The sequence below is a fragment of the Micromesistius poutassou genome (genome assembly GCF_964030765.1).
Source record: "Micromesistius poutassou genome assembly, chromosome: 12".
Lineage (NCBI taxonomy): Eukaryota > Metazoa > Chordata > Actinopteri > Gadiformes > Gadidae > Micromesistius > Micromesistius poutassou.
In genome coordinates this window covers 12,736,150-12,808,238 of record NC_140282.1, presented here as the reverse complement: position 1 = coordinate 12,808,238, position 72,089 = coordinate 12,736,150, and the positions used below count along the sequence as shown (strand labels likewise).

Here is a 72,089-nt window from a genome sequence, read left to right as displayed (position 1 = left end):
AAAGGGAACAGACTCACAACTAATTTCAAAGACTGAACAAACCGCAGCTTTGATTTGTCACTACACCAAAAGCAGGTTGAGACAGTGGGCAAGTATAAGGCTTTCTTATTGCGGCTCTGAACTACGCGGCTCTATCGTAAACCTTGACCCCTGACCACTTTCAATCCATTCTCCTAAAAGGTGTCATAACAACATTCTCCAATTCTTTCCTGTTCCAGTCGAATCACAAAGCTGTAAAGAATCACTCATTGATTTACATCTGCTGGATAAATACAACAAAGGACAGTTACAGATAACATCAGTTATCTCAATCTAAGAGATTGGAGAATATTTTGACTCAGACATTACATTGAGAATGACTCTACTGACAAAGGTGGCAAGGGCGATAGGTTTTGTCATTCTGTGTCTTATAGGACAGCAGCGACGTCTGTATTTTTTCTCTGTTGAGAGTGGATGGGTCGAAACTAGCTGAACAAGTTCAAGGATATTTCCTTTGTCCCTCTAATTTTATCATAACCCCTAAACCAGTGGCGGCTGCTCAGCTTTTAAAGCGGGGAAGCTCATTTTCGGCCTACATCATATAAATTGTCAATTTATGTATATGAAAATTATCCTCTCTGTTCCTTTTCAAGGAAATACTCTATCATACCAACTAGCTGTCTTTCCCAGTGACTTGACCAGTGTCCTCTCAATGGCCAGCAGAGCTAGGCTGCTTAAACGGCCTTGGCCCATTGTGTTATGGGTGTAGGACTTGAGCCGCTTTAAACAGGAAAAGCTCCTTTATACACCTGCAGATGTAGCTCCAATTGTTGCCACTAATGAAAAAACTGTTTTTAAAGCTGAGGCATTGCACTGTCCAACTCCATGTCTTTAATGAACACCAAGAAATCACACAGCTTTCCCCTGTCACCCTGCAAGACCTGATCTGAATACAGGACTTGAAGTTCAGACCTCAGGCTCCCTGAATCAAAGTGATGGCAAACTACCAAAACAATATTAAACTTGAAAAAGGAAATGTGAGGATTATGTTAAACTGAAGCAAGGAATTGTGTGTATTAGTGTATGAAATGTACAATGAAATAAAAAATAAAAAAATTGTCTAGCAATTTCGCCAAGCAAATATCAAGTAATAGGTTGCAGTTTGTCTTTCGACTCGCTTGCAAAATCTGCGATGGGACTGAGGACTGAAGAGAGCTCCGGTGACGTTTTATAGTTCAAAATCGCTGTCAATCAAACAACTCAGTCTTTCGCAGACCCTCCAATCATCACGCAGAAGCCCAGTGTCCAGGCCAGCCCACTCCACTCCCCCCCAGAGATGCTGAGCGTCCGTGGGAGGGACATAATCGCAGCATTATCCAATGACCATCGACTTTCGACGCCCGAAGCTCCGCTAGGCAGTGGCAAAAACTACTTAATTCATCTTTCAGGTCTACTTTATTTTATTTTATTTGATGATCATAATACTATAGAATATATAGTTTGTTTCCCTCACCCTCCATTGCTCGATTCAACAATACATTTTGGCACTTTGACTACCGGATCAGACCGCAGCAAAAGCCTTGGACTTTCCTATCGCCAACATGCCTCTGTACTCTGATGTCTCAGGCACGGAGACTGGGAAATGCACAGACTGCACCAAACTGCAACAGACAGTGGCTTTATTTGAAATGAGGCTAGCGGCATTAGAAAAATGCAAAGGACTCCTCCAGGACACAACAGGATGATCAAAGCTACACTGTATCCTTCCCGAAGCTGGACAATCATGCCATGAGAAGAAGCGAGACTACAGCCTCCCCCACACATCTACTGTCCGACTTCTGACACACAGACAGACCACAGACTTTGAAGAGAGACAACAGCCCGCCCGACACCATCAACACCATGCCTTCCCCCTTTGCTGATGCTGGCTTGGCGAGGAACGTCCACCCCCCTCCTCTGCACTCCCCCATCGACGATGACCTCCAGCACTCCCCCATCGATGATGACCACCAGCCTCATCTCTCCCATAGCCACAACAACAACTCCAGTTCCACTGTCTCCTCCCTTTATGATTTTCCAGATTAATTTAAGAAACTGAGAAATGTTTAAACTTGCATCTGCGTCAATGATACCATCCCCACGTCATGACCACAGTCTGATAACATCCAACAGCACAAAGGAAGTTTTGCATAATCTGCTGAACCCAAGGTTGCCTACATCAAACATGGCAACTTTTGCATTCCTGCTGTAACCACTAAGAGAGTAAACAAAGGGAAACTTAGACGCACTGCTAACCTCTCAAATCTCATACCTATTCCCTCCAAACCAAAATCAACCTTAAAGCCTATCAATAACACCATCAGGATGGGTCTACTTGATGTTAGGTCTCTTAATAACAAATATTTTTTAGTTAATGATTTTATTACCACTTCTCAACTGGATTTCATGTTTTTAACTGAAACATGGCTAGAACAAAATAACAGTGCAACCGTTCTGATAGAGACAGCTCCTCCCAACTATAACTTTTTTGATGTATGTAGATCTGGAAAAAGAGGTGGAGGGGATGCTGCTATATTTAAAAATGTATTTCAGGGGAAACATGTTATTTGGTGATTTTCCATCATTCGAATACCTTTGTGCTGTATTGAAATGTTCCCCCAGAGTTCTCCTATTAATTATTTACAGGCCACCCACATATGCTGCAAATTTCTTCGATGACTTTATAGAATTATTGTCTAGCATCTCCACAGACTTTGACTGTAGTTATAGTCTACATGTGACCAGTTATAACTGGTCACATCAATTTTCATACTGATGATTTTAATGATAAGTGTGCAAAAGACCTTTTTACCATTTTGGACACATTTGAAATGTCTCAACATGTGAAAGAGGCTACTCATTGTAAGGGGCACACTCTAGACCTGGTTATCACAAAGGGTCTCAATGTTTTAGATCTCTCGGTGACTGATCCTTCACTGTCGGACCATTTCTGTGTTTTCTTTAATATATATTTTATTCCCGACATACAGACAAAATCAAATACTGTCAAAAAACTGTATATCAATGAACATTCTAATGTACTTTTAAAAAAGGCCATCTCCTTGCTACCATCTCTCAACCCATGTTCTGCTGATGATCTTTTAGAAAACTTTAATTTGAAAATTTTGAAAGTCATAGATGTCATTGCACCTTATAAGGTTAAAATGATTTCTAGAAAGCAAAAGGCACCCTGGAGAAAATCTGCTTTTGTAACAGTCCAGAGAAAAGAATGCAGGAAGGCTGAACGCATATGGCGTAAAACAAAACGTAAAACTTAAAAAGTGCTAGAGAAACATTTTTCTCCAATATCATTAAAACCAATACTAATAATGCCAAAACCCTATTTGCAACTGTTGATAGACTGACCAAGCCCCCAACACAAATTCCACCTGACCTTCATTCCACTCAGAAATGCAATGAGTTTGCAGCAAAATTGAAGGCATCAGACGCGCCATCAATGTCTCCACTTTAAACAAAAATGTTGGACTACCACCCTATTCAGGCAAAAGTAACATTGCATACTTTACCTACCAACCTCTTTAAGAATGTTTTTTTGTTTTTTGTCCTAGCAATAGACATATTGCAAATAGTTAACAACTCTCTCCAATCAGGCAATTTCCCAAAAGCCTTAAAAACTGCAGTTTTTAAGGCTCCCTTTTAAAAAAGCGGAGCCTAGATGCCTCTATTATTAACAACTACAGACCAATATCAAATCTACCCTTCATAAGTAAAATCATTGAGAAAGTTGTCATCCAACAACTTCGAACTTTCGACCCCTTCACAGCACCGAGACTGCCCTTATTAAAGTTGTAAATGACATCCGTCTTAACACAGACTCTGGCAAAATCTCAATACTAATACTACTAGACCTCAGTGCTGCATTTGACACTGTAGACCATACAATACTTTTGGACAGATTAGAAAACTGGGTGGGGCTTTCAGGCACAGTCTTACATTGGTTTAGGTCCTACCTACTTTGTTTCCATTGGCGACTTTGTTTCAGAATCAACAAATGTGACATGTGGAGTCCCACAAGGTTCGATCTTAGGACCCTCTCTATTCAACATCTACATGCTCCCACTAGGGCAAATCATGCAAAATAATAATATTGACCATCACTGCTATGCTGATGACACGCAAATCTATCTATCACTATCACCAAATGACTATCAGCCCATGGATCTGTTGTGCCAGTGCATTGAGCAAGTCAAAGACTGGATGTGCCGAAATTTCCTTCAACTAAATGAGGACAAAACCGAGATAATTGTATTTGGTGCTAAAACCGAAAGGCTTAAAGTTACCCAACACCTTCACTCTCTGTCCCTGAAAACCTCAATCAAAGCCAGAAATCTAGGGGTTATCATGGATTCAGATTTACATTTCGACAGTCACATCAAATCAGTTATAAAATCTGCATATTATCACCTCAAAAACGTAGACTTAGAGGGCTCATGTCTACCGAAGACTTACAAAAACTTGTACATGCCTTTATCACTAGCAAGCTTGATTACTGCAATGGTCTCCTTACAGGTCTCCCAAAAAAATTCTAGGCAGGCAACTACAGCTTGTTCAGAATGCTGCTGCTAGAGTTCTAACAAAGACCAAAAAATTTGAACATATTACACCAATTCTTAAATCGTTACATTGGCTCCCTGTATGTCAGAGAATTGATTTTAAAATCATGTTGCTAACCTATAAATCCCTACATGGTTTAGGGCCAAAATATTTAACTGATATGCTTCCACTACATAAGCCTTCTAGGCCACTAAGATCCTCTGAGACCAATCTGTTAATTATCCCCAGAGTCAACACAAAACATGGGGAAGAAGGATTTAGTTACTATGCAACAAATAGCTGGAATAAACTCCCTGAGGATTTAAGACTTGCCCCAACTCTGACAGCTTTTAAAACAAGACTGAAGACTTTTATGTTTGCTTTAGCTTTCTGCTAAATCTTAAATCTACAATGCTTCTATCTATTTTTTATTTTATTAGTAACTTTGCCTTTATTTTCTCACTTTCTAAAATGCATTTTTTTTTTTACTTTGCCTTTCTAAAATGTTTCTAAAATGTTTTTTTTTAACTTTGCCTTTATTTTCTATCTATTTTACTTTTTACTTATCTATTATTTTCTTTTATTGTATGACAATGTTTATATGTGAAGCACTTTGAGTCTGCCCTGTGTATGAAAAGTGCTATATACATAAGGTTGCCTTGCCTTGCACAAAAAAAAAGCTGTTCTATGCATCCCCATTGAAGTGGATGGACGCTGAGCTTCAACAGGCAAATGCACTGTGACGCTACGGGAATGAATGAGAAGGAAATCGAGTCAATCGATAAGCAGCTGATTCTGAACGAACTCATCTTCTAGATGGACGCATTTTTAGTCAATTAAATGTTAACACAACAGTATATATTTGACCATTTAATTTTTTTAATTTTAGGGGAAGCTGAGCTTCCCTTGCAGTCTAACTGTGCGTTCACACCAAAAGACACAAATTTCGCCGATTCGCGCGACTCAGCGAATGTTGTAGCGCGACTCAGCGAAATCTGTCGCTGTGCTTAATGTGTGCTTATTTGTGTGCACTTAACGTGTCGCGGGGCGAATTTTGTCGCGGAGCGTTTTGCCTGCCAACGGTCATTCATGCCAATTCATTCTCATCAACCATGGCCGAGATGTGTGTCTGTACCTGTTGTGGAAGAGGGAGAGACGTCGGAATGCCCGTCGTTTATGGGTTAATAATATAATCCGGAGGCGCGCACCGCTTTGTGCCATGATATTATATATATCGTATATATTATATGATATAGATATTTATATATTATATATCAACCCGGTATCACGCGATTTCGTGCACGAACGTTAATCTATTGAATCGTGTCCCACAGCACGATTGTCCGACTTTTTTCGTTCTACACAGAACGAAATGTAAACCAATGCATTCTGAATGGGAGCGTTTCTCCGATTTTTTCGTGCTACACAGAACGAAATGTAAACCGATGCATTCTTAATGGGAGCGTTTCTCCGATTTTTTTCGTGCTACACAGAACGAAATGTAAACCAATGCATTTTGAATGGCAGCGTCAGAGAGAGAGAGAGTGAGTGAGTGTGTGTGCAGACAGTACAGTGCACCCTCTAGTTATATACAGTATATGTCAATATGTCCGATTTTTTAAGCAGACCTCCTCAAAAACTGAAACAAACGTCCCCCACAGAACGAAATGTAAACCAATGCATTCTGAATGGGAGCGTTTCTTCGATTATTTCGTGCTACACAGAACGAAATGTAAACCAATGCATTTTGAGTGGCAGCGTTTTTTTCGTGCTACACAGAACGAAATGTAAACCGATGCATCCTGAATGGGAGCGTTTCTCCGATTTTTTTCGTGATACATAGAACGAAATGTAAACCAATGCATTTTTAATGGCAGCGTTTTTCAGACGAGAGAGAAAGAGCGAGAGAGAGAGAGAGAGAGTGTGTGTGTGTGTGTGTGTGTGTGTGTGTGTGTGTGTGTGTGTGTGTGTGTGTGTGTGTGTGTGTGTGTGTGTGTGTGTGTGTGTGTGTGTGTGTGTGTGCAGACAGTACAGTGCACCCTCTAGTTATATGTATGTCAATATTTCCGATCTTTAAGCAGACCTCCTCAAAAAATGAAACGAACGTGCTCCACAGAACGAAATGTAAACCAATGCATTCTGAATGGGAGCGTTTCTCCGATTATTTCGTGCTACACAGAACGAAATGTAAACCGATGCATTTTGAGTGGCAGCGTTTTTTTCGTGCTACACTGAACGAAATGTAAACCTATGCATCGTGAATGGGAGCGTTTCTCCGATTTCTTCGTGCTACATAGAATGAAATGTAAACCAATGCAGTGTGTGTGTGTGTGTGTGTGTGTGTGTGTGTGTGTGTGTGTGTGTGTGTGTGTCAATATTTCCGATTTTGCAGAAGACCCCCTCAAAGACTGAAACGTATTTTTCGTGCTCCACAGAACGAAACGAGAGAGAGAAAGAGAGAGAGAGAGAGAGATAGAGAGAGAGAGAGAGAGAGAGAGAGAGAGAGAGAGGCTTCAGAAGGGGTGTGCGCAGATAGTACACTGCACCCTAGTTATTTTTATGCCAAAACCACAATTGCATCAAAGGGTAAATGTAATGTATTAGGGATACAACTGATTTCCCTGCTTTTAAGAGCAGACCTCCTCAAAAACATTTCGTGCTCATGTGCACGAACGTTAATCTATTGAATCGTGTCCCAAAGCACGATTGTCTGACTTATTTCGTATTAGACAGAACGAAATTCAAACCATAGCCTTTCAATTGGGATATTTTCTTTGACTATAGAAGGGGTGTGCGCAGATAGTACAGTGCACCCTCTAGTTATTTATGTGTCAAAACAACAAATGCATCAAAGGGTAAATGTAGTGTATTAGGGATACAACTGATTTCCCTGCTTTTAAGAGCAGACCTCCTCAAAAACATTTCGTGCTCATGTGCACGAACGTTAATCTATTGAATCGTGTCCCAAAGCACGATTGTCTGACTTATTTCGTATTACACAGAACGAAATTCAAACCATAGCCTTTCAATTGGGATATTTTCTTTGACTATAGAAGGGGTGTGCGCAGATAGCACAGTGCACCCTCTAGTTATTTATGTGTCAAAACAACAAATGCATCAAAGGGTAAATGTAGTGTATTAGGGATACAACTGATTTCCCTGCTTTTAAGAGCAGACCTCCTCAAAAACATTTCGTGCTCATTTGCACGAACGTTAATCTATTGAATCGTGTCCCAAAGCACGATTGTCTGACTTATTTCGTATTACACAGAACGAAATTCAAACCATAGCCTTTCAATTTGGATTTTTTCTTCGACTATAGAAGGGGTGTGCGCAGATAGTACAATGCACCCTCTAGCTATGTATGTGTCAAAACAACAAATGCATCAAAGGGTAAATGTAGTGTATTAGGGCTACTCTGATTTTCCCGGTTTTTACAGCAGACCTCCTCAAAAACATTTCGTGCTCATGCGCACAAAAGTTAATCTATTGAATCGTGTCCCAGAGCACGATTGTCTGACTTTTTTCGTTCTACGCAGAACGAAATGTTAACCCATGCGTCGGAGCGTTTCTCAGAATATAAACATGTAAGGTCTATATATATATATATAATAGAATTAATCTAGATTAATCTAGATTAAAATGGCTCATTAGAATTCTGCCGAAGGCATTCATAATATGTGTGTGCTACCTAAATAATGACTAAAAGTAAGTCTTTGAGAACGGGTTTCTCAAGCCAGGTGGCGCATTAGACCAGGGGCTCATCTCCTGTTTCCAAAATGCATCACAAACTCTAGTATAACTTACTACACGCTTACTATCACAAACTCAAACACGGGAAAATATAACGGCACCGGGACGCGCCCTCGCTACAGGTCCACGGCACGCTCGTCTCCGGTGCGCGTCGCGGCAGCAGCGGCAGCCGGGGCGGCGGTGGGGGCGGCGTTGACGGCAGACGGCTGGTACGCGTCCGCCTACCGCCGTACCAAGGCGGGCAGCTCGGAGGAGTGTCATCGCTCACCCAAGTTGTTTCTATTATCATTGCTACATTGTCTCCAGCATATGGCGCGATTATGGACATTATATTTTATTAAACACTCAGCTTCTGTTTACTTCAACTTTGAGAATAGATTAACGGCGATATTTTTTTTTATCGCCCGATAAGAGTCTCGCGTTAACGCAGCACGTTAACGCCGATAACGGCCCACCACTAATATATATATATTTATATTTATTTATTTATTTATTTATAGCCTATAGGGTGACCAGATGTCCCGCTTTGTGCGGGACAGTCATGCATTTCCACTTTTTACAAATTGAGACGTTGTCCCGCATTGTTATTGATAGTTATTGACTCGATTTTTTAAAATGCGTGTTTTATAATCTGGCATTTATCAAATAGCTGTGTGCGGAGACAGCAGTGAGGGCTGTCTTCAGGGGGCGGGGCGGGCCGTTTGATCATGTCAATCAAACTGGGACGCGGACGCAGGTTAAGGGAACACCCACCAACATGATAATGAAGATAATAAGAAATTATTTCCTGGGACTGGGAACGCCTCGGGATCCCCCCGTCAGAGTTGGTCAATGTGGCCCGGGAAAGGGAAGTCTTTTTAATGTGAAAATGGTGGACATACTTTATAATAACATGGTTGCTATGACGGTTGCTATGGACGCTGAACCCAGCAGCTCGCGTGCCGTTTAAATCATGGCTATAAATGTTTGTCTTTGCTGATTATGTTATTTTATGTAACCGTGTAGGCCTAATGATGTTCTCTTATTTAACAACTTTAAAAAAACTTTAGTACATTTTTTAGAGCAGGTATGGCGTCTTCTTTCTTGGGATTTAATAGAGCGTGTGGTGGTCTCCGTAGGCCTATATAATAAATAAATGAATAAATACATATAGGCCTATAAATATGTAGGCCTATGTCAATGGTCAATGATCAGATACAGATCTTGTTATAACAATAAGCTACATAGCTACGTGGTCTACTTATAATATTATGACTAAATAATTGTATGTTTTTATATATATTAATTAATAATAATAATAAAAATATATATATATATTATTAATTCAATATTAAACCAATGGATTTCAATCGGGAGATTATTTTCGACAAAATATGGGGCAGGCTGCGCAGGATTTTATGGCGCTATGGTGGTTGCCATCGACTACACAAACTGGCCATTATTTCATTTTCTGTAACATCCACGCATATATCCTGCATTTAATACATGTAGGCCTACACGTTATATGCACAATATTCTGAACAAACCCCCGAACATATTGATTCTAGGTTCCTGTGATAGGAGCGGGACGCTGTGATGTTAATTTATTTATTCATTAAATTATTATTAATCGATTAAACATTAATGTACACAATGTATGCACCGTTCACGTTGCAAACGACTTCATGAGTTCAAACATAAACATTCATTGTAACATGACATTCATTCATAGCTCTGCTCCGAACCACGTTAACGACATAATTTGTAATAATTAATTAATAATAATATTATAATTATTATAATTATTTCTAATTTGCATAATTTTATGTCAAAGTCCTTCTACTCCTTCTATAGTGTCTCTGGTTAAGTGCGGCAACTGAGCTGCCGTCAATTGTGTTGTTTTTGTCGTAAACTAGGGTCTGCTGGCTAGGAAATAGACAGATATTCTAAGGTGTCCTTCAAAATTCACCTTGTAATATCTTTCTATTTTCCGCAGTTTAGACTTATAATTAATAAGTTACTTTTGCATTGAACTTGACTTTCTGACCTTTTTTTTTTTTTTAATCCCTGTCTGGTGGCTAGTCACGTCACCCAGAGAGATGCGCATGGTCAGATTTTGTAGTGACACAGCCTATAACCTATTCATGAAAGCAAAACATCAAGCTCATTGATTTAACGAGGCATGTTATTTGAAACAATTAATTAAGTTATCATGTGTGAGAGGTCATTCCTCCTCCTGAGTGTGCTTCCTATTTATGTCTAGTAGGCTATACTGTCCACAAGCACCCCCCACCCCTCCCAATATGGATATTGAGAATTGTTGCCACGTCCCAGTGGTGGTGGTGTCATATAAATGAAAGAGGGCATTCAAATATACTAAAGTGATTCATTAGGAGGCCGAAGCCCTAAAGGAAGTGATGCAATAGGTGGCTGAGGCAAGGACATTAAGCAGTAAGCTTAATAAATTAGTTGACAAGAGATAGAATCTTGTCCATTAGACCATCAGGGTGCATCTTGGGATTACTCTGTGAAAATTGTGGGTCTCTGGAAAAAAGCCGGCCCTAACCCTAACCCTAACCCTAACCCTAATCCTCAGACCCCCCCCTCCCTGCCCTCGGGGTCCGAGAAGGCCAAGTTTCGGTGTGGGGGTCCCAGTTAGGCCCTAGAATAAGGTAGTCAAGTTTCAGGGCGGTATGACCTTCCTATCCCAAAAACTTTCTTTCCACCACATTCTGATCCACTAGGTCTTACACGCAACACTTCTGAGAGGCTTTGTCCAAAAAACTGTCTATTTTGGAAAACTTTTTTTCTGTAAGGGCTAGAACTCCAAATCTCAGATATGTTATTCTCAGGACCCTGGGAAATGTGTGTATACATTTTGGCATCTCTAGCTATCTCGAAAAGGTGGGAAAAGGGGCGTGACCTCGGACAGTAAGGTAAATGTGAATAAGACTAGGTTAGTTTCTAGTCCCCATTTTTGATGGGATGGAGGTGTTAATGTGTGCCTTAAGGTGTGTAGACACAGCTGGCCTGTGGACAAGTTTTTGAAGTCTGGGGTCAAAAGGTCAAAAGGAGCCAGCACCACGCCCCTTATGAGATAACAAAAAGTTAATGTGCATTTCTCTCATAACTTTTTGTCATTATTAAAAAGAGGCCTGATTCTCAGATATGCATGTTGGATGGCCAGGGTGTAGGTCTGAGAAGAACTTCAGGCCAAAATCTTGCAAGCGAGCCGGTGAAGTGCAACAAGATCAGATGGAGCACTTGGTAAGTAATTTCTTGTAGGGCTGGTGCCCCCAAGTTGATAATCGTCCTTTGCGACCCCCGTTGATAAAAAAGAGACCCCAGGTCTATAGCTTACTTGTTACTGGCCTTGACTCAGAAGTTACTTATTGCATCACTTCCTTTAGGGCTTCGGCCTGCTTTCATTGTAGTATATTTGAATGCCCTCTTTCATATATATGACACCACCACCACTGGGCCGTAGCAACAATTCTCCATATCCATATGGGGAGGGGGGGGGGGGGGGGGGGGGGTGTGTGCTTGTGGACAGTAGGGGTACAAATAGGAAGCTTGCAATGAGGATTTCAATCACCAGAAATAGTCAATACACACTCAGGAGGAGGAATGACCTCTCACACATGATAACTTAATGAATTATTTCAAATAACCCTGCCTCGTTAAATAATCAATAGGCTATAGGCTATAGGTTATAGGCTGTGTCACTACCAAATATGTCCGTGCGCATCTCTCAGAGTGACGTAACTAGCCACCAAACAGAGATAAAAAAAAGATTACAAAACAAGTTGATAACAACAAACTTATTAATTATACAAGTCTAAACTGCGGAAAATAGAAAGATATGGGGGGCAATCGATGGCAACCATCATAGCAAGTCACGTGACGTGGACGCAGGCCCATTGAAAAGAATGGGCCAAAAAAATGTAGGCGTGTCACATGTTCAGAGCCGTAATGCATTTTCCGCTGTGGACCAACGCAGTTTTACTTCAATCTGGAATGAGACTGGGTTTAAGGGACGTGGTTAGTTTCAGTTTTTGAGGGGGTCTGCTGAAAAATTCTGATAAATTAGATTATTTTAGCCTACTTGTTTTGACGAATCCTGCGCAGCCCCCCCCTTCTGAAGTCGAAAATAAATTACCAATTAATTTATCTATTTATTATATACGAAGACCACCAGACCTCCTCGAAGCAAAGAAAATGGTCTGTTAACCCACTCTATTAAATCACAAGAAAGAAGACGCCATACCTGCTCTAAAAAATTTACAAACGTTTTTTTTTAGTTGTTAAATAAGAGAACATCATTAGGCCTACACGGTTACATAAAATAACATAATCAGCAAAGACAAACATTTATAGCCATGATTTAAACGGCACGCGAGCTGCTGGGTTCAGCGTCCATAGCAACCGTCATAGCAACCATGTTATTATAAAGTATGTCCACCATTTTCACATTAAAAAGACTTCCCTTTCCCGGGCCACATTGACCAACTCTGACGGGGGGATCCCGAGGCGTTCCCAGTCCCAGGAAATAATTTCTTATTATCTTCATTATCATGTTGGTGGGTGTTCCCTTAACCTGCGTCCGCGTCCCAGTTTGATTGACATGATCAAACGGCCCGCCCCGCCCCCTGAAGACAGCCCTCACTGCTGTCTCCGCACACAGCTATTTGATAAATGCCAGATTATAAAACACGCATTTTAAAAAATCGAGTCAATAACTATCAATAACAATGCGGGACAACGTCTCAATTTGTAAAAAGTGGAAATGCGTGACTGTCCCGCACAAAGCGGGACATCTGGTCACCCTATAGGCTATAAATAAATAAATAAATAAATATAAATATATATATATTAGTGGTGGGCCGTTATCGGCGTTAACGTGCTGCGTTAACGAGACTCTTATCGGGCGATAAAAAAAAATATCGCCGTTAATCTATTCTCAAAGTTGAAGTAAACAGAAGCTGAGTGTTTAATAAAATATAATGTCCATAATCGCGCCATATGCTGGAGACAATGTAGCAATGATAATAGAAACAACTTGGGTGAGCGATGACACTCCTCCGAGCTGCCCGCCTTGGTACGGCGGTAGGCGGACGCGTACCAGCCGTCTGCCGTCAACGCCGCCCCCACCGCCGCCCCGGCTGCCGCTGCTGCCGCGACGCGCACCGGAGACGAGCGTGCCGTGGACCTGTAGCGAGGGCGCGTCCCGGTGCCGTTATATTTTCCCGTGTTTGAGTTTGTGATAGTAAGCGTGTAGTAAGTTATACTAGAGTTTGTGATGCATTTTGGAAACAGGAGATGAGCCCCTGGTCTAATGCGCCACCTGGCTTGAGAAACCCGTTCTCAAAGACTTACTTTTAGTCATTATTTAGGTAGCACACACATATTATGAATGCCTTCGGCAGAATTCTAATGAGCCATTTTAATCTAGATTAATCTAGATTAATTCTATTATATATATATATATAGACCTTACATGTTTATATTCTGAGAAACGCTCCGACGCATGGGTTAACATTTCGTTCTGCGTAGAACGAAAAAAGTCAGACAATCGTGCTCTGGGACACGATTCAATAGATTAACTTTTGTGCGCATGAGCACGAAATGTTTTTGAGGAGGTCTGCTGTAAAAACCGGGAAAATCAGAGTAGCCCTAATACACTACATTTACCCTTTGATGCATTTGTTGTTTTGACACATACATAGCTAGAGGGTGCATTGTACTATCTGCGCACACCCCTTCTATAGTCGAAGAAAAAATCCAAATTGAAAGGCTATGGTTTGAATTTCGTTCTGTGTAATACGAAATAAGTCAGACAATCGTGCTTTGGGACACGATTCAATAGATTAACGTTCGTGCAAATGAGCACGAAATGTTTTTGAGGAGGTCTGCTCTTAAAAGCAGGGAAATCAGTTGTATCCCTAATACACTACATTTACCCTTTGATGCATTTGTTGTTTTGACACATAAATAACTAGAGGGTGCACTGTGCTATCTGCGCACACCCCTTCTATAGTCAAAGAAAATATCCCAATTGAAAGGCTATGGTTTGAATTTCGTTCTGTCTAATACGAAATAAGTCAGACAATCGTGCTTTGGGACACGATTCAATAGATTAACGTTCGTGCACATGAGCACGAAATGTTTTTGAGGAGGTCTGCTCTTAAAAGCAGGGAAATCAGTTGTATCCCTAATACATTACATTTACCCTTTGATGCAATTGTGGTTTTGGCATAAAAATAACTAGGGTGCAGTGTACTATCTGCGCACACCCCTTCTGAAGCCTCTCTCTCTCTCTCTCTCTCTCTCTCTCTCTCTATCTCTCTCTCTCTCTCTCTTTCTCTCTCTCGTTTCGTTCTGTGGAGCACGAAAAATACGTTTCAGTCTTTGAGGGGGTCTTCTGCAAAATCGGAAATATTGACACACACACACACACACACACACACACACACACACACACACACACACACACACACACTGCATTGGTTTACATTTCATTCTATGTAGCACGAAGAAATCGGAGAAACGCTCCCATTCACGATGCATAGGTTTACATTTCGTTCAGTGTAGCACGAAAAAAACGCTGCCACTCAAAATGCATCGGTTTACATTTCGTTCTGTGTAGCACGAAATAATCGGAGAAACGCTCCCATTCAGAATGCATTGGTTTACATTTCGTTCTGTGGAGCACGTTCGTTTCATTTTTTGAGGAGGTCTGCTTAAAGATCGGAAATATTGACATACATATAACTAGAGGGTGCACTGTACTGTCTGCACACACACACACACACACACACACACACACACACACACACACACACACACACACACACACACACACACACACACACACACACACACACTCTCTCTCTCTCTCTCTCTCTCGCTCTTTCTCTCTCGTCTGAAAAACGCTGCCATTAAAAATGCATTGGTTTACATTTCGTTCTATGTATCACGAAAAAAATCGGAGAAACGCTCCCATTCAGGATGCATCGGTTTACATTTCGTTCTGTGTAGCACGAAAAAAACGCTGCCACTCAAAATGCATTGGTTTACATTTCGTTCTGTGTAGCACGAAATAATCGAAGAAACGCTCCCATTCAGAATGCATTGGTTTACATTTCGTTCTGTGGGGGACGTTTGTTTCAGTTTTTGAGGAGGTCTGCTTAAAAAATCGGACATATTGACATATACTGTATATAACTAGAGGGTGCACTGTACTGTCTGCACACACACTCACTCACTCTCTCTCTCTCTGACGCTGCCATTCAAAATGCATTGGTTTACATTTCGTTCTGTGTAGCACGAAAAAAATCGGAGAAACGCTCCCATTAAGAATGCATCGGTTTACATTTCGTTCTGTGTAGCACGAAAAAATCGGAGAAACGCTCCCATTCAGAATGCATTGGTTTACATTTCGTTCTGTGTAGAACGAAAAAAGTCGGACAATCGTGCTGTGGGACACGATTCAATAGATTAACGTTCGTGCGCATGAGCACGAAATCGCGTGATACCGGGTTATATAGATATAGAGCTCCGGGAGTCGCAAACGGCAACAATCACTTTCTCCTCCAAGCTGCGGTTCACTGAACGGTTGAACGGTGATTGGCTGTTTTACGTTACTTCACCCAGGGAGTGAACTGATTGGCTGTTACGTGACGTCACCCAGGGAGTGAACGCTGATTGGCTGTTTTACGTTACTTCACCCACGTTACCCACAGGGAGTGAACGCTGATTGGCTGTTTCAACGCGAATGCCGCGAAAAAGTTGAAATATTTCAACTTCTGCGAAATCTGTCGCTCATTCGCGCGACAAAATCCACGTGTACGCGCCCGCCCGTCTTGGGGAAAACTGTCGCCCCGTCAATCAAATCTTGTCGCGGGTCCCGGCGACAAAAAGTTTCGCCCGATACGCGTCTCTACGTTCACTTAACATTGAAACGTGTCGCGGGGCGAAGTGCAGTGTGAACACACAGTTAGAGAAATCGCCACTGCCCTAAACCCTTACTGTGTGTTCACACTGCACTTCGCCCCGCGACACGTTTCAATGTTAAGTGAACGTAGAGACGCGTATCGGGCGAAACTTTTTGTCGCCGGGACCCGCGACAAGATTTGATTGACGGGGCGACAGTTTTCCCCAAGACGGGCGGGCGCGTACACGTGGATTTTGTCGCGCGAATGAGCGACAGATTTCGCAGAAGTTGAAATATTTCAACTTTTTCGCGGCATTCGCGTTGAAACAGCCAATCAGCGTTCACTCCCTGTGGGTAACGTGGGTGAAGTAACGTAAAACAGCCAATCAGCGTTCACTCCCTGGGTGACGTCACGTAACAGCCAATCAGTTCACTCCCTGGGTGAAGTAACGTAAAACAGCCAATCACCGTTCAACCGTTCAGTGAACCGCAGCTTGGAGGAGAAAGTGATTGTTGCCGTTTGCGACTCGCGGAGCTCTATATCTATATATAATATATAAATATCTATATCATATAATATATACGATATATATAATATCATGGCACAAAGCGGTGCGCGCCTCCGGATTATATTATTAACCCATAAACGACGGGCATTCCGACGTCTCTCCCTCTTCCACAACAGGTACAGACACACATCTCGGCCATGGTTGATGAGAATGAATTGGCATGAATGACCGTTGGCAGGCAAAACGCTCTGCGACAAAATTCGCCCCGCGACACGTTAAGTGCACACAAATAAGCACACATTAAGCACAGCGACAGATTTCGCTGAGTCGCGCGAATCGGCGAAATTTGTGTCTTTTGGTGTGAACGCACAGTTAAACCCTGATTGTGCCAGGCTCCAACTTGGCTTCCAAAATACAATTTTATGTCTAGCATTTTGTCATTTTATTGCTCGGCCTTCTATGTCTGCCCTCCTGAAAGCCTTTTCCAGTTGTCTTTGTCTGAAGTGCTCTATCCTTACCATACGTGCTATGGATATCTATTTGCGTGTTTTCCATCATTTTCTGTACCCTGGGAATCCAGGAGTTCTCGCGTGAGAACAATTTGAATTTGCTCAGCGAGTCACTCTGGGAATAAGCAATATACTCACTCCCCGATTCCCGTGGCCCAGAACATTAACCAATCACATTGGTGTATCTCATATAGGCGGGCCAAAAGCGTTGCTGTTTTACCAACCGGATATGGCAAGAGCCTTATCTATTGGTTAGCTCCGCTGGTCATGATACGTCACCCCTTGTATTCTTCTGATTGGTTGTAGTGTTATCCAATTGCGTGCAGTGATATTTTCAAATGCATGCTTGGTGCCGCCCCTCAAGTTGGGCCATTTTCATTACTCGTTGCCAGACCCTACAGCTTTCTAAATGTGGGTCTGGATTTCCAGGCTACATTTTCTGTGCATTTCTTCCAATTGTTGCCTTTGCTTATGTTTGCTGCTAGGGATAGCATGAATGAGCCCACAGATATGCAATTAGCACTCCTAATCGCTGTATGAAGACACGGTTGTGCCATGTGAATTTGCCTAATCATATGTGGGCTGGGTGAAGGCAGCCCCAGTATGTTTCAACGTGTTACAAGATCCTGAGGAGGGTGGAGTCAAGGCTGGTTATTCTCCACGCAAACCTATGAATGAACCTATGTATATGGAGACCCAATTAAAATCCTGTGCGACACACACCTCTGGGTCGCGACCCAGTCTTTGGGTTATACTATGTGGGAGTCAAGCCAGGTCAAAACAATTGTATTTGTTCAGTCCTTAGTCACAATCACATTCTTAAAGGGCTGCACATGCCACATCTTATGATGCACCCTAGATACTAGATATTCTGCATCAACCTCAACCTCACTGTTTCAGGCAATACTTTTAGAGTTGTTAACAAATGTGCCATTATAGCAATTAGCACAAGTGCTATTTTTTTATTATAATTGATCCAGAGTGTACATTTGGGGTAAAGCACTAATAGACAAATTTGATTCAACCCAACATACACACGTGAATGAATGTTAAAATAGTTTGAACAAAGGGGTGTCACGGGACTCCCCCTGCAATGACTTGAGGTAATCTGGACAGCAATGTTAAGTGGCTCTGATCTGCGTTCATTTTTGATGAGGGTCCTCCTGGTACTGCCTGATACAAGGGGGTGGAGTGTGTGTTCGGGCATGCATGGTTGCATGTGGATGGGTTAGGGTTAGGGAATTTGTGAATATACATGGAACCAGTTTTGTGTGCCAATCCGGGGAAAGGAGAAAGGAAAGGAGAAAGGAGTCAGGAGATTTAAAGTGCAATTTGCCTTTATTGTATTTATGAATAAGCTAAATATTCCTTAGGAATGTAACAAACCACCAGACAGAATAACTACCAATCAACCCAAAAAGTTTTTTTCTCAGGAGACACACACTATAGACACACACTGCAGCTGACCAATATCCAATATACCAATATATATTATTTTACAGCAGTATCTAACAAGCATGCGCTTCAATTCAGCAGTGCATGACTCAGACGAATATCAATTTAAACACCACTCATTAAACACCAGAGCATTTTGGTGATGAATGAATGAAAGTAAATGTAGGACCAAAAGGGGGTTCTTGTTGTGAGCCTATTTAATTTGCAGACAGAGTCTGCAAAGTATTTTAGTGGGAGGGGGTAATAGGTCAAGTCTAGGGGAGGTTAATTACACACTAACAAAGTCGAGAGGGTTATTATGGTTGGAAAAGGCAGGCGAGGCTAAATGGTTTTATGGTTGGAAACAACCATAAAACGGGGGGGGGGGGGCTGTATGCACACACACACACACAGACACACACAGACACACAGACCATGTATCCAATGGCACAGACCATCCGGTAGTTCCAGTGTTCCTCACCTCTTTCTGCAGAACAGTAGCCTTCACAGGGTGCTTCATGGAGGCCTTCTGGCCATCGTTAGGGACGGAGCCATTTTGGGAATCAACCCTCTTCCTCATGCTGCCGGTCTTCAATTCACCCAGCTGGAGGATGAAGAGTGGTACCATGGTAACAACATGATAATAACATGAGATGGATGAACATGATGCGTGAAGTAGAACAATCACAAAATTGTTAAGACTATACTTAAGCAATAGATCACAGGCTGTGGTATGTTCTCATTATACCACAGTTAACGGGCGTTGTCTGTCCCGACGCTCAGCGGAGGGACGGCGACCCCCTTAACTGTGGTATAATGAGAACATTTCACTGACTGAAACGGTTACGTAAGTATGGCGAAATGAAAGTCATAGACACCCTCAATTTTGAAAAAGCAAGAAAGTAATTTTTTTTTAACGAATACAAAAAAGTAGTCACTCCTGGCTGCCTGCAAAGTGTACGGCAGTTGCTGTGTAGCTTGGTTCGCCGGCAATTTAGCCTACTATCGAGCAGTTCACTCACCGTGTGCCTATTGCTTTACAACATTTCCACCCTCTCCATCAATCAACATATTTATAGGCTTCTATGAACTATGCTATAGCTTTTATATATAAATAAAACAACAGTTCAAGTTAGGCGCAGAGTGATATGGAACTCCGTAAACTGAATGGGCGTCATAGCTGTGTGTATACGCTCATTATACAACAGTTGGGAACCAATAAGATCGCTTGATTTAAGCCACCCGTTTTATAAATATGCGTATTTGTGTGTGTACGTGTCTGTGTATGTGTGAGAGAGTTTGTTCTTAAAAATGCTAAGCTAATGCTAATGCTAAGGGTTTTTATGAGCACTGGAATTGTAAAGTGGGTTTAATTAAGAAAACTATTCAAAAGTACTCAATTGCCGTAACTAATTTGAGATAATTAATACCAAGTCACTTCACACCTCAGTTATGTGTGCATTTTAGACTATATTTATATACATTTTTTTAGTTGTATCGTTCTATATTTGTATTAATATAGTGCTAACAAATGAATGTGAACACTGAGTCTTTTTCAGTGGAGTGCAATATTCAATGTATTTTGATTTGAGTACATAGCATTTGCACTAGCCATGGCATATAAAACAGCATTTACAAAATAAATGCTTTATGCATGGATGAACACTGGTCTTAATACTGGTTTGGTCAGTATTAATATAACATAATGCGGATGAATGTTGGTTGGGGGGGCCCCCTAGGAATTCAAAATCGCCACTGATTGAGTCTTTGGGGCTCTTGACAAATCAGTAATCTGTATTCACAAGAGTTGTTCATTCACAACTTATTGTGTGCATTGTGTTCAACAGGTCAAACTATCTGTTCAAAAAAGGATATGCAAGGTCATTGGTCTTGTAAACTAACAGGATATGGTCTGAAGTAATAAAAGAATGCCCTTAAGAATTAGTAAAAAGAGAAATATGACCTCATAAAACAAGTATAAAATTGTAGACCTTGTAGAATTCAGGTGACTTTCGCTTGTTAAATAATAATACAATAAATGAGTCAATAATATAGTGCTGTCATTCTTTTATTATTTTTTTTACTTATTAATCGCACAATTTGCTGTGATTTTCTTCTTAAGATTGAAGGTAGTAATAATGGATATTTAAATGTGAAATTATAGAATTAATCTAGAATCAACACAAAGTACCCTAAATATATATATAAAATCCACAATGATTAAGGGCATCTTGACCCATTGTACTTTATGACAGGTGAAACATTTCTCACACCTCAAGTCAATCTTATATGAGTTTCCTTAATAAAAAGAAGTGAGAATCATTGTCATAAATCTGCCTCTTGAGGTTGTAACGGATAAAGGGCTATATAAATAATATTGAATTGAATTGACATTTTATGTTGTTTATTTATAAGGCTCTACTATAAAAACCGTCTTGTTACCTCTGCTCTCTGGTTTAATTTTAATGCAGTTCTTAAAGTGTCAGGTCACAGGACATTTTAACATTAGCTGTATCTATTCTTCACACTGACTGAACATGGTGAAAGTGGTTTAATACACTATGCTGCAATCAATTTGAATATAATCCCAGAAAATATGAAGCCCAAATCTCTTATTTCACAAAAACAAGGTTGGATGATGTATAATGTGTGTCATGCGGTTAATGTGTGCCTGTCTATGCTTAAACATACATATTTAAAACACATTCAGTACATAGGTCTCTCTTGAAAAAGAGCTCCTAATCTCAATGAGCCAACCTGTTTAAATAAAGGATCAAATAATACCAGTATGTGGCTTTCGGGTAATTGATGAATAGTCTGAGTCAAGCTTCTGTCACGCAATTAGTTTGTTATCAGAAACACGCTTTACCTATAGCCAGTACCATACCACAGTAGGACGATAGCTTCTTCAGTAATTTAATATCAGTGACCCACAAAGTCACTCACAGCTGCCAGTCGTCGTCTATGTTTCGACACCTTCCCTCATCTATACTACATAATTTCACCCTGGGAGTCATAAAACAGACATGCTTCACAACCCAAATTGCTTCTGCACTTTGACCTAACATCTTCTTTCACTGAAGCACCTTGCACCAAATAACACTCATAATGAAAACATCATTAGTATCCAAACATATATTTAACAATGCAGCACCTATGCTTATTTGATAAATAAAACATGCATGGCACATTCAAATTAAAGCTAGACGCTTGATATGCACAGTGCATCAACACAGTTAGTAATGTTTTTAAGTTACAGTAAATATATACTATATTATACTCACAGATAACCTGAGACACCTCCCCTAGTTCCTCACTCTCCTTGAAGTATATCAAAACATGAACTTCATGAGGTGAGTAGAATACAATCCAAAAGCAGAAGTCCTGAGTGGTGCTGACCCACCTTAGCCTTGATTTGAATGATCTCTTTGTTGCTTGGGGTCCTGGCGCTCTGCTACTATGATCCCACTCCTTCGGCTAGGAGCCTCTGATTGGACAGCTGGGAATACAAGGAGGGGCTAACATAAGGCCAACATAGATGAGTGCACCAAAGATATTCTAGAGCAGCGCAAGGAAGAGTACAGTTATATAGGGTATAGTAAAAAAAGAGTACCCAGTATAATGGATGTGTAATCAGCTGTGCTTAAATTGAACGCAAAAGGCTGCCACTGTAGGGCCTGCATGGCTCTCATAAGGGCTGCTCATGGTTTGCTTGGAAAAGGACCAACTAGATTGGTTTGGCTATACTACTAACTGATTATTTTCAGACTATTCCATGTTGTTTGTCTCTCTGTACGAAAAATTACACAAACATTATTAATTAAAAAAATACTTGATGATGATTAATGATGATTAATGACTGTTTTCTTTCAATTATTAATCATGCATTCTCAGCTTGCTCCTTGTCCCACACAGCTATCTCTGATTAGAATAGCATATCCACAAATCACAAACAGGCGGGCACTCATAGAAGCACACACACACGCGCACACATACCCCCCCATACACACACACATACATATAAACACACACACTACAGTTTATTTTCAACTGCGTGAATGTCAGTTATCAAAATCGGTTTGAACCACTGATAAAGTCTTTATTTTGCCGTTCAGATTTCAGAACTACAGATCAAATGTTTCAGAACGGAGATACAAATAGTAGTGTGTGTACCTAGATAAACCAACAAGCTACATTAGGTAGTAAGAAGTAGCGGTGCGCAGATGGACAAAAATCAGGAGGGTGGGAGGGAGTCCCGGCCCAATTCAGGCATGGCCAGTAATATATATAGATGTTAAACAACATGTGTAACCAGTATAAGGATGTTAAACAACATGTGTAACCAGTATAGTGGATGTTAAACAACATGTGTAACCAGTATAGTGGACGTTAAACAACATGTGTAACCAGTATAGTGGATTTTATTCCAGTGAGATAGTATGATTATCTCCTCTTACTCGACCTGGCCCCCATGGTCTCACAATACCTCTTTCAGAGAGACATCTGAGCTGTGTGTGTGTGTGCGTGTGTGTGTGTGTGTGTGTGTGTGTGTGTGTGTGTGTGTGTGTGTGTGTGTGTGTGTGTGTGTGTGTGTGTCTGTGTGTGTGTGTGTGAGGGGGGGGGGGGAATTTGTGTGTGTGTGTGTGTGTGTGTGTGTGCGTGTGTGTTTGTGTGTTGGTGTGTGAGTGTGTGTATGGTATGTGTGTGAGTATGTGTGTGTGTATGGGTATGTGTGTGTGTGTGTGTGTGTGTGTGTGTGTGTTGTATGTCTGTCTGCATGTGTGTATGTGTGTTTATGTCTGTCTGTGTCTCTGTATGTGTGTGTGGTTTGTGTGTATGCTAGTGAGAGAGAGAGAGAGAGAGTTGGAGAGAGAGAGATACAGTAATTGAGCCTTAATTACCCGTGTCGGCCAATGTGATATCCAACCTTAAAGGGAAAGTGAACACAAATCGTTCTGTGTTTAGTTTTAAACATGTTAATATGTCTTCTATGACCTCAACATAGGAATCTATGCCATTTCATCACTGTTACTGAAATAAGACATCATTTTGAGAAAACAGGAGTAAAATCCTATGTTTTTGCCAGACTCCGCCAACCTGTTTGTGTGTTTTTGTTTTTCTCTGCTTCTAGTGCAGGTAGTGATCTTTCTGTGACATCAAGGTGCCTTTTGAGTACACTCTCAATGCTGACCAAGGGACTATTTGTACTGATTGTATTATTTATTAGACAGTGAGATATAGTTTTGCCTCATGCCATTCCTCCCTCCCTGCCAGAGCCCATTCTCTGTTCCCCATTGTTAGTTGAAGACACCTTTTCCCTGCCCCCATGTCCCTCCCTGCTAGTCCCCCACATTTAGTTAATGTCACCTTCATCCTTTTCCCAATAGGAATCGGTGGGTTACACCTTTTTAGTAAAACAATAGGTATGAGTGGAGGTAACATAGAGCCCGACATCGTCATATGATTTGATATACTGTTGTACGTGTGAAATTGCACTGAGAAGGTTTTGAACCACAGGGTTGTGTTTTTTGGGGTATCTTGCGTGAGTATTGACTTCGTAGCCTTCCTGGAAGCTCCGGGACTTGGAAACTTGCACCTGAATTTGGATATTCATGTCCAAGAGAGGGTTATGTTTCGAGCATACTTATAGTATAATAAATGCATCATTAAAAGTAAAAGGCAGACTAAAACTATTTTCAAAAAGATTACTAAAATGATCATCCCTGGGGTAATTTACCCACAAGAAATGACGCATATACACCATTCATGGGGGCACATGATGACTTGGGAGTAAGATTAAGACGTCTGGTCTCTTTTATATGAATCAGGGCATTATTTTCTTCTGAATGTATCAATTTGGATCCTCTTTAGGACTTGGTCATGACGCCAACGGTTGCGCCCCTCCCCCAGGGCTTTCGAGCAAGAGCTGAGAACATGCTCCAGGGTCCCTCTCCTCTAGCACAGAGGGCATGCTGGTGACTCGACCATCCCCCAGATGTGCAAGTTGGACGGGCTCGGTAGAATGTCATACACAGCCTGGATTAAGAACTTGATGCGATGGGGCTCCGCTTTCCAAAGCTCGGCCCAAGACACCTTACGCTCCACCGCTTGCTCCCATCTTTTCCAGGCTCCCTGCTGCCGCATTCCAACTATCCGGCTGGCTCGCACCTCCTCGACTGATGCTCACACCTCCTCCTGGATCATAGCCCTCCTGTCCTTCCCCTTCGCCTTGTCGAAGCCTGGTTTTGTGCTACTACCAAGGCCAGGCCTCCCTTGCGTCACCGTGCCCACCAGCGCCTCGACGTAGACGGCCTCTGCTGCCTTCGACTTCCGACTTGTTCTGACCTGGAGGCCAGCCTGGGAGACCTTTGGGTCGCTCGACTCCCGTTATTGCAGGACCTCCCTTGTACGGGTCACCATGAATTCTTCATTCAGGCTGCTGAAGGGGGGCTTCAGCATGTTGTTCTTCCCGTACAGGGTGATATTGCTCAGGCTTCGGGGAAGACCCAACCACTTCCATAGGAACCTACTGACCCTCCTCTTGAAGCCCTCGACGGTGGAAATCGGGACTTCGTAGACCAAGAGGGGCCAGAGGATCCGTGGGAGGATGCCTGAAGGCCTAACTTGTCCACAGCCGCCAACCACGCTTCCAGTTCCAGATTGGTCGCTCGGATGGATGCCGTGTCCCTCAGACTGCAGTCGAAAACCTTCCCCAGGCTCTTCACTGATTTCTCGCTGATCGATGGTATCTGAGTGCCGCCAACAGTGAAGTGGTACTTGTCAATGGTCTTGCCCTTCTTTAGCACCAGAGATCTGGATTTCACTGGTTTGAAGCTCATGCGAGCCCAAGTGATCAGTTCCTCCAGACCCTTCAGGATCCACCTGCTCCCCGGGACAGATGTGGTTGTCACGGTCAGGTCATCCATGATGGCCCTGATGGGTGGTTGTCGGACACTAGACTTGGTGAGAGGTCCTCTTCACTCAACCTCAGAAGACTTCACCAGCATGTTCATGGCGAGCGCAAAGAGGATCACTGAAATTGTACATCCAGTGATGATCCCCTTCTCAAGCTTGATCCACTCCGATGTTGTAGTCCCGGAGGAGACCCTCAAACTGAAGCTGTTGTAGTAGTCCAGTATGAGGTCTCTGAACTTGCCCGGGACGTGGTGCCGGTTCAGAGCCACCTCCACCAGCTTGTGGGGTATAGAGCCATAGGTCCAACCACAGCACCACCAGGTCCCCCTTGTTCTCCCGGGCTTCCCGAATCAGCTGGGTGACCACGCCTGTGTGCTCCAGACATCCCGGTACCTTTGGGATCCCTCCTTTCTGAACTGAGGTGTCGATGTAGGAGTTCCCTAGGAGGAAGTCTGTTAGGCACCTTGAAACAATGCTGAAGAATATCTTTCCTTCAACACTGAGCAGCGAGATGGATCTGAACTGATCGATGTTCTCTGACTTCTCCTCCTTCGGAATCCACACCCCTTCCGCACACCTCCACTGATGATCTTGCCCCTCCTCCAAATCACCTCCAGGATCCTCCAGAGCCTGTGGAGTAGCCTAGGGCAGTACTTGTACACCTTGTAGGGTGCCCCACTCGGTCCTGGGGCTGAACTCGCGCATGCCTTTTTGACCACCTCCTGAATCTCTGTCAAGGTTGGCTCCTTTCCCTCGAAGTCCAGGGTTGGTGCAGGTGGATTAATCAAGGACTTGCTTTGGCCCAGATCTTGCTCCCTGGTTGCGTCACTGAAGGTGTCTCTGAGGTAGCTGTCAATCTCAGATTTGGAGGAAGTGAGCTGCCCGCTGCGCTTCTGCCCCAGCAGCTGTTTAGTAAACCCAGCTGCTAAACGGGTTAGCTAGAAAGGCGGTCCGCTTCCTGGCCCTCTCCTTCCTCCTCCTCCGATGCCACTCGGCTCTCGTCAAGGTCGTCAGCTTCTTGCGGAGGATACGGCGCAGCTCTGAGAGAGCATCCCTTTCCTCCTCACTCGCTTCCTTGTACTGTCGCCTCAGGCTCTTCAGCTCCTTCCTGAGCTGCAGGATCTTGGTCGCTCTGTTGCTCATGGAATATGGGGCCTTTGCTGCTTTCTTTTCCTCCAACCCGAATCTCTCTGCTGCTAGAGAGACAATAATGGTGGTCATTGATTGGAGGCGTCTGTCAGCTTCCCGCTTAGCTGTTGCTTCCATGATGGAATCAACATCTAGGTCAAACTGGAGCCAATCCTTCTCCTCGCTAGCTGCATGGGGCTGGGGCTTGTGTCACCTGGAGGTTCCGAGCTCTGTGGGTTGACTCCGGGCCTGGCTCCTCCTGCGTCTCACCAGTATGTGTAGTATGTGACCTAGGGATCAAGGACACTTGAGAGTAGGCTAGACTCCAGAAGCTTTTTTTTTTTTTTTAATGAAAAGGGCCACAGGGGCATGTAAGTGTGTACATTTTTGAGGCTCTAGTCTACAGGAAGAGACATTATTAGTAAGTGACCTAGGGGGAAAGGTCAAATTGAACCGTAGATGTTCCTGAGGCACTATTTCATATTAAATATTATATCTATATTGTGCACATTTCTTGCTACAAATGTTATCAAACCAGATTAAATGTTGTTTAACACTGTTGTAAAATGTTGCATTTTCCAATGAGATTATACGAAAGTTATTGGGCAGACAGAAATTCTATGTGTTCGTAGGTGATCTAATGCTGTTTCTTTGACCAGTTAATATACGCTCATATGCATTGTGTAGGGTCATATTGACAAACTACCTATTCTGTGATTTGGTTGAATAATAGACTGGGTATACTGAGTCTGCCAGACTGTGGAAACTCTTTATTTTGAATTACAAACCTTTGTCCTGTATTACTCCATTATATTTGATTAATAATTAATCCCATGCATGCCCCTGGAGATGTGGTGAAATACTGTTAGGATGACTAGTGGTCCTTCAAACAAGGAGTTAATGCAAGAACCTATGTGTTGTAGCGTTGTATGAATAACCTAACAGTGTTTTCTTTTACTGCTGGGTGACAATGATTCAATGTGTTCAGGTCAAGCTGCCCCTGTTGTCACAGGGTAGGTTGCAATTGAAAATGGTGAAACAAAGTTAAAGCTGCCACTGCTGGAGGCAATGCAAACTCTTAAACTCATCTCATAGAACACAAGGCAGGGAATCCATGACGACAAAGAGAAAAACACCAAGAACAGAAAACAAGGGATCAATGAAACATGAACATGGTTTTTGACTGTTAAGCCCCACCTCTAGTTGGCCCTAATGGGGCTAACAACAAACCACCCTTGACCCCAAATATGAAAGAACACCTTTTAAAAGTACCTAACCAGTGGGATTTATTTACATAAACAAATGAAAAGGACGTGACATTATGACACACAACAAAGTCCAAATCATAAAGACAAGTCAAATCCCAGAGAGGCAGCACGACCCGGCAGCAGTCCCACGACCAAAGGCCTCCCCATGGGAACGGGAATCTGTGGCTTTTAACTCAAGTCTTGATGAGCGGTCCAGGTGCTCCAAATCAGCTCCACTGATGCAGTACACCTGAGTATGGGCAGAGACATGCAAACAGAACAGGAACAAACACTACTGGGAACACAACCACACAGGAAACACATACAGCTGTGACATTAGCCGTTTCTCAATTCGTGTTCTCATGTGTTCTCGTGTACTTGCGTTCTCGTGAAACGTCATCAGTGGTAGCCCAAGCACTGTTCCAATTCCAAGTACGCGAGTACTGTCGTAAAACCCGGAAGTGTTCTTGATGCGTTCTCGATGAGGCCGTTCTACCGAGGATGCATCGGAGGTGACGCGAGTACGTAGTCTGCGTACTTGGTATTGAGAAACGGCTATTGACTATAAGAGACAAGTAGCAGATCCGTAATGAGAGTATGAGCTCACCTGTGTTTTTCCTGCGACAGGGCCGCTGTGAGTCTATTGATTCTCTTCGATGCCATCTGTTACTATGACTTTGAGAACCTTAATATAATCTACACAGTGTGTTGTATGTCAGGTCTAGCTTATAGCCTTACTAATAGCTGTTTTAAGCAGTAGTGCATCTCAAAGTGAAACCAGAAAACTTGGGATTTGTGTGAAATGCCAGCATGATTGTTTAAAAACTCTTTATTTAATTGTGGCAATAGAAATGGATAAGATATGATATGTGTTAGTATTCAGAGTTTTCGCCAACATCTGATGATATATGAATCAACAAAGTTATTTAAAGTGAATGTAAAATCAATGGGATTCTCAGACAGCAAACACAACTCAACCAACAAGAAGCTTTTATTCCATTGTTTATTAAACGTATAACATATACCTTTGTTTACCTTTGTTTAAAATTAAAATAAAGCTTTCCACTGTAACCTGGTTTTAAAAACAACAATGTGTTGTCGAGAAGGGAACATGAAAACATCAAGAACAGAGTCTCCACTCTAAACCAAACTTTTCCAACCAGAAAATCTTCAATAAAGCCATTTTAATAATGCCCATTCCTTGGAGATTTGCTGTTGGGTTACAGGGACTTCCTCTGCAGAGAGGTCTGTTTCCGGATAATCTGGTTTTCATATAAAAAAGCGAATATTCTCAGGCCTCTAGTCATGGTTTGGGGCAACTCCGTCTGGGCTCCTGCTAATCCAGTCACACACCATAATGAGAACGCGCTGGCAAATGAACGTATGAACTCATTAAACCATAGACCCAGGATAAAGGAACAGCAGACCAACTGACCAACACATCCATGAAAGCACCATTAGATGAATGATGTTTATTATGTTTTTACACATTTCACATTTGAGAAGGAACATTTAAAGTAGTTCTATGTATAAAAGATTTCTTCCAAAAATGATGACCAAAATACATTTTAGTCATTGTTTATACTTTTATTTATACTTTACAGAGAATACATCAGTTTCTTCATTTGATTTATTATTTTGCACTGGTATTTCCAGTAAACTATTTTATCATTATGATGATCAATTGAAATGAATGTCACACAAATATCTAACTGGGTTATAGGTAAAACTGTTAGTGCTAAAGAAGTGTTAAAGAAAAACAAAAGATGTGACAACATGTATTGTTACTCTGTAGGTGGCACTGTGAGCTCTCGTAAGATCTGCACTGCACACTTCAAGTATCCAACCACAGCTAACAGATAAACACTCTGCGGCCCCTACTATATGTTACTCTATTATTATCATTTATATTTTACTTTCTACTTTATCTTTATCATAATTGTATTATAATTATCTTGAATTCAATATTAAAGTAAGGATAGCCAATTCATTTTAGAAGCATTCATTGTCATATTTGTTGAAATTACTTTTACATCCCGACAGCAATAACTAAATTAAATGCTCTGACAAAAAAACTGAAAAATATCTGGTGTCTTACTGGCTGATCATTTCATTAGGCCCTAATGAAATAATTGTATGTCCTACCAATCTGTCTACCAATGATGTGCTGCCTCCTCTCCCCAATGCTGTCTCTGCTGAACTTGTTGAACATTCATGTGTTTGGAGGGCGTGGTTTTGGAGGGAGGCTTGAAGGCAGGGGTATTCTTTCCAAGTCAAGCTTACTCTGGATGGTTTCTCCAAAGTTGCCGACCCCAGCTATAGGCCAAAGAATCTGCTTGCTCAAAAATTCAATCTCTAAATTTGATTCCTCATTGATGAGCTTCCCTCATTGATTGACTTGTCAATAACTGTTCATCCATGGGAGTCGTGGACTGTTGTGCACAGTTTTAGGACCTCGCCCCCTTGCTGGCACCAGGGCCGAGGGAGAGTTGTGAACCAGTCCAACTGGTCACCGATAAACACCAGCTCCCCCTCCGCCTCCCACACTGTTTACACCTTAGAATCACACCACAGCCAACAGTATCTCATTATCTTATCATAGAACTACGGGGGCTGGATAGCTGTAGCAGCCAGGCCAGGTTTTTACTCCCAGTCTGCCATGCACCACAACAATACATGTATCTGAGATTACTGTAAGTCGCTAGAACACAATAAAAAGTGTCTGCTATGTGACTAGATAGTGACATGTGTAAACCGCCTTGACAGTTATACGTTTAGTGACGAGATGAATGGATGGGTTGATAAGTGGCTAAATGGAGGGATGGAAGGATGAAGTGAAGCAAGTAGAACATGATGGCAACATTTTTGATCGAACTAGTCAATCAATGACCACGGAGTCAATCAAGGAAGGAGGTGAGAGAGCTGATTGAATCTCAGTCCTTTAAGCTACTTCAACGTTAAGGTGATGTCGGACTACAGATCCCATCATGTCATCACAACCAACAACCAGCACGGATACAACATAACTTCTATCCTGTATCCTACTTTCTCAATAAATGTTTCTCTCAGAGAGAATATGGTGAAAAGGACTGGCAACACCTTAGCATTTTAGATCTGGGGCTATTCGGGTTCAAAGATTTTTCATATTCTTTATTTTGCCAAAAATAGCTTGAATTGATTTCATAGCTAGAGGCTAGCTCAGCTAATACACCTTCTAATCTACTTAAAAACAGCACCCACACACACACACACACACACGTGTGTGTGTGTGTGTGTGTGTGTGTGTGTGTGTGTGTGTGTGTGTGTGTGTGTGTGTGTGTGTGTGTGTGTGTGTGTGTGTGTGTGTGTGTGTGTGTGTGTGTGTGTATGCATGCATGTGCCTGCGTGTTGCAATTCTTCACGTGGGCCCCAGCTTTTCTCCTTTGGGTGTCTTCTGTGCTCGCAGCAGTTTGCCCTCGTTGCAACCCGCACCTGCTGTCCTCCATTTATTCACATTAGTGTTTGATGGGATTCTCAGTAGGGCGCTACCTCCCATAGGCAATCCTTTCCAAGACTGATTGAATCAGGCACAGTGGGAAATACGATCATCGTTGAGATCTGAATCTAGTCTTTACTCTGTTTGTACCTTTGTACCCACGTCACAAAGCATAGCAGGTGAAGTTTTCATATAGCCTTTTGCTGTGCTATAATCTAGTGAGTTAGTTGGTTTATTTGTAGCTGGATTGTTATTTCTACCAAAAGACGTACAACTGACTGATCTAGTCTCCCCTGCTGGCAACAAAGGCCAAAGGCATGAAAGACTTGGGAAAGACTGCTGTCTGCGCACTTGATTTTTGCGACGGTAGTATTTTCTGTTGTTTTGTATCATGTTGTGTTTTTACCCCGTGCTGTGCTGCCCTCTTGGCCAGGTCACCCATGAAAAATAGATTTGTAATCTGAACGTGTTCAACCTGGATAAATAAAGGAAATAGAGTTAATTGCTAATTTAGTGCCCTACTAACTAGTCCTTAATAGGCTGGCTCCTATAATAACTGCCTTGTATACACTGATGACGTCATTCACATTCTGTTACAGGGACAAACAAGGATGGAGGAGCCGGAGTCTGTCTCAGTCTACACGACAAAGCATCTTGAATTACCCTGCAGCATGAACCAAGGGAATGCAATGAAGAAATGCTCATATTGTGACTGAATGGCTCTTATTCACCGGCCACCTGGGTGGGGACAGCCTCATTCAGTTCCCCCCACCCAGCTAGCGTTTAGAACCAAGGTGGTCGCCATAGGTGATGAAGGCCTATATTTCCCCTCCCCCCCATCACCTCTTCTGCAAGCCACATTTCTTGACGCGCTGTGAGTGCATTCTCCGTCTGTTAGCCGGTGGAGTGCTGGATTGCAGAAACGGGTGTGTTGACACGGCTGTGCCCCCTCTATGCTGTTTGCAGTCTTTGGTGAGTTACTATGACAACAACCAATAGCCTTGGATACCTATCTTGATCCGGAGGAGAGAGAAGATGAAGATGGTCATGATGACGTGAATGATTAGGATTAGCTTTTCCCTATTAATGCTCTTGACCAAATTTGGAGTGTGTGTATGTTTTGTTCTCATATGTTATTAAATTGTCTCTTTCTTTCTTTCGATCTTTCTGTTGTTACATTCATGGGTTTAGTTTTGTTCATCTGTTGGGGTTCATTTGAAGAGTGTGGTTCATTTTAGGTAAGGGTTAGGGTTGGGGTTAGGTATATGGTTAGTTGATGTCATTTATGTCTTGAAACAAATGACTGGTGGACTGAAAATGTTTCCCTGAGACATAACAAAAACGACAATGAAATACCCAAACGATATGACCGTCTATTCTATTGTTAGTCTATTAGTTGTTGTGGGTGAGGTGTGATCCCCCCACCCACACTCACTGTGTAAGGCTCTTTGAGTGCCTTTTAAAAAAGACAATATCAATGCAGTCAATTATTATTATGATTATTATTATTATAAGTCGATACATTTTAAAGCAATTACTATATAAGTCTACTGTGAGGATTGCTATACATCAAAAATAACTTCCTAACTAATTACAGAGGTTTTTGGAACGCCAACATTCTTTCTGTAAACTTTCTTCACTACATGAGGTATAAGAAATAAGCCTACTTGTGATGGCAGTTTTTAAAAGCTCTACATCTTGTTCACTTGACAAAATTTGAAAACACTTAACCTGCTCAAATTAGGTCAGGAGTCTAAGTTTCAACATAGATTACGATCATATAACCCTTTATTTTTGTAGATGTGTCACACTGCCAAAGCCTGTAGAGTGACATCAATTAGAATATTGTGTAGTTCCAACTTCCAAAAGACTCCAGAATCTCTGTCCTACAAAATAACTTTTAGTGGCTTGAGACTGACCTCACTATAATAGAATAGTGGTTTTATTATAAAATCCTGGATGACGTGGTTTGTAACACACATCTAGTTGATCTAGATTAATATGTGTTATTATTATCCCTTAGAGCACTCTCTCTGTCTCGATCTCTCTTTCGCTCTATCAACTGAGACTTGGCGCCCAAGGCTTGACCCCATAGGTTACACACATAGCAGTAATGCCAGCAAAGAGACTTACAACTAATAACATTAGCAGGGATCACAGTGTGGCCCCTGGCACCTGTCCTGTCCATTTTCCTTAAAATACACCCACTACTTTAGGCTTGTTCTTGCGTCATTAGACCATGATCATGTTACCAATATGCTTGACCCTTGTACAGACTAGATTGTGTTGTGGTTTAGGGAAAGTCCTTTTCCTTATCTGCCACAACCTTTTCTCGAAAAGTAGACTGCTCCTAGGAATGCCAAGTTTAAAAATAAACCACAGGTGGGACAAAAGTCTGTCTAGGAATGGCCCAAGGCCAGGATGAATAACCCATCAATATCCATCTACGTATAAATGATCGATCAATAGATGGCCATCCAGAATGCTTTCATCATCTCAATCATCTTACAGAGAGCATTATAAACGTTCTATGCATTACACACTCACTTATGCTTTTCATTATTTTATTATCATAAATATACTCCATCATATGTACATTATCTGACACAAAACTGTATTTACAAACCATCTATTCTCACTTTTGTGGTGCCCCTATACATTCAACACCGGTTCATACGACACCCAGCAAATGAACACCAGCAGTTGTACAGTGGAGAGATCCACGATGGTCAAAGTCCTGGTCAACATTCTCTGTACGTCCCACAGAGTGGACCTACTATGCAGTAGTCATTGTGATATTCCAATGATGTGTCATTAACTGTGACTTTATCACCATCACCTGGCCATGATGAGTTGTCTAATGGCCATCTAGTTTGGAAATAGTTTTACTTAGAAATGACTAGATTTACGACGGAAGAAATGAGGACATCAAATGGACCACTAGCATCAGTAGGCTATATTTACGCATGAGCTTTTGGCCTAATCCACTTGGATTAGGAGTCAGTAGCAACGTTATTCACTTCAACGTGACGCTGTCATATCATTTGGCGTCAGTGTTAGACTCTTACAACATCGCCTTTCAAAACGTGCTTCGACTTTGCACCAAAAGGTCTTCGCGCCGTTAAATCCCCCTTCCCAATTTGGCGTCGCCTAAATTGTTCTAAACTAACCTATTAGTGTCAATCCTCAGAGCCCAGGAAAAAAAACATTCAGATAGCGACCATGCAAATAAACTTCTTCCATAGTGTTTCCGCACATTTCTTTCTAGGAAACACCTTTTGGAAAAGCTCCGGCTCTGATAGGCTACCGCCACGGTGCCACGGGCCATCCTCGTGTCGATACGACCCCAGTGTTTGTTGGTAGTCCTGCTGCCACGCATCAGGACATACTGACGACCAGATACCCCAGCACCCCCGCCACAAATAGAATCACCAGGAAGATGAGGATCGCGCAGAAGGACCCGGAACCGGCCTCTCTCTCCCCCCCCTCGTCCTCTTTGGGCTCCTCTTCGCAGATGGAGATGACACCCACTGAGGAGTTGCCCACGCTCATGTTGGACTTGAGCTCCGCGCCGGGCTCCTGCTTGGCCTCCACCGCCCACGGCGCCACCTGCACCTTCATCTCCATCTCCTCCATCATCTGGCTCACCTGGGTAATCTCACTGCGGAGCTCCCTCAGGTCCGCCGTGTCCACGTTGCTGTCCGCCTCGTACTTCATGTTCTGCACGCTCATGGCCCGCGCGGCCACCGTAGTGGTGCTGCCGGTCATGCCCGTGGCGATCAGGTGCCTGGTGGGCAGCTTGAGCGGGAAGTCCTGCCCGATCTCCAGGGACCTCTTCATGTCCACCTCCAGCAGGTCCATGTTGCTGGAGAACAGCACCCACAGGCGCTCGTACTCGGCGCGGTCATCCTTGCTGATAGTCTTGTCCTTCAGCAGGGCGGTCAGCTTGGTCCGGTTGGCCGCGGCCAGCTCCTGGGCCTTCCTGCGGGTCTTCCTCAGCTCCTCTCGGAGGTTCTGCGAGTCCGACGTGCTGCCCAGGGCGATGACCAGATGCCGGTAGCAAGCGGTCACTTTGTTGAGGGCGTCCAGCATGGTTTTGCATTCGTCTTTCCCCATTGTCGTCCCCCCCCCCGGAAAAAAAAAATATTTAAAAAAGTTATCGAAAAAAGAAATCAAAACAAAAGGCAGCAGAAGCGAAGCGATGGGCCACCCTCGTACCCCCACGTTTTCCAGGCGTCAGGCTGGATGGGGTTTGTGTTTAATTTCCTGCGGATGCACACGGTCGGCTTCACAGACTCTCCACTCTCACTGCTCTGGTCACGACGGATTCCTCTCTGTCCATCATGGTCTCTGCCGCCAGCGAGCAAACGGCGATCGGCTTAGAAACTAATGCGTCTCTAAACGGCTTTGAGCTCATGTAGTATACCTTGCGCTTTCCTCAGGCGAAACCAACACCGCCTCCCAAAGCACCTCTTTTACTGATGGATGAACGATGAGTGTGAAGCTCCGGTTATAAAACACACTTTAAAACCGACTACACGTCTGCATCACCGCACCGCACACACACACACACGCACACACACTCTCTCTCTCTCTCTCTCTCTCTCTCTCTCTCTCTCTCTCTCTCTCTCTCTCTCTCTCTCTCTCTCTCTCTCTCTCTCTCTCTCTCTCTCTCTCTCTCTCTCTCTCTCTCTCACACACACACACACATATCTCCCTCGCTCCAGCTACAGGTGTCGCAACATCCGAGAAGAGGATCTCTCCATCTGGCTCGTCAATACGACACACTTATGTTTTGTTTACCGATTATAAAAGACTAGGCAGGTGTCAACGCCGATACAACATGGGAAATAAGCAATCAGATATTCATATCTGAGAAAAAAACAAAGCAAATCCGCGCAGAGTATCCGGGGCGTCATCATAGAGAGGAGAATAAAGCATGTGATGCCCGCCCTGGTTTTCCTCTTTCTCCAGAATAGAGAATAGAGGCTCTCCATGATCGTCTCCATCACATCCACCATTGTATGATAGTGCTGGAGTTGCTGGATTAGTTGGTGTGGTTCCTTCTCAATCCAATCCAGTTTCAGTTTTTTTGTTTCACTAAGCGTCTTTTATAATACGACAATAAAAAATATGTATATATATATATAAATATATATGCATATATTTTTTATAAATATGAGTGTGCATATATTTTAAAAAATACATATGAATATATTTTTTATTGTCCAACATATTCTGTTTTTTTCACTCAGTTTTTGAAGTTTTGGCACAGCACTTTGATTTCTAAATAACGATTTTTGTACGTGATCTAGTATAGCCTATGAAATAACAGTGCAGTGACCTTGCATGAAATAACAATGCAGTGACCAAGCATTTACTGCTGATTATGGGGTAATTACATGTGTGACATGCTTATCACTTAGAAATAGAAATGCAATTTAGTGTGCTGTGACAATTGTTTGAATCCTCGGTTTTCAGACTACTGCTTCTGACAACTGCCTATGGTGAATTCATGCTGCTTTATGTTTATGTTTCCTATAGTTTACCTAACCCTAACCCTAACCTTAGATTGATGAGAAACATAATACGCTTACTGAGGAATAATGCAGTTTTAGTAATAGATAATTAGGCCTATCAATTATTAACATATTAACTCTAATAAAATACAGTTATTTTTCAACCGGCTCGGGATGTTAAAATTTAGATACAACTGCATATTCCCTGAATAGCCGTAGCCTAACGTAATGATTGGTGCCATGAAGCAGAAGTCACGCAGAGAGCGGGTTCACTTGGTTTGTACTGTATGCATTATTCAGGCGTATAGTGGCTCCTTCAGATGGCTGATGCACAAGAGGACCCTGGGAAACTGAGGAGCAGTATTTTATTTATTTATTCCAACCATTTATCTTCTCCTGGCTTTCAAAGGGGGATGGTGAAGAAGAGGCTGATTGCCGATGACACAGGGATTAGTTTCCTTTGACGGTCATTACATATTTGAGCCATAAATAGTTTTCAGTGTTCGTTGAAACTGACAAAACAGTTTTGTCAATAACAAAGTATGATTTGATTTTTGTCCCGGGATACACTACAGCAGTCCTTGATTGTGCATTGGACATCCGACATCCACTCATTAACAACAACAACAACAACAACAACAATGGTGTGACGTCACACAGAACAAGTCGAATGCCGCTTATTAAAAGAAAGCAAGAAAATGTGTACAGCGCAGCGTCAAACCGCAATGGAACCCTTTGGAAACAGGAGCATTTGCATGTTAGTTATTGTGTTGGTAGTTATATTTTTTTGGGATTATTTAATAATTAATTGTATTGCCGACAAAAATACACGAAGGCATTCTCATGTACAAGCCCTAATCAAAACCAAAGAGGAAGGAAACTAGTGGACCTAGGCAGGGACACCATCATCCCAGCCTGGTTTCATGTTTATTATCGTATTCACATTAATAGAACAATGAATCATTACTAATTCATTAATGGCAATGGAATGCCTGACATTTCAGGCTCCCACCACAGAGCTAAGCAGTTCAGAGGGGGTCCTGAAGAACAGCAGCCCTTCTGCAATCCCACGGACCATGGGGTCCACATCACGTCCTGAAAGCCATTATGGTACTGGATTAGCACACACATACACACACTGTTGTTTTGTGTGTCCTAAAAACGTCTGTATTTTTGCAATGAATTCATTATTAGAAGCATTATTACACATTCCATTAAATTGGCAATTCCTTACATGTCATTAGACTCCCCCTTTCTGACCACCCCTGCTGAAATACTGGTGGATGAAGCCAGAGGCGCGTTCTGTTTAGGGAGCTGGTGACCCTGTACACCTCCTCCAGTAAATACCTCTGCTTTTCTCTTCCATCAGACACTGCAGACAGACTCGGCCTTCAGATAGCTGCTGAAGTAATTTTAATTTAATATAATATATTCCCTCAACTGATTGTCAAGAGTCTCACCATGTTTCACTTTTGTTTTTTTTCTGCCCAGCTTTTGGTGCATTAGTATTCATCATGGGTTCCATGCATGTGCTTCATAATCACTTGTAAAAACAAATGGTCAGCCTTCTTATGTGCCTTGCGCCATGTGTTCTTGGAACAAGTGTCCTCACGTTGTTTGATGGATGCTGGGGATGTTAAACCATTACACTCATCTGGGTTTGAGTCATGTATTTGTTAGCGTCATGGCAAATAGCCGTTATTTTGCTTTGAATGTGTTTCCATGGCAACCTCTCACCCCTGGCAACCACTCATATATGTATGCCTTCAAGACGATCTAGAAGGATAATGTCAGCTGTCCTTTTCTTCCTTTGTGATTAAACAGAGCTGTAATCTGAAGTTAATTAATGCCAGCCCAGCTGACAAATGACAGTACACTTGAAGAACACTGCTGCTGTTGAAGAATGTGACTGTAATGCTACATACAGTCTTTTAGCCGCTGTTCATATACACATTCATCCATTTTAATGTATGTGTTTAGCCCATTGAAGTCTGTTAAAAGGTACTGGGTTCACCTTAATCACCTTTGATCCCCAGTATCCACAGCTTTGCCTGTAGCCATCCTTGAGCATAATACCTAATGCCTAATACCTGCTCCCTATTTAACTGGATGTACCTGAATTAACTAAGTCACATTTGATAAAAGCACCTGCCAAATGACTAAAGAGTACATAATAGATTTAAGGCTAAACAAATCAGTTCAGTCTATAACAAATGTATTATTTATGATTTATTTCCCACAGAAACAGTGCAGTATTCCTTGAAACACACACACAGTCATGTGCACTTTATGAATGGAATATAAATACTACTGCCTACTGCTATAATCCAGATGACCAAGCTTCTAAAGATCACTGGATTAGATCTATAAAGCCCTCGAAAGCATCAAGTAGAGGCAGCTAGTTTGCATTATGGTTGCTCCATTTACAGCAAAATGTGCTGTAGAGCACATTTTGCTGTAAATGGAGCAAGTTTACTGTAATGACTGTTTTAAGGGTTCTCTAGTACCACCATCAGGGGAGGACAGGACAACCAGATGATTTACTTTTATCAGATGCTTTTATGCAAAGCGACAGGGACAGTTTTTTAGATGCATATCATTAAGGAGCCGGTAGCGAATCTTCCTCAAGGGTGCCTACAGGTAGACTGCGGATATTGAGGTTTGAACCCAGTACCTTTGGATGGAAGTCAAACACCATAGCCACTAGAACCTTCCTGTAAAGTGTGGTGTTGTTGAGTGGAATCATATGCAGGTATTTCATAAGGGATAATCACAGAGAGGCAGGGCAATAAACAGTTTGATATGCCAGGCTCGTGGATGGCTTACAGTTTGCATATCAAACTGTTTATTGCCCTGCTTTGAGGTGATTATTCTCCCGTTTATTCTACTTCTTGCTTGCCAATATAATAAAACAATTCAAATACTTTAATAATTATGCTTTTTTTTATTCGTATTGCATGCTTATTAAATGTATACTCTGTTTGAGTTCATCTCCCTCAAAAAGTAGTCCCCTTTAGAACTACGGTGCATAAAGTTAGCTCAGCTGTAGCTAATTAGTTTTTATAGCAACCACACAAGGCTGCATCTGATCACTAGTTTAATAACATAGTTGCTACATTGTATCTCGCTTGCGAAACTATGTATCGACTGACCCGCCGATAGATTTCCGACACATTTTAGAAACTTTTTTAAACAAGGTTTATTTTTACAATGGACCTCATGTTTGAAATTTCTGCAATAGAAAAAAAATACAAGCGGCGTATTGATCTACTATTTGATGACGCTGTGCTCAGTCAGCAGCAAGTACAACCGACAAGTCAGCGGGCAACCTGCCGGGTTAATGCCCTCCTCCCAGCCAATCAGTATCAAGCATTCTTAAACGAAGTAGAATAAAGAGCTATAATGCACACACATGCATAAAACTTTACTTGCAGGCTTAAACAAAACAGAAAAAAACAACTTATAGTAGTATGTAGGTATTTAGCAGATGCTTATTCAAAGCGGAAAAGAACAAAAAGGACACAGTGTCGGGATTTGGGACGGAAGGCGATGGTATTAATGACAAGCTAAACAGAGATGGAGACGAGGCAAACGGATAGGCGCGCGGGCGAGCAGGTATCCAAAAGCGGGCAACCGGTACATGGAACTGGAGAACGGAGACAAAACACGATTAGTAGACTTAGAGAGGATGTACTTCGACAAAGAACGATACTACTAAGCATCCAAGAGTTTTCACCAAAGTGTCAACACAATTAAGATCTGGCATTGAGTGGATTGGAAACCAGGGTTTGAAAACAGAAGGTGATGAGCTAATGAGCAGCCAGTGTGTAAACCGAACTGGTGGATGATGATCAGCAAAGATGGATACTGGAACACAGACACACAACCACACACAGACACACAGAGGAGATAGAGAGACTGGCTAGGTGGAGGTAGAAGGCGTAGTACCCCCTCCTCCTAGGGCGCCACGTGGCGCACCTCTGGAGACCGTTGGGTGCGTGCAGTGGAAGTCCCGGATCAGCGCTTGGTCCCGAATCTGGGAGCGTGGTATCTATGAACGCTCCTCGGGACCGTAACCCTACCAGTGCCCTAAATACTTACCCACGACCCTGGCGGCATACGTCAAGCAATCACCGGACAGTGCAAAAAGGGTGGTCATCTATTATCCGGGGAGGGGGGTGGGGGGGACTGGTGCCGGGAGGAACAGAGGGCTGGAAGCGACAAGCCTGATCTGGGACATATGGAAGGTGGGGTGTAAAAGGGAAGCAAGAAGTTTGAGTCAGAAAGAACAGGGGTTAATAATACCAGACTCAATCTCATAGGGGCCGCCAAAGCGAGGAACCAGCTTCTTTTAGACTCAACTTTGAGGGGCAAGGAGCCATACCTTTTGGATGTAGGCAGTTGGCCTGCTTCTGGTATCATGTGGATGCGCTGATCAGTGTGGTACGATCTCGTACCAAGTTCCTCCGGTGGGGCCGCATGTGGAAACCCTTCCAGACCTGGGAGATGAATTGAGGACCTCTGTAGGACTCAATGTCAACCGGAATGTCATGAAGGCGGAACAACAAAGCAAGGAAATGTGTATCTTAGGTATCTTAGTTTAAAGGAAATTTAAAAAAAAAAAGTATCAAAAGTATCTGGGTTAAAATGTACTTGTGTTTTACTTAAACACTTTACAAGGTTACTGTAAAAGTAAGAAAGTACATACGTATATTGGTAAACATTTGCGGTATCTATGTTCACAGGTGAGGAGTTCATATTTCTTTTTTCTGTACTTATTTTTAGCACGGATCTCTTACACATATTTAAGTACTGTAGTGAAGTATTGATACTTTGTTAAGTTACACAGGGTTCTAGTAGCTAGAGTGGAGTGGTAGTATGTGGACATGACACCATGTGTGTGTGTGTGTGAGCGTAAACGGACATAGGAGCAGACACATCTGGACACACATCTGAGGGCCCTTTTCTTTGTCATCCATCCAACCATCTCAAGCTTTCAAGTAAAGTGATTTATGGACTGCTATTATGTGAGCTGTAGGCTACGTGATGAATGCTGAGTGGATCAGAGTATTATGGGGTTTTCATTGGCCCCAGTGGTTACACATAAGTCTGACATAATTGTATTCAGCCAACCATTAAATGGTAAATGGTCCACATTTATATAGCGCTTTTACCCAAAGCACTTTACAGTGTTGACTGACATTCACCCATTCATGCACACATTCACACACCGACGGCGGAGTCAACCACGCAGGGCGACTGCCAGCTCGTCAGGAGCGATTAGGGTGAGGCGTCTTGTTCAGGGACACCACGACACTAAGGAGGAGTCAGGGATCGAATCACCAACCTTGCAGTTACCAGCCAACCCGCTCTACCCGCTCTACCTCCTGAGCTAATGCCGCCCCCTATTAAGACACAGCAATCTAGGAACACACTCACACTGGGAAACTATTTGGCCTTTTCTCCAGTAGACTTACGAACCTGGTCCATACAAATTGGACCCAAGCAGGGAATCAAACGGTGGCTTCTGGTTGATCTGTTGTCCTAATTCCCCCCCCCCCAAAGAGTTATGAAAGATAATATATTTTCTTCAACAACACAAATAGAAACTGAAAGTCCTGCATGACTGAAACATCCCATGATGACGTTTTTAAGGTGCGTGGATTAAGGGGTCTGGGATGAGAAGCGGGTCAGGGTGGGATAAGGGTGGGGGGAGAGGTTTGGGTGGGAGTGTTAGGGCGGGTTGGTAAAGGATTCAGCCTTTTACAAATAGAAAGAGAGAGAGTGTTGAGGGCAGATGAGGTACAGACAGAGGGGTAGTGAGTCTTCATTGAATTATTGATGTACATCATCCACTGTACTGCGGCACACACACACTCCCCCCCCCCCCCCCCCCCCCCCACACACACACACACACATCCCTTGTTTTATTCCATGAGTCACCCATACACTCCTTACCACAGACAATATCCACCAAACACTACACACACCAACACATACACATGGACACACACACAAACACTCACACATTAAGAAAAGTACATACTCACACACACCCTCTCAGCTTTCCGCGTGAGAAATGCTTACTTACCTTAGAGGCCCTTTTATTAAGTTTGCATTGAATGTAATACAGCATTAACGAAAAGATGGGAAGAGAAGCGAATTAGTGTGTGGGTGTGTGTGTGTGTGTGTGTGTGTGTGTGTGTGTGGTTGTGCGTGTGTGTGTGTGTGTGTGTGTGGCTTTGATATCCCCCTAAATTATTTGGTTCTCCTAGAGCTCAGAGTGTCAACACCAAAGATAGAATTTAACTCACAGCATGCACCGGACACTGTGGCTTTATCCTTGATTGAGTTTGGCCTTAACGTTATGAATAGTATGACAGTATATGCGCCATCGATTTGGCAGCATTTATGACCAGAATTAAACAGGACGATTTTTAGGGCTATTCATTTTAACATATGACATACACAAACAAGGATAAACAATAGATTTGGTGTCACATGACAAACATTTTTCTTTGTTTGGGTTGACCTCTGCTGTGGGCAGGCTGCTGGCTGCCGTGGGTCAAAGGATCAGAGCTCAACAGCAGCGGAAAGTAGAAAGACTTATGAACTATTATTAAGAACTATTTCTTTCATAGTTATGGTTAATAGATAATAATAATAATAAGTATATAAAGATAATCTTACTAACTATAACTTATATATATTGATCAATCGCAAAGATATGTGGCTTTGCAACACTTGACTTAAAGCGCTAATGGTAGTGCTAATGGTAGTGCAATGGCCTTTTTTGTAAAGGCAGTAGTGTAAGCTTCTCTAGTACATTAGAAGCTTTCCCTGCTAAACAGAGATCTAAAAAGGGCCAGGGCATCTGGCTGCAGACTTAGCTGTAATCCTATCACATCTATGTTCGCAACCAATAGGGTGACAAAGTTTGACAAGGGAGTTATATGGCATGATAGGTCCCACATGAACAACACCTAATGTCTATGTAATGTGTGTTTATGCATTTACATTTAGGGCATTTAGCAGATGCTTCCACCCAAAGCGACTTAAAACCATTTTTATACACACAGCGACGGCGGTGTAAACAATGCAAGTCGACAGCCAGCTCATCGGGAGAAGTCAGGGTTAGATGTCTTGCTCAGGGACACCTCAACGCTAGGATGAGCCTCAACGCTAGGGGATCGAACTAGCATCCTACTGGTTACAAGTCAACCCGCTCTACCTCCTGAGCCACTGCCGCCTCTTTTTGCGGCCCCGTTTATGCTAACCTTTTTGGTCTTATGGCGCGTTTCCACCGGCGGGTGCGGTTCGGTTCGGTATGAATAGGTGCGGCACGGTTCGCGTTTCCACTGCCAAAAGTGGGCAGGGTCCGGACTTAGCCGTGATTAGCCGTACTTATCTCAGTACTCCTCCGTTGGTGTACCAAGACGTCTGAAAGGGCGCCAACGAGTTCGAGCTACACACGCTGTCCGTTGATTGGTCGACAGAATCGCCACTTCTGTGCGACAGGGGGATAATAACAAACAAACACAGTACCCGCAAGGTATTTCTTGACAATGGCAAATCTTTGTTTATTGAAGAAAATGTCGCGCAAAAGTTTGCCGTCCTTCTTGGACGTCCTAGATTGTCGCTCAAATAATAGCTCTTTTAACTTACCTACAGCACCTTTAATATAATCAAATGTGTATCAGGGTATAAAGAGCTGCTCACTAATGGCCTCTCAGAAGCTACCAGGCTGCTTTCTATGAATATAAAGCATTAACAGCCTATATTTTTGCATAACAGAGGAGGATTTTAAATTGATCTTTTCCCTTTTCCATCTCCAAGATTCATAATGCTCATTAGGGGCATGTGGAGTTGTAGATAGAGAGTGAAAGAGAGACTGAGAGAGCGTGAGATAGAGAGAGAGAAAGAGAGAGAGAGGGAGAGCTAGTGCAGACCGCTTGGTTAAAGGGTTAAGGCTGTAACCTGTTTTACCCATGAGGCCTGAAAGGAGATATCACAAAATCCCCTCTAAAAGGCTTCTAGGCTGGATTTACGGTGCTGAGAGAGTCTGTCATGGGCTGAGATAAGCAGATGTGAGGTCAGAGTTCATTCTATCACAACCATACTCCGACCATGACCACGACCAAGTGTTATTATCTCTGTGTATCTCTTAACCTATGAGCAAAAACATAATCAGTTTTTTTTTAACCTGTTTTCTCTCATTCTTGACATTGTTTTCTTTGAGGTGAACAGGCACCGTGGTAATGAATCTTTCCGCTGTGTTTGAAGTGAGTCTTGGACAGACTCTTCACAGGATGTTAATACCAGAAGTCACTAGAACACCCGACATCATGTGACTTTAGTTTTTCCTGTTCCAGCCGACCCCCAGTTGGATACTTTGGAGTCTGGAGATGGCAACTATTGTATTAGTCAATGCTTAATTTCATGGTTATTGGTTTTCATTTCAGTTTTCTGATAAATCATATGATTTAAATATACAAATATTTTTGAAAAGATAAAACCGAAGGTTTGATTTTTTTAAAGTTAGATTATGTGTGAGCAACATTTCTTTCTGAAGCTATAACACAATAAAGCTATAACACAATAAATAGAAATGCATAAATGCTTGACATTATATTCTTCATCCTAAACAATCACTTTTGCTATTTGGATTAGTATTTTGATTGTAGGATTTGATTTCTTTCAGTGTGTCATACTTTTTTTGTAACTGTGTCTATACAGTTACATAACAATTGTCAAGGAGATTTGCATTCAATTCCAAAAGCATGATTCATCCAGACAGCAGATGTTCCCCCATGGAGCTGTCTTAACAACGGAACGAATCTGACGTGCTGGCACTGTCGGAGGTGTCGCGCAGAGAGCGGCCATAGAAGTTACGCTTCTGTGTACTGTCAGAGATGGTCGTTGCTCGTTGGTACATGGTGGAGGGTTTTGGTGTGATTTGGTTTTGGGGTGGGGGAATTAAATTAATAATAATACATCTCTCATCCTTTCTTCCCTGCCTTTTATTTATCTATTTGCCCATCCTTTCTCATTCATCACAGTTGTTGCTTCAGATGATGCATACATGTTTTCAATTTTTTTCACGATCAAACAAGGCCATAACATCCCTGCTAACCCAGTGTGCAGACACAACAGTATGTTTCTGTCTGTCTGTGCCTCACCCCTTCCCCCACCCCTCCCTTCAGAATACCCAAATCTCATCTTGCATAACTTCAGAGTCCAACCCTTTAGACTGAGCTAATTGTTTTAAATCAGTGATGAGTCCAACATTAAATTAAATGGCAATGTTATATATGAAAAACAGCAATATGTCTGAGATAATCGATTACTTCTGCCATAACAACAGACTGCACAGCTGACAGACAGACAAGGGGGAAAAGGGAGAGAGAGAAAAAGAGGAGGTATGAGAGAGAGCAGGCGAGATGGAGAGTGGTTGCACAGAGAGAGAGCAAGAAAAATAGAGAGAGAGAGAGCGAGAAAGACAGAGAGAGAGTGAGAGAGCTTGCCATTCTGAAAACAGAAACGGCCTCCACCCCCTGATCCAGCCTTTAAGCTGCTTTAGAGGATTGCGCGGTACTACTCCACAACCCACCGACTACACCCAACCACCAGCACCATGCTACCACCTATCCAGACCCCTGCCACCTCCATCCCTGCCTCAACAGCTGATCTTTGTTCTGCAGAGGAGGTGAGAAGGTGGGGGGGGGGGGGCGGCGGTGGGCCCCTACTGCGCAGCTGTGGAGGGGCATGGCCCGGGCCAAGCAGCTTTGTCCTGGGGTTATAATCTCCTCTGGGTGGGGGAGCAGCACGTGGCTCCAGGGAGGCGGCCAGCGCAGGAAGAACCTGCTGCTCTCTGCTGGGACACACGCTGCTCAGACTCAGCCCTCAGACAGCCAGTCTGCTTCCAGGCCAACATAGAGATGAAGGCGTGCCACGCCATCACCAGCAGGCCTGCCAAGGGGGCTCAATGCAGCACGATGGCAGGGTTGTGGATGTTCTCTTTGCACTTGAATATCACAAATTAACATGGACATATTAGTAAAATTCATGCTTTTGTTTTCCACTTGATTTGTTTTTCAAACTTTTCAAATGTTTAACTTGGTTGTGGGACTCTTGTTGTAGTTTTTCCAAAATCGATTATTTAACGTGTGTAATGAGCAGTATCAGTAGTAGCCTATGTTGTTGAATGCTGGGAATAATTATAACATTGAAGTCCTGTCTATTCCAAATAATTAACTAATGTTTCCCTGATACAGACCTGAATACACAGAAATGTGGACGGCTGGATAGACAGCCAAGGTAGTATTTGGTCTTTAACTAAATAGCGCCATGTAGTGGATGTTGGATGTCATTACTTTCAATTTTAATCACCAGGGACGATCATGTTAATAAACATGGTCTGAAATTGGATTTATGTTATTATTTATTTGTGTGTGTGTGTGTGTGTGTGTGTGTGTGTGTGTGTGTGTGTGTGTGTGTGTGTGTGTGTGTGTGTGTGTGTGTGTGTGTGTGTGTGTGTGTGTGTGTGTGTGTGTGTGTGTAAAGTAGACCTAGTTATTCCAATTTGTGTTCTTAATTTGTATACGGTTCCGTCCTGATTGGATTTGCAATTGGATTGTCATTTTATCTTTTATCTTATTTTCTTATCGTACCACCACCGGGGTATTATTTCCGCTTCCCTAATCACCACTATTCTGCGGTCGGACAATCCCGGAATTGCACGGAGAAATACGAAGCCGAGCCCGGAAGCCGTGTCGCCGTAGTGCTCGGGATGTGTTGTTGTAGACATGGTGGTGGTCGGAAACGTTGAAACTGGAATAAGCAGATATAAAATCAGAATATTTGCAGAGATAAATGCTTACAGAAAACACGACTAATTAAAAATAATAAGGTAAGTAAGTGATAGTTTGGCATCATAGAGAGAAAAGATGGGTTTGTCTCGCTAGCATACCCTGCTAGCGGTTAGCGGGCTAGCTGTGGTGGCTAACCAGGCTGAAGACCAGCCTGGGTAATCCATAGTGTATTTATTTATTCTGTGAGTCCTCTGTCATAACGATCTATTGGATTAATCTGTCAGGGCCCGCGAGGCCAGTCAGACGGGTCCTGCGCTGAGAGAATATACTGTATCTGGGTGTTTTAGCTTGTGTAATGTTAGGGTTTTATCCTGTCGATCCAGGCGTCAGATTGGTCCCTTTATATGAGATTATGGGAGGACAAGTGAATCAAAGTGTGTGAGCTGTGTGTCTTGGTAAAGCAACACGACTGGGAATTCGGTTGTATCTGTCCATGTAGTACAGTTTAAATAGCTGTTTTACTTTCCTTTGGGTTGGACTCATAAGACACGTCTAACTCCACTGCATATTGTCATTTATTTCAATGTCTACATTTCTACTGCTCTTATTTTTAAAATATAGTTATATATTATATTTAATCTGTATATTAATTTGACCTTTTGTATCTATATCTTGAATCTCTTTTAATTCATAATATTGGGACAGTAATACGAGTCATAGTTTGAGTCATACTGTCATTTTCCGTCTTTGATTAATAAAGTAGCCTACATCTTATCATAAAGAAAGCCTGGACGAGTGCCTAGTTGATCTCGGAAACACGATTGGAAGGGAAATAGGAATCGGATCGAACCAAAAAGGGACATACTTTTAAACTATATGGCAGTCAGGTCATGAAACGTCGGCGCTGGAATGAAATTATAAACGGTATTAAGAGGCTTAATAACGCAGGTTTCTTCTTTTAACTAAAATCACCTCTTTGTGTTATTTCCTTCTATCGGTTCTGCTGTCCAGAGTAGACCCACTAGCAAAGTTGCTCTTCAATAGCAATACGAGATGTACTCGCATGGCTGTAGGGCAGCAAGTCAGCATGCCTGTATTCTTTTTTTTAAATTATTTGTTTATTTTTGTTTCTCAGAAGGAGCAAGTCCACACACTCCACCACTACGTCTTGAATGCTGGACCAAGAACCACTCTGCAAGTCATGCCACTGTGATGAAACAATTTAGGTGAGTGGGGGGTTCAACTAAGACGGTATGAGGTGTAACGACAGAGAGCAGATAAGAGTGGAAGAGAGAACGTTTTTTTTAAACTAGAAAAAAACCTTCCTCCCTGCTCACTCTCTTCCTCCCTACATTCCTCCATTGATAAGTGATGGACTTCACGCACTGTGATTGACAGCCAAGATGGATTCCCTGATTGGTCAGAAATGTGCTTGTACCCTTCTAAATGTTTTCAACTCTTTAATTCAACAGATATTCTCACTGTGCATTTCACTCCCTTTTAGCTGACGAATGGTTATGCCATTTCTAACAAAATACCATAGAATAATAGAGCTCAAATCTTCTAAACCACCTTTTTAACTGGAAATCAATTGGGTTCAAATAACTAATGTAGCCAAATAGAATATAAGAGCCATTAGTGTAAAATCGGTCATATGTTCAGCTATTTGTTGGTTAATCCAGATACTGAACATTGTGAGTACTGTCTCACAATGTCTGTCTCTGCCTGTTCAAAAGAGGGAAGACATCTGTAGTATGGCAAACCTCTTTGTAACATGATCTCATTGGTCTGAGAGTAATTACTGTATACAGAATCGTGTCATTAGAAATACTATTTATACCGCTGCTGTTTATTTTAAAGTTTACATGTCCATTGGAAATCTTTTCTGTTGAATTATCATTCCATTCTCTCAGTGTAGACAGATCTCTGAACGCGGTTGTATAAATTAAGACTCTACTGCAATAGCCTGTAATTTGTGCGCGTGCATGTGTGTGTAATAAAGGAAGTTACGGGTGTATCGGGCCCAAGTATCTGCGCTATGAGAGAAAAGCGTGCACAGTTGGCTTGGATTCAATGGGCCTCAGATTCCCTTACCACAGAAAAATCAATAGGCCTCCAACTGGACATTAGAGCTGTTTTTAACCCCCCTTTAAGAATGCAGGCGTGTTAGCATTTCTCTTTTTAACAGAGCTAACAATCATGATACTTAAAACCTATGATTTAATTTTAACATTTATTTAAGATAACCTATACATTGTAAACATTTAACTTGAGCTATCTAGTCCACCAATGTGGTTCATTCCCATCTCTTATTCACAATTGACAATGAGGACATTGTATATGTTCATGCTATTGACCCAGCTTCATCTGAGGCAGTTTAGGCTTCTGGTTAATGTCCTTAAATAAAAATGTAATAATAAAATCTAATTTTGAATTTGTAAATCGGATGAAAAAGCAAAGAAAGGTCACTAGTCACAACCATCCGAAAATCAGATATGCTTAATAACATATGTTGAGTCCCTTATCCTAGACATACTTTGTACACACTGCATACATTGCAATGAGTGCATTGTGAATCTACATTTAAATCAGAGGTTCCTTCTTTCCCCCCAAGTCCAGTTTAGAATTCCTCCTCTGTCCCAAACTGTTCAACAACTGTTCTTAAGGCCTTTAGAGAAACTAGGAATGGAGAGTGCTGTGTGTCTGGCAGCCCTACACTCTGCTTCTGCTAGTCTGGGCTTTTCAGAACAAAATCCCTGTTGGCATCTTCTCCTGGTTTCTTTCCAACAACCTTCTCTAACACCCCTATTGACATGCAGGCACGGCCGGTTTGACCACACAGCAGTGAGGTATTTAGCAGGGGTGCTGTGTTAATTAGTTATGCCCAGTCTGGGTGTTAATGTGTCCTTTTTTATTAAAGCCTCCTGAAATTGTTTTGTACTTTTTTCTTTTATGGCTATTTTCACTGCTGTTTTTATGTCTCTATTCAAGAACAACACAACCACATGGTCGGGTTACTTTACGTTAAACAATACTTCTAAAGTCAAATCACTTGGACTGACTATATAGATATCGAAACTGCTGATCTACATTGAAAGAAAGCAGTACTCCATCCATCTCAAATCAATATTTTACATTTGGTACTCAATTTCCCTACATTTTCCCTACCCTGGTATCCTATTTTATTAATTTGCCACATCTTGGAGGCCCCAGACGCTTGATGTTATTCAGATTGCCTTTAAAGGGCATTGATTCCCTCGTGCTTTGATCTCTAAATCTATCCAAATCTCTCCAGGATGTATTCTGAAAGATAATACATAGCTCTGAATGAGTTCCCTGAACCAGCTTAGTTAATCCTATGTTTCAGGGGTATCTTCTGTCATAGGTGGCTGATGATCTGTCATCGACCTTCACTACCACACATTGCGATAACACAAATGCATATTTAATTGTTCAGCAGGAGGTGCTCTGCATACACCAGAGGAAAGGTTACATTCCCCTGGTGTGATAGGACTTAGTTCTGTAACGTAACATGCACATTTTGAAGTTCAACGTCTTCACCTTTTTATGATATTGTAAAATAATCAAAGAGTCAATTATTTGTTATCTGCATGTCCTTGCTGGGGACATTTAGGAGAGTGTTTTACGCTCAGATACATGATATTAAGCAGCATTTAGGGCTAAGGCATTTTGCTCAAGGCTTCCTAGGTTGACTGAAGAGACTGGGATACAACCCCAGTACCTTTTGGCTGGGAGTTGACTTCCTTAAACAGTACACTATCCTGCCTCATTCCTAGTTAACAGTAATTCCTGTTTGAAATGATGTATCCTACTATGTGGTCCCCAAGGCAACCCATTGTCAACCACTGTTGGCACGTGACCTTTTTGCATGGCTTCCAGAAGGGTATTTGCATACCAAGATTGAGTATGTTTCAAGCTGGCTTAGCTATCGGAAAGTCTTCATAAAACACAAATTCACAGCACGTGAGCCCTTGAAGACAAGTTATGGAAGGCAGGGTAGGTAGGCAAATATAGGTCAACACAAAAGAGAGAGAACAGTGCGAATAACAAGGCATAAGTGTTATCTTTAAATTGTTGTGGTTGATCCTGCCCATAGGATTTTATGGGGAACTATGATTTTGAGATGTTGTTTACCGTGACCCCATGAGATGCCATATCATCACTTTTATTTTGGTCACCTGTTTGATCTCTTGACCATTTGGCATTGAATTATGCCAAATTAATCAGAAAAATGCACACAATCAAACAAAACAATGTAAAAATTACAGCAATTCCATACAAATAATAATCATTCAGAAATGTTAGGCCTGTGTGTGTATGTAAAATTAAGAGTTTTTTTAATTCAGCCATGTGGAATGAACATTTTCCAGAGACAATGAAATATAACAGTTGTCAAAGTTAGTAGTGTAATAGCTTTAACATTTTTCTTAAAAGAAAAAAAGACTGGTGTATGAGTTATCCAATGATTCCCAACTGAATCAGGCCATGCAGGCTAAATCTCTGCTAACACAGGGAATGACCTTGAATTTACGTGGAGAGGTTTAGAGATTTATGTACCACTCTCTCTGACCTATTTCTTTAGTGCTACCTGTCCAATTCATTCAGTTCTTCACCCTAAAAATCTCTTCACGCTGATTTGGCTCTTTCCTCTGCAACTTCCATTTTTTTCTCCTCCTTCAAGCCACTTTTCTTGTGTGCTTTTCATCTGTTCTGCCATCTGCCCAATGACCCAGCTTCTCTCTCCCCCTGTCATCCTCCACCCTGCCTGCTCCCCCGTCTCTGCCCGGACTGCTAAGCAGGTTGGATACTTGGTTGGACAACTGTGAAAAGGCTGTAGGGTATTATTGTGCTTTAAGCACAATATGTGTCAGTGTCGGGTTTTGGGGGTTTAGCAACACCCTCCAACAAAGATGATCCTTAGAGATGACCTGGAAGGAATTGCAGAAACTATGAACAATCTTTAGTGAGAAACAAATATATTGGCATTTCAAGACTCTTTATTCATTAACAGAATGACACACAACTCGAACAGTTTTGACCACAAAACTGCTCATATTTAAGCATTTAAAAAGTGCCAAAAAAAAGTTAACTGCGTATGAAGTCATGATCCGTGCTATTCTAATAAGCCTTGACTCGGCGCTCATTGATCAAACATTCCCAAAACAGACCAGCCTTGGCTTATTTATTATTACAATGTGCTTCGGTTTCAAGTACTTTCGTTCAGGAATTTAGGGGGACTAATTAACGACCCAACTGCTCATTGAACAGTGTAGTGTAGGGCAGTTCAGATAGAGGTCACCCATCCACAGTAAAGTGGTTCCCATATATGAGAGAGAGAGAGAGAGAGAGAGAGAGAGAGAGAGAGAGAGAGAGAGAGAGAGAGAGAGAGAGAGAGAGAGAGAGAGAGAGAGAGAGAGAGAGAGAGAGAGAGAGAGAGAGAGAGAGAGAGAGAGAGAGAGAGAGAGAGAGAGAGAGAGAGAGAGAGACTTTTTTTTATATATATAGTGATATGAAAAAATACAGGAATTCCATGAGGTGATTAACGTGGCTAATTTTCAGTTAGCTGGAAGTTGCTGGAAACCGAGTATTATATCAATCAAAGGGTGCAACACAATTTTTCATAAAAACATTAGGTTAAATACCATTTAAAGAGGACATTATATGAAAATGGCTTATTCCTGGCCCATCCCCTTGTTCCACATGTTATCATTATCATCATTTTTCAGCGGTGGTGCGAAGCTTTGTACCAGACAGGTTTGACTTAACAGGCCGTTTTGAAAATCACCCGGCCTTCACGTCATGCCAGGGTCAATTTGCATAATCCAGCCCCTCTCAGGTGAATAATCTCCTTTCCCAAAACGTGCAAATTACAGGACAGAGGGAAAGCATTTTATTTTTAATGGCAACTTCTCTGCCACAGTTAGATCCATTTTGTATGTTTTTGATCAACACTATACGTTGGATTGCTTCCTCAATGAGGGCCAGTTCAAAGCCGAATTCGTATTCATCTATGTTGAGGCTTAAACATCTAAATAAACTAAACTAAACTAAACTAAACTAAACATGGAGCAAATCCTACTTTACGTGACCCATCTGAAAACGTCTGTAAACGCCCATAGTCTGCTCTATATGTGTTGGCTACTATTGAAGGACAAAGATGTCTAAGCAAACACTTAACACTTAGAAACCTCTATGTTCAACCAACCAATTAGGTGGTTGTTGAATTGTGTTCATTTGCTGAAAATGTTTTTTCACATCTTCATAAGACCTACATTGATTACCCGGAAACAGTGTTCTTCATCACAATTTTCCCTTTTTATGTCCTTGCAGTGTTTTCTCATTCAGATGACATTACCACACAATTCCCAGAAGTGCCCCTGTTAATGTTGAATGACATTGTTCAGACAATTTAGACTCAATACAGTATACTGAAAAGTGTATCTAAGTAGTGTTTCATTATTTTCCCAGTGCTGTTTGGATGCATAAGATATAACGACATGATGATGTTAGCATTTGCATTGGCTAATTAGCTCAGGAAAACTAATTACATTTAATTATTACCACCACCTCAGCTGCCTCTTCCCATTCTGCATTGGACTTCGGCTCAAACTCACTGTTGGTTCAGGAGCAGCCATGTTTACAGTAAACCACTGCGTCAAGCTTGTTTACCTCTGTTCTCCCCCAAACCTTGCAATGAAGTGGCCAATCAGAGCAGTGGCCATAAGCATAACTCATGACCTTCGAATAACAGCCTAACTTAGAATGTACAATATTTGATACTGAAACATACACTACAGAAGCTGGCGTTAGGATTTTTTTATATAGACTTCACAAACGTCTTGCATAGACCCCAAGGAACAGTTTTAAATAGACTAAAAGTACAATACAGGAGCTTTAAAAAGATATATTACTGTAAATACATTTGATTTGAAGTGTGGGGATGGAAAAAGATTTAATACACATTGATTAACATAATACACGGTAGGCTAATTCATGTCAAGCCTAGTTGATGTTACAATGAATGCCTTGGGAATTACCTTATCATTTTACGCTGAGTTAAAAAGCACTTCAGCAGTGGTCGGTAATCTTTAGTAGGCCAGGCCAGCTTTGACACATTGTGTTGCTGTCAAAGGTCAAAACAGAAAAGAACACTGTCAGTGCTACTGCACTGTACCTTGCACTCAAAAGGTCAGGCTATTTCATATTTTATGCAAATATAGGGGTTCTGGGTGCACAGACAATTTTCTAAATGATTTTACATTGACCAAGTTTAAGCGCAATAATAGTGTTTTATTAATAAACATGGATTTGCATTAATCACTGTACACGTAAATCGTCTGGAAATCATCCTACAGCAGACCATGCCATACACCAAGGCTTCAACTTAGACATAAACATCTCACATTCCGTATTTCTGATGTTCCTAGTTTGCTATGTTTTTCTCATTATTCTCTAGTTTAGTGCAGCTATGCTAATGTGTTCGACCTGTTTGTTTAAAACTTGTGTCAGTTTACTCATGTGTGGAATAAGGAAAAATCCATATCCACATTTTCAATCTAGTTTGTCGTTCATGAGTGTGCTGGGCAAATACAAATCTGAGGGAAATGTCTGTAGAGCCCTGATAAAGACGGCAGGCATTTCTTCTAGATTAGTCATCGAAAATGAGTACCTGTTGAAGCAAAAAAGTTGAAGCATGACGTGATGATTATGGGCTCACTTTTTTGACATTGCAATAACAAAAGTACCTCCACAGGGGCATGGCAGAGTTTGTGGACCCCTGTGCCAACAGGCTGAATGTAAAAGTCAACAGTGTCTTTGTTGCTTTGTGTTCCAGGGCAGGATGCAGTCCTCAGGCCACCGACTGCGCGACATTGAGCAGCACCACCCACTGCTGTCTGCGGGCGGGGACGTGGAGGCGGGGAGCCTGGACGCCGGTGTGATGGTCGGGGGCCCCCACCACAACAACCATGCGGGCCCCAGCCAACACCACCACCACCACCACCACACGCTGTGGTTCATCCAGGACGGCTGTGGCATGGTGTGCGCGGGCATCACCTGGTTCCTGGTGTTGTACGCCGCCTTCGTGGTCAACTTTGTCATGCTGCTGCCTGCCAAGAACTCCTGGTACCCACTGCTCAACGGGGCCGTGTTCAACTCACTGGCCGTGCTGGCGCTCGCCTCGCACATGCGCACCATGCTCACCGACCCGGTAAGGAGGAGCAGGAGGAGGAGTGATGGGAAGGAAGAGAACCTGGGGGCGGGGGGGGGAGAAGGTTGGAGGAGGTAGAGGGTTTGAGGATGAGGATGCAAGAAGGAGGAGGAAGAGGGGGTCGGAAGGATTGGACATGAGAAGGAGCAGGAGTAGTTTGATGGGAGCAGAGGGGGGCAGGAGAAGGAGGAGAAGCTGGGGATAGAAGAGATGTGGAGCGGTATGGAGTGCGGGGGGGGGGGGGGTGAGGAGGAGGAGTGGAGGTGTAAGGGCGAAGAGGTCTGAGGACTAGGGTGTTGTTCCAGTCAAACAGCTCATTAACGATGTGTCTGCCTGCGTGCTGCGAAGAGATCCCGTTCCTTGACTCTGCTTTACGTTTGAAAAACAAACATCCACTACCTCTGCTTTGCATTAAACAAGTGGAAGCACCCGTTCAAAAAAGGTTCAGCAAGCACTTTCTCTGAGCAAAGCCAACGTTTCCGCTGCCGAAGCCAATAAATGACACAAAATGACGCTCTTAAATCGAGACCTTGAATTTTCTGCAAGACATGCAAAAAAACAGTAGTGTACCCAGGATGGGCTTTAAATAAAGCAGCTCTTTGTTTTTTGTCACCCTGAGTCTATGTAATCCGGAGTCCCCCAATCCATGCACATGCTTGGTCTCCAAGCTTCGGTAATTAGAGGTGATCACTTATTCCATCACTGAACCTACTGCTATTTTTTTTTTTTTACACACCTCAGTGTTTACTTTATATAGTTTAAGGCCCCGTCCACACAGAGCCGATTTTTTTTAGTGAAACCCGCATAGGTCTTGTGCGTTTGGGCCGACCGTCCAGACAGATCCAGCAGATCCGGTGCCCGAAAACACACTTTTCTGAAACCACCTCCCAGGGTGGATTCAGATAAAAGCGCACCTATGCGGTTTCGTGTTAGGATTTGTGTGGACGCCTGAAACGCAAACGATGACGTCATCGCCCCCCCGACCAGCTGGGGACGTTAGAGTTGCGTTGATTTTTTTTTCATTTTTTAAATTTGATTTGTGTTATTTTTGTAGCTTTTAAATACAGCCCCTTAAATTACTAACTGTACATTACATTAAATTATTTCTTCCCAATCTAAAATGTTTAACAACTGCTTTCTCCTCCTCGACTGTATGTTTATATACAGAGCGCATGGGCTTTATGCGCTCAGGTTTGATGCGCTCCACTTTTTTTTTGTGGAGAACCAGCGCCACACAGTCACCTTGAATATGTACTAGAGCTTTTCTACAGCTCGATGCGTTTTCGCACAAGTCCGTCTTTACGCAGATATTCCTGAAACGCATCAAAGGAGAACGGATCGTTTTCGCCCGTGTGGACAGAGCCTAAATGTTGCGTGCGTGCTCACTTGCACTTTTAGTGCAATCACAAAAATGAACGGGGGGATTTAACTTGAATGTTGATTAAGCTTTACTGGTGCATCAAATCAATGTTTTTAAGAGAAAAGAGAAAAGAAAGGCAAATATTTAAACAGCATCGTATTGATTTGTGTGTTCAACAGGGTGCGGTCCCCAAGGGAAACGCCACTAAGGAGTACATGGACAGTCTGCAGCTGAAGCCAGGCGAGGTCATCTATAAATGCCCCAAGTGCTGCAGCATCAAGCCCGAGAGGGCACACCACTGCAGGTAGGAACCCGCAGGAAGTAGGGGGCTTACAAATATGGGCATTGTTTCCTATCGGGGCGTAATTCATAGCATGTCATGTCCTTCGTTTTGGTCTTTAGATAAGTATAAAAAAATGTTTGAATATAACGTTGATTGCAACGTGTAGTCACTTTGAGTTTAGCTTTCCGGTTTCTTGGCAAACAAAATCTTTATCGTAATCTTTAATCTTTATCGTAGATACGTAAACGTGGAGATATGGTGGCATGTGATAGCAAAGTCATGCAGTCATGCGGCTAGTTGGAAAATATGTGAAAGAAGGAGGAGTTAATTATTAATACCGAACATATCGCCTTGTTTAATGGGAGCATTTAAGTAGTCAACACGTGTCTACTAAACTTTTTAGTGCTTGACACATGTACTGGCAATACTGAGAGCTGGTAAACACTTGGCTATTGGTTACAGTAGGAGCTGGTCAATACCATAGCTACTAGTTATACTGGGAGCTGGTCGACACATATCCAATTGTTACATATGACAACATAGATGACCTATTATTATTACATTGTTATTTTAATATAGTAAAATGCAAAAGTATAATAGCATGTAGGATTTCTGCGTGGACGCCATTGGCTTTCAGATCCACTCACTGGTCCGAGCCTGAACTGGTAACATCAGAGTTTCAGTGTAGCCTAAAAGTTGCCGAAAACACACGGCTGCATAGTTTGAGAGTGGGCCTACTTCAAATCATTACAGAGCAAATGGATGGTTTGAACTTTGTGCAAAGTTTGGGTGAAATTGCACGCCAGGACTAGCACTTTTCAAGAGAAATCACACAGCCACTTTTGTCGTTAACTTAAGTAGGTAGAGATTTTTGGTATCTTTTGGCCTTGTTTTAAACATTGATATAGCTGCTCAATATGTTAATCTATTAAAATTAAAACCCTTCATAAACCATTAACCCTCCCCCGCTTTCCATAACCTTGTATGTCTATGGCTGTAACTGACAAGTGGGAGTGCTACCATGGAAACCAAAATCCTAGGGGCAAACCCTCTAAATAAATCTAAACCGAAGCGGTTGACATGAAGTGTTCTCGGACTGAGGGATTGTGATCCATCAGAGCTGATTGGTGTCCTTATGTCGGTTATTCAGTGCTCACTCCTTTCTTCTGCCTCCTCTCCCTCATCGTCTCCTCCTACTTCTCTCTTTGCTATGCTCATCTCTCTCCTCTGCCCTTTCCACTCCCCCCCCCTCTCTTCCTCCCTTCCCCTGCCTATCTCCACCCCTCCTCTCTCCTATTATTATTCTCCCCTCTCTACTTTCCACCTCTCCTCTTTCTCCTCCTCCCCCCTCTCCTCTCTCTTCACAACTCTCCCCCTGCTCTCCCCACCCCCTTCCCTCCTCCTCTAAAGTATTTGTAAAAGATGTATCCGAAAGATGGACCACCACTGTCCCTGGGTCAATAACTGTGTGGGAGAGAAGAATCAGAGATTCTTTGTGCTTTTCACGGTGAGTACACACAATATTGCTGCCTGGTGGTAAGCGCTTTTCTGTGAACTATTTCCTGTGCATGGTCTCATAAAATGTATGTGATGTATTAAAATGTATGTGATGTTTGAGCTTTTGACTTTACACATTTTCGCCTGCCCTAATGTTTTTCTTCAAAGGTGCCATGACATGCCACCAGGTGTGGTGTGATTAGCCGTTACAAGCCGTTTTGGAAATCAAGACATCAAATCAAAACACTCTTAAGACATCACAGGTGTGCGTGTCCACGTGTGACGGATAGATGAGCAACGTTTGCTACAGTCCACTGGGTAGGCTGATCTATTCAGCTCACATCTAGGTGGACATGCCCACTTCACAGATTTCCAAAACGGCTTGTAACAGCTAATCACACCACACCTGGTGGCATGTCATGGCACCTTTAAATTAATTGATCAATGTTTGTATAATTTCCTTCTCAATAGCACTACTTAAGTGCTCCAATCTTGTATATATGTATATATATATATAACTACAATGTATACAATGTATATATCTTTCTGTATGAGGATATAACTTAAATTTGCATGGTTTTCATCCAGTACTAGAATTGGGTCAGTCTATCAAATGATGAGGAGCAGAGTGAAGTAGTACTACATATGAGCTCTGCTAGGAGGGTGGCTACATGCAGCTAGAGGAAATGTCATCACTGTTTCAGTACCTGTCACAGATGCAAGTACACTATACAAGTTTACAACTCTTGTTTTACAAATGCATAAACGTAATGGCAATAAAATAAGACCAAAGCAATACCCCCTCTGGACCACTGTGGGGCGTGGTTGTTGTGTCCTATTATTAATGTGTGACTTTGGGTCCCTCAACAGATGTACATAGCCTTGATTTCCGCCCATGCCCTGGGCCTCAGTGGCATGCACTTCTTCACCTGCGTTAAAGTCCAGTGGAACGGTAAGCCTCTGTGTCGCTACGGTTTCCATGTAGGCCGTTAAAGGCTGGTGTACGGTTTCTATAAAAACGAGGATCCTAAACTTTCCATTTGTTTGCACTGTATGACGTTTCACAAACAACAAGTGCCTCTGGCTGGTTTGTGTCCTGGGGAGAAAATAGAACTAAAATTAAAAAATTAAGAATGTGGAAATTGTAAAATGGAAGGAGATTGGCATTAATGAAAACAGCGCGCAGATCAGTTAGATTGACAATATTAGATTGACATTTTACATTATGCAAACATGATACAGATCCAGTTTCAACTTTGACCTCTGGGTAATGGGGTGCACAACCCTGAAATGTTGCCGTCAGACTAGTTTGGTATCGGACTAACACTAGTTCCTCAATGATGTTTCAAACCTCATTAGTGATCATTTTTAAGGCATTATCTTCTCATCTGAATACAATTAAACTATAAAGCTGTCTATCCCAATAAGTAATTTCATGACGATACAATACCATTCATAAATGATAATATTTACTATTGGCAAGTTGAACCTATTCCCTACTTATGTCCCTCAGAGTGCAGTGACTTCTCCCCGGGCGTGTCGGTGCTGCTGCTCATCTTCCTCTGTCTGGAAGCTGTCCTCTTCCTCACCTTCACCGCCGTCATGTTCGGCACTCAGCTCCACTCCATCTGCAACGACGAGACGGTGTGTGACCTACTCACTCACTCTACACAGACCTGGCTTCAATGGTCACGATTGTCATTTGTCATTGGCAGACAGTGTTATCCATAACAACATGGATATATGTATACTGTATATATATATATATATATATATATAGCTGGATAGATCGATTGGTGTAGGATGGGTTGTTTGACTCCCAGCCGAAAGGGCTGGGAATGTCTGCAAGATGCCTTACCCCTGCTCCTCAGTGACATGCATCTCAAAAATGAAAGGTGACATATTATACCACCCGGTGTGAGTGTGATTAGCCGTTACAAGCCGTTTTGTAAAGTCCACCTAGTGCTGGATAGATCAGCCTACCATCTTACCCAGTGGACTGTAGCAAACGTTGCTCATCTATCTGTCATACATCTAGGTGGACACGCCCAACTTACAAAACGACTTGTAACGGCTAATCACACTCACACCCGGTGGTACAATATGTCACCTTTTAACTATATCTCGCTTTGGATAAAAGCATTGGATAGGGTTAATAATGCAGAAAGACAGATGTGTTTCATCGATTTGAAAAACACATGAATATTTAACAGAAGCAGAAGAACTCACCGGTCAACGTCTCCCCCCGGACAGGAAATCGAGCGCCTTAAGAACGAGAAGCCGACGTGGGAGCGCCGCGTGCGCTGGGACGGCATGCGCTCCGTGTTCGGGGGCCCGCCCTCCCTGCTGTGGTGCAACCCCTTCAACGGCCTGCGCTTCCACCGCCTGCTGCTGCTCACCCGGGGCCGCCGCAGCGGGGCCGAGTTTGCTGTCTGAGACCCGTGAGAGAGGGCGGGGGGGCCACACCCAACACCTGACTGTGTGTCGGTGGTTTGTCTGAGGGCGTGTGTGCGTGCGTGTGTGTGTGTCTGTGTGTGAGGGCGTGTGAAGTACGGCTGGGAGTCGGGAGGGTTGTGGATGTGGTTCTTCGTCGGGCGCGGTCTTCTGTGCTGTGCTGGGCTCGGCTGATGCCGGGGCCCCACCGATGTCGTGAGGCCCCTACCACTGGAATTGTGCCGTGTTTGTCACGTAAATGGTGTGTGTGTGTAGATGGTGTGCGAGGCAGAAGGAGAATACGACTTTTTTGGTTGTTGTTGTTTTTGTTTTTTTTACGGAAATGGGTGGTTCGCTTGCTACGCTTTACAGTGTCATCGGTAGACCGTGGACTAGGCGTGTGTGTATACATCGTAGTGCACATGGTTTCAACGCGGCCCTCATGCGTAATACTTTGACTCTTTTTTTTTTGTCGGCTATATCGACGTGGTTCCGGACGACCGTTCAACTGCCTCTGTTCTTCTTTAAGAGGGTCGTGTATGTCTTGTGGGAAGCTATTCGCCAGGAAGCAAGCAAGGACGGACGAAAGGCCCAACCGAAGACTAAAAGACAGCATACCTCGCGAGATCTTTGTCCTTACACACCAACCGTAGCCGCATCACCTCAAACGCAGCCCGTCATGACGGTGACCGCTGGATCTGCATGTGAACATCTCAGTGCTCCATAACGTGTCAGTTGAATGAAATAACGAAAAAAAAAAAAAAAAAAGACAGTGAATGCAATTCTCATTCTCACGTTAAGAGGACTGAGCAATCTCCCTTTTGACATTGCTGTTCATCCTCTTCTGTTTTGAGCCCCCTTCGCAGTGACCTATCGCGTGTTTGACATCAAGTCATCACCGCCCTCTGCTGGATCATCATTTTTGGCTGTCGGTGGTTGTTAGTTCCTCTCTCATCACGAGGACATGGTCAAGAAATCACTACGTGAATTGCTGGACATTACGACTTTGAAACTCTGTAGATCAGCTGACCCTCTCCCATTGATCCACAGTATATCTGTTTTTGTTTAGTTTTTTTTAATGGTCTTCTCACAAGATCAGTTGCCTCTTTGAATGAGTGGCAATTCGAATGAACACAAAATCTGTTGTGTGTGTCCCAACAGTTTACATTCAGACGAACTGTAACAAGCTGGAAGGTAAAATGGTTTCTTTAGAGGAGTTGTGTTGTGGAAGTGAGTGTATTCCAGTGGCTTTAAGGCCTCCATATCAACAGATCGGCTAAGGTAGATTGACTAATTCTTACAATTGGGAGAAACCTGAACTCTGTGGATCATATGAAGAGATATACATAGCCTTTAATATATACAAAATATATAAAGAATTGTTTCACACTGTTTGACTTTGCAGCCATTAACAGCTGCTGAATTGCCACATAGGAAGATTTGCTAGTCAGATCTCGCAACCAATCGGATGATGGTACCCTGACCATTCAGAACCCTGTGACCTGACCTGATGGATATGCCACTAGGCTTTAGTATTGATTAGATATCAGTATTTATGCAAATGCTTGTCTCCCTCCCTACTTCCCCGCCTTAAAATGGATCCAGGTTCACTTTTCGACTGTATTATTATTAGAATCTGAATATTCCCTTTTGATTATTTTGCTGAAGCCCAATCTTCATTCAGCATGGATACCATTGTACATAGTTGGTGCATACAGTGTTGTGTTCTGACTCAAATTAATAGACCCTCACCACTCTACTGGACATAGCAAATTCCTGCCCGATGCACTACACCACAGGTAAAACGTAGATTCAACAGTGACATTTACTCTCAAGAGTTGTATATTGCTGTCTGTTTATCATTGTAGGGTTTTTTAAAAACAGGTAGGATCTCAACCTCAAAGTTTACACTAAATGATGTATGGGATCCGACCAGATCCTCTGACGTCAAAGTGTCATAGAGAGAGAACGTAGTTTTAACAAATGTATTTTTGTTTGTGGACGATGGGAAACGGGGGGGAGCACAACAGAGAACTCCTGCAGGTGATATCGGGGAATCACTTCCTCGCTGGCCACCCCTACACATGCAGTACAAAGGGATTTGATGTCCAACGGACACTCTTTTCAGATGAGATTAAGATTATAATCGGATTACAATCGCTCCTTTACAGAGCATGACCATATACTCTACTACACTGTGCTCGGCAGGTTGTTCTCAGCAGTAATGTCTTATATTCTTGAAATCAATCTTCAAAAAAAAAAAAAACATTAACAAATGATTAAGAACTAGAAAGCTTATCGTTCATGTAACTGGTACGGTTAATAAACAAGGGCAATGGCTCAAATCTGCAAGGAGAAAAGCCCAGACTTTCCTCAGTCCAGTGTTGCCTCTCAAAGGCGCATTACTCAAAGGTATTTACAATTGCACAACAGTAATGAAATAAGAGGCCATTTTGAGAACAGCCACAGCCATCCATGGGCTGTTTATAAAAGTAATTAAACGTGAGATGTCAAAACAAAAGACCTATTGGTTAGCCAAGTGAAAGCATACAATGCAGAATATATTGCCTAGATTCAAATAATTTATAGACACAATCTTTTCGGTTGACAGTTATAATTTGGGAAGCTTGAATAACTTATAAAACTATAACCCTATAGCTATGTATGTGTTTCATGTCCAGAAGTGGATCAAAATTGAAGGATTCAAATAAAATGAACGCTAAATGAATTCAAATTGTTTTATTAGAATCACAAATTATTTAAGAGAATGGTGAAAATTTTGCTTTATAAAATATTCAGATTACCTAACGATATACAAATGGAATGTGTAATTGGTGTTTTTTTTATAAATGATCTTTATTGTCTTGTTTTTCAATAAACGTGTTTCCTTTAAGGTATGAAACAATCTGTTTTTATTTTTGTACCCTCTTTTTGTTCTTTAATATCCAAGTCTGAACTTATGCAGTTTGCAAAATACAAATCGAAAATAACCACAGATCCCTGTTACTTAATTCAGTAATACAGTCTCTCAAGCAGAACCTCTTCAAATCAACAGTTCTAAATGGTTCACTATATGGAACTTATTCACCTAGCTTCTAGCTTCTATAAGCACTTGCTGGTGGGGGTGCTGAATGAAGAATTGCGCATTCAGTTCCCCCATCTAACTAGTGTTTAGAACCAAGATGGTTGCTAGGTGAATAAGGAATACATAAAGAGACTGGAGTGTGGCAGTTGGATTTACTGACACACTGAACAGCCACAGTAGTCCGGTGTGATTTCACACAGGTCCCCAGAGTATCTCTCCAGCTTGTTTATACTGATGTAACCTAGGGAGGAGAGACACTTTATGATTAAAAAGTAGAAGAAATGTGTGTAATTCGTTCAAGGTCCTGGGTAGCTTAACTCGTAGCAAGTCTAGCATGAAATGTACTGTATGGCAAGATGCTTTGGGTGAAAGTGTCCACCAAATGGCAGTTGTTCTATTATTTATCAAAGTTAAAATGGCAGCCTGCCGCCTTACTGTATTTGGTATTGTATAGTTTAACTTTGACTTGTGAGTTTCTTTATAATTAAGGTAATTAATTTGAACTGAAATGAAATCAACATAGTGAATGAATGATTTACCTGTTACTGGTTTATTAAAGGGGAGCTCCTGTACTTCACAACACACTGTGACTTCACTCTGGGGCGTCTCTGAGTCCAAATGTTCACAGCTATCAAAAAACAACATAATGTCATGTCAGCTGCGATAAAACAATTATATAATTAAAGGTACAATTATAATTCTACATCAAATGCTGCCTTCAAATAATATGCGAGTTGGGACACAAATGCCAGCTTTGAGGTAAAATTGTTTTTTCCCTTTTAGTTGTGATCTAGAAGTATGAAAGCTAAAAATCCAATAGTGCAGAGGGTGTCGAGACTTCCAGATGATACTGTCAAGCAAGTTTCCATGTGGCGTAATGGAGGAATATAGCACTAAATACAACTGACCTGCTGTTCAACTCTGTGGTCGTCCTGGAGTCCTCCTCCACTGCCTGTTTACACGGTGAACCCTGCAAATACAGATTTAAGAAAAATATGTATTATAGTGTAGACGATAACTATACTAAAGGAAGGTTTGTGTTGGCTTTATGTTTCAGAGATACCTGGGGTTCACACTGATCATCTTCCCGTTCCCATATCAGTCTGCCAACCACATTCCGGACTTCTGAAAATAAAAAGTTGAATGGACTACAATTACATTTAGAAGCCACTTTTATCCAAAGCTATACTTACAAATTAGACTGAAAATAATCAAAGTTTTCAATCCAAATTGGAACCCCCACTAAAACAACAGAGAAAGATGAGGTTACTTAATGTATTTTTGCAACACTTTTCTATCCACTGTGCTCACTGTGTGCTCACATTGATTCATAGCCACACACATACCGCATGCCATCAGAGGCATAAATGTAAGGGAACTTGCTTGAAACCACAACACCAAGCCAGTATAGTAGCCAGAAATCAAACCAGCAAACCTAAAGTCTCCTCTCCAGGCAATCTGCTCCCCGAGCAGATGTTAAGATACAGTAATTAATTAAATATACCCTTAAGCTACAGGGAAAACAACAGTTTTGTACATAAATGAACTAACAAACTTGTGAAAACATGTGAAGAGGTAGTTAAACCCATTTGGGCTTATTTAAAACCACACGCAAAATGCCCACCAACACCCAAAAAAACAATTAAGAGTGAGAAAATAAATGAAGAACTAACTGCTCCTCACCGTCCTGGACACAGACAGGGGGCAGTACGTAGTGTCCGATACACACCGAGCCAGCGCTGTCACGCTTCTCACACGCACACAGGAACAGGCTGTGGAACACCGTCGCCTTCTTCTGCTGGTAGTCCTCACTCTCAAAGATCCTGCGATCAGAGCAGAACAACTAGTGTTGGATCGATTAGTCAGAGATGCTATGGGTTTTAGTGTTGAAAATCGTTTCGCAAAACAAATACCAAACTGTTGCTTTATTACATATAGGACTAATACTTCAGAAATGCAATTTGGGGGGTTCTCTCTCTGTGTTTCACATCATCATAAAATGCCAAATTTAGTATACAAAAAATGTATATATATATATATTACTAATTGGGAGATGAATCAACAATGAAGCAATCATAAATTGCATTTAGGCATCTTGCTGAAGGACATAATATGTTTGTTGTGAGGAGGAGCAGAGGGATTGAACAAGCAACCCTCTGGTTTCCATTGACCTTGCGGACCTATAGTGCAGTTGACTGCTGATTCTTACCGCTGGGTGTCAAGGTTTGAGGCGTCTTCACTGAAGAGGTATTCTGCTGTTCTCCAGCTGGCAATGCGCCCACCTTCAGATACTGTGTAGATAGATACACACATCTGATACCGCTGATATACACCAGGAACGTGGACCAGAACATCTGATTTCTACATCTCAAACTCCTACATGGTAATCTCTAGGGCTTGTACATCAGAATGCATCACGCATCATTTTGTTGGCAGTACTCCAACGTTTTGTGCTGTACAATCCTAAATATAGAAAATCTATTTTACAAAGCACATTTGACTTAGATAGGTATGTTTATGTAATACATATAAGCTAAGATGATGTCAAATGTCATCTTAGCAACAATCTGCCTCATTGTCATATCAGGATATGATTGAGTAACGTTATCTTGAGTGCAATTATCCAAGGCACCGTCTATTGAGTGCATTTATCCACTGTACAGTAAGTCTATGTGTGACTTACACATTACTGATAAATAATATAGCCTATCAAAATTATTTGAATGATTGAAGTTGATCAGTTACAGGTGCACCAGAACAGATAGCATGTAACTGCTAGAAAAACCGAACGTACCCCAGTATTTTTGATATCTTCGTCTGACACTGTCTGAAAACCAAGCCGTTCTCTGGTGAAACATGTTGTAGTCTATGTGAAAAACGTTTTTATTAGTTAACAACGAGTTCCCTTCGTCTTAATAATGCTTATCAAAAATGAGTTTAGTTTCCCGCCTCGAACTGGTAAATATATGAACTTGTATTAACATTTATACATGTCTTGGCCACAAGATGGCAGCATGTTATCGTACACCGTCGTTGGTAAAGGCAAAGTGTTTGTGGGTCATAAACCATTAATGAGCATATTATTTAGTAATTTTGGAGTCACTTCTATCCAAAGCGATTCACACAGTGAATATAATCGAGACATTCGCAATGAATGAGCTGGTAGGGGATGGCCTTCTTGCTCAAGGATGCCTGCAGATAGGTCAGATGTTAGGGATTGAACCCACCTTTTTAGTTGAAGGCGAAAACCTTGCACAACGCCTTCCCCCCTAGCACACTCAATTTCTTGCAATACTTAAATGACATAATTTACATAGATTAGCCTGAATTGATTTATAATTAAGTATATTGCCAATTTGTCGTATTTCGGATAATTCCTACCATAATGTGACCTTCAGTTAATGTAATCTAATGGATTGACCTACAACACTGGATCCATAGTGTGAATCTGTCTCAGTCAGTTGCTCTGGACTGTATATCCACTCGACAAAGATGGAAGGCTTGATGATATACGAAAGTATACCATAAAAACCAGACCACAAACACGCACAGACTAAACCAACAAATCACTTTACAATGGCCCACAATGTCAAGGAACCTTGTGTTTTACAGCTACCAGGACAAAGCTATTATGCTAGACATGACTGGTAGGCCTCCGGGTCACTGTGGAGCTAAAGATGTGCGATTGGTTCACCATTTTATTAAGAAGATATAAAGAAGATATCATATAGCCTAGTTTGCTCTCAGGAAACTGCTTAGATATCTATGTAGTCGTAGCTTTATATACACCACACATTCCCTCGGTGTGTGTGTATGTGTATCTGTGTGTGCGTGTGCATCCATGCATGTGCATGTCTGTCTGTCTGTCTTTGTGTGTGTGTGTGTGTGTGTGTGTGTGTGTGTGTGTGTGTGTGTGTGTGTGTGTGTGTGTGTGTGTGTGTGAGAGAGAGAGAATGTGTGTTATTCAGTCAGTGTGGTGTGTACGTGTTTGTGCCTGCATAGTGTGTAATAGTGCATCTGTACGTTTAGATGTAAATGTCACTCATGGATACAGAGTGTGTGGTTCCTCATCATTTACAATTCTGTTGCCAAGACAACAGCGCAGCTACACCCTGACAACCCCCAACAGTTGTAATAGCTGAGCGGGTGGGGGTGGGGAGCCACTCTGGTGTTGAGGTGTATTGTAGTAGGAGGAGTAGCAGTAGTATTGGTTATAGTAGTAGTGGCAGTAATTGCTTCTCTGTCCCTCCCACACTGAGCTCTTGGATAATAACAACGGTTTAAATTATAATCTGCACTTGATTATGATTCTTTATAAATAGTTGATCCATGGCAGATGCCAGTGTGTATGTGTGTGGAGTCTCTCACCCATTATTTGTGTGATTTACAAGTTGTAAGCCCAGCTGAGCGTGTGTCGATTTCTGTGTGTGTCTCTTCATATGAGTCTAGTATTCAACCATATGGTGTTTAAAATGAAAAGGCTACAGGAGTGAGTACTAGCGGTGGTACCACTAGTGTTACCATGGTGTTACCATGACAAGTGTCTGGTTGTTTTTTAACCCAACACCTTTTTTCTAGAATGTGCTAGAATCTAGAATGTTTCAGAGGATATTTTTTCCTTCAAGAAAACAAGTAGAAGGACTGCAACATTAGAACTGTGGTCAGATAGGAAAAAATATAACTCTATTGTCCATTCACACGAAAATTTGACTTGCAAATAAGACTTAATAATACTAAATAAAAAAGAACATCTGAAAAACAAGAACATTTGACATAAAATAACATCTGTTCATGCACACACATGTAAACATACACTGCATACATGTCCTATGATCCTATGATGAGTAGTCCTTCATGCACCTATATTATATATGGCAGTGGTAGTATTGCTGTGGGCCTTTATCGAGAGTATGATGAGAAGTAGGATTACTCTGTATAGATCTATTTGCGTGTTAATGTTACGTGAATAAGAAGGGCTGAGTAGAAACAGGTTACATATTGTCCATATAGTATATTTGAACAGAATTGGTTAAATCTAACAATTCTTCTTCCTGTACACCTCTCTCTATCTCTCTCTCTCTCTCTATTGCTCTGTGTCTCTCTCCTCTGTTCTCTCTCCGTACCTCTCTCCCCCTCATCTCTCTCTCCTCTCCCTACACCTCTTACTGTCATATCTTCATCCTCTCCTTATACCTCTCTCTCTCCATCTCTTTCCTCTCACTCCTCTGTCTCTCGCTCTCTAACCATCCTCTCTCCTCTCTCTATACCTCTCTTGGTCTCTCTCTCCTCTCTCTCTCTCTCTATCTCTCTCTCTCCTCTCTCTCTCTCTCTCTCATCATCAAAGCAGCGTGCTTCAAATGGCAGGTGTTGAAGGATTGAGGCCGCCGCTCTGAGGGGCAGATCCTCCAGCCGTCTTTGATGTGACGTCTCATGCGCCTCTCCTCTCCTCGCCCCTCCGCTACGCTGTCTGGAAGGAGTATTTGACGTTTGGCGCCTCAACATTTTTAATCTGCCTTTCTTGCTTTCTTTTGTCTGTCTGTGTCTTTATTCTCTGTTGCTCTCCCTTCCTCGCTCTCTCTCTCTCTCTCTCTCTCTCTCTTGCCTCGTTCTCTTCCTCTCTATTTCTCTCAATGTTCTGTAATCTCTCAAACCCCCCTTTTCTTCCTCCTCTCTACGTCTCTCTCTCACTTCCTCTCCCTATCTTGCTCCCTCTTTAACTCTCTAGTCTCTCCCCCTGTTCCACCTCTCCCTCTCTCTATCTTAACCCTCACTCCCTCTACCTCTCAATTACCTCTCTATTCTCTCTCTTTCTCCAACTCCCACTGCCTTCTCCCTTTCTCTCTCCCCCAAACCTTGAGCACAAGCCCACTGCTGTCACAATTCAGTCAAACAAATGAAATGTAAGATGATCGTCTTGCTGACTCTGTATTTGGTTTTTTAGGAACTGGGCTGCTTTTGTGTTATTTTTAAATGAAAGGGAGAAGCAGGTGGGATATATGTAGCAGAGAGTACACTTTCTATCAATGGGATGAGTTGACACGTTTTAAGACTTCACTGTGTTGTGGAGTTTGACAGCATTGAACGTCTTTCATCTAATTTCCAGCGATGTTGGATTCACTGAAATGCTTGATCCGTATGTATTGCTTGTTCTAGATCTTGTGGATAAATCAGGCATGGGATTTGCTTACATTGGAACCATTCAGCATCCCCATGGTTCCAATCTGGTACAATAAGGATACCTCATTTGTAATTGCTTTATTGGACATTATAACTTCAAACGTTCTTGATTCTAACATTTACATATTTGAAGGTGACCAACTGTAAGTTAATAAATCCAAAGTTGAGAAAGAGACGAGTAGAACAGCATCTGATGGAGGGCTCATAGGTCACAGGGCGGGCCTGTGGACAGACCTGCAGGAGCACCAACTGACTAACGGAGGTTTGGACTCATGCATGCGTCACATGCAGCGCCATAGCCCAAACGTGGACATGCATGGATGAATTCATAGGCAGAGGTAAGAAGGAAGGACGTGCACTACTGAAGAGCAAACTAAACTCACAAACAGAAGATTAGCCTAACAGATTTGTAAACCGTGTCAGATAAATGTTTTAGCTCTAAAGCACTGTAATTCCCACTTCCACCTTCAACAGGAAGATGGCCGCACAAAGCTATGGCCACTTCCTGGTAAGCAGAGCCCTTTAGGTTCCAGCTTGACTCCTTATCAAAAAAGAAGGGCCATTCAGTATTACCAAGTCAAATCTGAGTGGGTAAGAGATATCACAAGGAGCTTAAGCCTATCAGGTCTAGCATGTACATACATGCAAATCATTTAGACGGAATGAAGGGCCAAATGGTTGGAGTGTCCATAGGGGCATTTTCAAGTTTGAGGTCTTTATGATGCCTGTAAATAGAGCTGCGACTGTATTCTTTTGTGGTAAACCCAATGTAGAATTGTTTTGGGTTTAAAGTATATTTGGCAGTGTGGTCTAGTGATGGATTTCATGTTTCGTTTCCTTGATTCAGTTCGCGTCGGTCAGTTCGCCAAGAAGAATCGTTCGGAATCGTTTGTTTGTTTGTTCGTTCAGTCGCGTTTTCGGTAGCAGTGAATCATGGAATGCACGGTTCTCAGTTGAGTCAGTCAGACTCAGCTCCTCCCTCGTTCTCATTCTCAAACGAATCACGATCATGCAATGGTGAAAACGGTCATCAATCAACACAACATTAACTAAGTTCCTTCATGTTCCTTCAGGAGTGCTTCATGTTCAGAATCTGGATGTTGTTGCCCAGGCCCCGCTCTTAACACAGTGAACGAACAGCGACTCGCGAGTCAGTGCCAGTGACTAGTGGGTTGGTCTGGGAGTCGAGTCTCTGAGAACGAACGATACGAACGAGACGAACGAGAGAGAACTAAAACGT

At 42.3% G+C, this 72,089-nt stretch overlaps 4 protein-coding genes across 5 annotated transcripts in view; 1 reads left to right on the top strand and 3 right to left on the bottom strand.

The window, feature by feature from the left end:
* Positions 1 to 22,109, bottom strand: part of slc7a9 (solute carrier family 7 member 9) — a gene marked incomplete at its 3' end in the record, with an annotated part of 28,344 nt that extends 6,235 nt beyond the window's left edge. The window contains exons 1-2 of the mRNA XM_084476352.1: positions 21,974 to 22,109; positions 19,171 to 19,293 (exon numbers count right to left, since the gene is read on the bottom strand). Of these exons, the coding sequence (XP_084332478.1) occupies positions 19,171 to 19,269 (99 nt within the window). The 5' untranslated portion in view covers positions 19,270 to 19,293; positions 21,974 to 22,109. The remainder of the gene's footprint in view (positions 1 to 19,170; positions 19,294 to 21,973) is intronic.
* A 12,723-nt stretch (positions 22,110 to 34,832) lies between these two features.
* On the bottom strand, positions 34,833 to 35,570 carry LOC311356314 (regulator of G-protein signaling 9-binding protein; the record flags this gene model as incomplete). The annotated part of the gene is made up of 1 exon (XM_084476085.1): positions 34,833 to 35,570. The coding sequence occupies one exon, from the start codon at positions 35,568 to 35,570 to the stop codon at positions 34,833 to 34,835; it is 738 nt and encodes a 245-aa protein (XP_084332211.1).
* Positions 35,571 to 47,745: 12,175 nt separating this feature from the next.
* zdhhc7 (zDHHC palmitoyltransferase 7) lies at positions 47,746 to 70,146 on the top strand. 2 transcript variants are annotated; one of them, XM_084476413.1, is made up of 9 exons: positions 47,746 to 47,882; positions 48,920 to 49,010; positions 55,640 to 56,014; positions 57,554 to 57,678; positions 59,068 to 59,164; positions 60,025 to 60,106; positions 60,668 to 60,798; positions 61,408 to 61,595; positions 70,020 to 70,146. In XM_084476413.1, the coding sequence occupies exons 3-8, from the start codon at positions 55,646 to 55,648 to the stop codon at positions 61,588 to 61,590; spliced, it is 987 nt and encodes a 328-aa protein (XP_084332539.1). In that variant the 5' UTR covers positions 47,746 to 47,882; positions 48,920 to 49,010; positions 55,640 to 55,645; the 3' UTR covers positions 61,591 to 61,595; positions 70,020 to 70,146. The 2 variants fall into 2 exon arrangements, with proteins under 2 accessions (XP_084332539.1, XP_084332538.1); XM_084476412.1 differs by lacking the exon at positions 70,020 to 70,146 and having other exon boundaries at positions 61,408 to 64,483.
* terb2 (telomere repeat binding bouquet formation protein 2) lies at positions 64,825 to 67,530 on the bottom strand (the record flags this gene model as incomplete). The annotated part of the gene is given in 8 exon segments (XM_084476351.1): positions 64,825 to 64,913; positions 65,212 to 65,300; positions 65,581 to 65,642; positions 65,736 to 65,797; positions 66,356 to 66,495; positions 66,882 to 66,980; positions 66,982 to 66,985; positions 67,467 to 67,530. Coding segments are annotated over 8 exon segments (609 nt in total).
* Positions 70,147 to 72,089: the final 1,943 nt, after the last annotated feature.

Excerpts from the sequence above, each read along its gene's own strand:
- zdhhc7 (XM_084476413.1), top strand. The coding sequence starts at position 55,646 with ATGCAGTCCTCAGGCCACCGACTGCGCGACATTGAGCAGCACCACCCA. Across the intron at positions 56,015-57,553 it reads GCACCATGCTCACCGACCCG|GGTGCGGTCCCCAAGGGAAA; the intron begins GTAAGGAGGAGC and ends TGTGTTCAACAG. Across the intron at positions 57,679-59,067 it reads GAGAGGGCACACCACTGCAG|TATTTGTAAAAGATGTATCC; the intron begins GTAGGAACCCGC and ends CCTCCTCTAAAG.